Source organism: Myxine glutinosa, chromosome 7 (assembly GCF_964187855.1).
Source record: "Myxine glutinosa chromosome 7, kmMyxGlut1.1, whole genome shotgun sequence".
In the NCBI taxonomy this organism is placed as follows: Eukaryota; Metazoa; Chordata; class Myxini; order Myxiniformes; family Myxinidae; genus Myxine; species Myxine glutinosa.
Genome location: NC_136267.1, coordinates 72,311,794 through 72,380,581, shown reverse-complemented (window position 1 = coordinate 72,380,581; position 68,788 = coordinate 72,311,794). Strand labels below are relative to the sequence as shown.

The following is a 68,788-nucleotide window of genomic DNA, read 5'->3' as shown; positions in this document are numbered from 1 at the left end:
TTATTCCCATTTGTCACAATTTCATTGTTGTAATTGTAAACAAACTGAATACAGAGAAACAGCAAACAAAGGATTAAGGATTATTCCTCTGCTTCTTCAAAACATGACAGAGAAACTCTGCTCCTCATGAGATTACCAAAACATCAACATAGAATAACAAAACATTTATGAATCCTCGCCAACATACAGATCTGTACAGATCTTAACTTAATAACAACAACTGCAATCAACTTAACAAATGTACAGATCTTCTTCAAACTCAACGAGAAACTTTTTATTCAAACTCGGAAAACATTATGGAGAAACAATCTGCTTCTGATAATTATTCTTCTTCAAATTCGGAAAGCATGACAGAGAAACTCAGCCATGATAATTCTCCTCCTGGAGAAACAGCATGAACAAAGCAAAGCTTCTTCTTCTTTTTTTCTTCAAAGCATCTCATTATAATGGAGCAAACGTATATGGTTATGTATGTATATTTGTGACCAAAACCTCCTTCCTCTTCTTCATATATATATATATATATATATATATATATATATATATATATATATATATATATATATATATATATATATATATATATGTATATATATATATATGTATATATATATATATATATATGTATATATATATATATATATATATATATATATATATATATATATATATATATATATATATATATATATATATATATATATAAACCGAAAAAGACCCCGAAAAAGACCTAAAGGACCCCAAAGGCCCAAAATACCCTGATGACCCAAACGACTGAGAAGACCCAAAAGACTACGAAGACCCAAAATACCCTGAAGACCCAAAATATCAAATAGACCCTGAATACCCAAAGGACCACAAAGACCCAAAATAGCCCGAAGACCCAAAAGGCCCTTAAAGACCCAGATGATTCAGAGGACCCAAAAGACACGGAAGACCCAAAAGATACAAAGACCGCAAAGTTCATTAAACACCACAAAACCCTTAAGACTCCAAAGACCCGTAAGACACTTTAGACCTGTTAGTCCAGCTTGGACCCTTGCCCATTGTGAGCTTCAGATCACTTGGACCTTTTTACATAACAAAAAAAGAATTCCACCAGTATTACAAATAAATTTGTGCAAAAAAAACGTTTGTATTATAATTGGTGTAACTCATGACAACACAGCAACTCAAGTTAATTCAGGTCATTATCCTCAGTTAAAACAAGCATGTGCCTTTGTAGTGACGTGTGGTGAGGTGAGTGTAGCGAACTGATTCACGCTAGTGATGGAGAAACTCAGCTACTCATGAGATTGCCAAAACATCAACACAAAAAAAAGAAATTAATTTATTTCGTTTTTATATAATTATATTAATATACATACCAAAAAAATACATGTAAAAAGCCAACGTTGAGTGCTTAAGACACATTGCTTCCATGGTGATACAGCTGCGCGCAACCCTGTGAGGTCATCCCAGGAGTTTCAGAAGGCAAAATAAATTAGAGGATTAAAGCAATGGGACAAGCACGATGTGCGAGAGGTATGCACACTCTCCTTTAAGCCGTCTAGCCTGGTTTCAAATCCCGACCCAGCTATAACCTGGACGTTAAACCGGGTGACATCTGCCCGATTTTCAACCCCTCTCTCTCATTTCCTCACTCCTCCCTCCCCACCCCTTTCTCTCTCTCTCTCTTTCACTCGCTCCCACTCACTTCCTCGCACCACCCCTCCCTCCTGGAGTGTACAGTATAGCGACATGTTGCGAGGCTTCATTCTCCCATCTTTCACCCTCCCCTCTCTTCCCCCCCTTCCTGTCTCCCCCCTCCGCTCTCTCCCTCATCCCTCTCTGTCTCCATCTCACTCCTGCTTGTCTCTCCCCCACCCATCTCTCTCACACACCCCTCTTTCTCCATTACCTGCCCCTCTCCTCTCACCTCCCCTTCCCTCTGCCCTCCCATCCCCATCTCCTCCCCCTTCCTCTCTCTTCATATTGCCTTCACAAAGCACGTGTATATATATATATATATATATACAGTCACGTGAAAAAGTAAGTACACCCCATGTAAAGTTTTGACTTTTTCAACATATTTCAACATACAGCTATTTGATCTTCATTTCAACAATATTGATAGATAAAGGTGATATAATATAACAAATATCATGAAACATTTACATTTTTTAGTCCATTGTATAATTTAAATAACTATAAATGCAAATTTCGCATGTGGAAAAAGTAAGTACACCCCTACATTTATCACTACTTGAAATACCTAAAATTAGAATCAGGTGCACCAGCTCAGGTGCAAATGATTAGAACATCGTTAGAGCGGATCTTGGAGGAACCTGTCTTATTTAAACCTCAGACATTTAGTTTGGTTTACTCTTTGTTGTTGAAGTGTGCGGCGTCACCATGCCCAGATCAAAAGAGCTCTCTGAGGCCTTCGACTGTCCGGAAGATCATCTCCAAGTGGAGAAGATGCCAAACAACTGCCAACTTGTTCAGGCCAGGCCGCCCCAGCAAGTTCAGCCTGAGAGCAGACCACAAGATGCTGAAAGAAGTCTCTAAGAACCCCAGAATGTCATCACGGGACTAATCTACTTATTGCACTTGTGCTCGTGCTGAAAACCACTTTCCACACTTGTGTTAGTGTTGCAAAACCACTTGTCTCATTTGTAGTCCATGAGCCAGATAAAATTTGACTGCCAAAAAAGAGGGCAAATCGCCACTATATTTTTCAGTTAGCCTTACATATTGCCTGTATGAAAAAATGTGATGGACATTTGAATTCGGTAGCTAAACCCATTTTGGCGGCCATTTTCCAAAATGGCCGCCATTTTCATATTTAATCAATTTTCATATCTCATAAATTTGGCCGTAACTTTTAATCGGCTGGTCTGAGGCACATGCACCCTCCATAAGATATGTTCAGTATGTCATTTGGCATATTTCAAAGTAAACTAAAAGGAAATTTGTTCACTACCTGTCGAGATAATTGGGAAAATATGTAAAAAATGTGTAATTTTCACGCAAAAATGCTCAACTTGCCCAGCTTGGGGAAGGTTGAATATTTTTAATTGCTGGCTGTCATTAATTATTTAATTAATAGACTGTACGCTTGTGGAGAGTTTCCCTGTACCAGTGCATTTTGAGGGCAATTTACACCCAAAAAACATTCTTCAAATCCGTAAAAACGGAATGAAGAATAAAATCTATAAGTTGTGTGTTATATACTCGTATAGGGACATTTGCAAACAGAAATTTTAACGTAGAGCCATTTTATGTTACTTCAGGTGAAGAATGATGTACGTTTGATTGCAGTCATTTCATATACATGATATAATAATCCACTTACCGATGATGGTGTCTGTTCGTACTCTGGTCAGGCTTGTATCGTCTGACTTCTGGGAGTTGTATGCCCCCGGTTGCTCGTCGTACTACCCTTGTTGTTTCACCGCTGACATCATCAGATGGTTGCCAACTGTCACTGGACGTTTCGACCCATTTGTCTTTATGCGGCTTCCAATGGGGATCTTCGCGACGACACCATAACCAGCATGACGCCCTCCCTGCTTGCTCTCCTAGTCTGCGTATAACTGTCCTCCTCTGCCTTCCTCGAATACCTAGCATTTGGCACATCCTCTAAAATGACTGCGCAGGGAATCCGTGACAGTCCACCTCCACAGGGAATAGTCACGTCTTCCAGCCCCTCTGTTGACACATCTCCATCAGCTCGGCGTACTTGGCACTGTTCCTCTCATATGCCTCCTCGCAGCCTTCTTCCCATGGGACTGCTAACTATCACGATGATGATCTTTCGCTGAGTTGACCAGATAACAACATCTGGCCGAAGGGTTGTATGCACAATATCTGGAAAGGCTAGCTTCTGGTGCAAGTCCACCTGCATCTCCCACGTAGATCCATCTAGAGGGCACGCCTTTGATTGATGAATATGTGTCGGCCTCTGATGTTCTTGCAGACTTTATATGTAAACAATGTGTGTTCAGTCATCATCGCTACCCGACGAAACGTTTTCAACCTGTAGAAATTCTTCTTCGTCATTCACCATGTTGGAGCATGTCAAGAGCTTGCAGGCTTCTGTACATTTGAGTGCATTGATAATAATACATGTGCAGTCAGATGGCCGGCAAGATCGAGCACACTTGCAAGACAGGAGACTTATCACGACCTCTGGAGCTGGGGAACCTGTCATCCACTTTATAACTGGAATGCCGTTTCCACTTGATGTCCATCCATGACCTGCGATAGGATTGGGAATGTCTGGGGAGTTAATCAAACTACGTCTCCAGATAGCAGCCTAGTAGTTTGCTCGAAGTGTTTGTTGTCGAAGTGTGTCCTCACATGGGGGAAGCTGTCCAGACTCAATTTCCCCGCTTCTGCTATGGAACATTTGCTATCGAAGCTCGTTTACTTCACTTATTTTGGTGTTGCGGCAGTAAAGTTGGCATGTGAAATCTTGAATGACATTGAATAACTCGTTTGAGATGTCCCAGTTGTTGCCAAGTGACGCAAAGGCTTCTCTGAACTTCTCATCGCGTCGGAGAATTTTCAACGCTTTCAACTTTCCTTGCCCAGCAAGTGAGCTGACAGTATCACATCCAGTCCATGGATGAAGTCCCAATAAGGCAGTACAAACATCTCGTCCCAGTGCTGCAGCCAGTTTGGTGATGTCGACAAGCCTGACTGATGATTTGTTTCCTCGTCTTATGAAGAGTTTGCTGTTGATATCTCTACTCAGTGCGAGGCAAATGATGAAGACATCAGTGTCTTCGGTGACACAGATACATGTGCAGCTGTCTGTGGCATGTTTGTGGCAGATACTTATAGCTGTCTGTGGCATGTTTGGCATGCAGCAATAGGCGTGTATCAGCCTCTTCTTGGCTTGAGTTGAGATCTTCAACTTCTTGCCAAATGTCGTGGGTAAGCTTCAGGCAGAGATCACCACACGTCACAAACATAACTCGGTTTCCAAGCTTCTCTCTCTTCTGTTGGTCTTTCCAGTTTTCAGCTAAGAAAGAAGTGAGCTGGTTTTTGCTCTCGGTAGATGACAACAGCCGCCTCCAATTTTGTATCTTGTGGCCTGGCATTATCTTGATGAAGGCAACCCCATCTTCTCAACCACGATTAGCGCGCTCAGCGGCTTTGATTGATTGATCTTGGTAGATATCGAATACCACATCGATCCTCTCACTTCCCTTGCTGGCATGGATCATTTGTGCAAATACATGATCAGAGAGTTCATTGAATGTGCGATTCTCACCATGAAGTTTCTGGATGAGTCCCATTGCATCGATGAGGGTAGCAGATGGGTGAGGGACTTCCTCCACTGGTGATACTTTGGTCTCTAGGTGTTTCGAAAAAACAGCTTTATTCGTCTTTTTCATAGTGCCATCCATGTTTGCTAGCGCCCAGGGTAATGGGCCAAGAGGATGACATAGGACATCACGCATCTCCAGTTTTCGGTTTTGGGCAATGAGAACCATGTTCGCGAACAACCGTCGGTCAGCTTTCAAGACTGTTTCTTTAGTTGAACCTTTAGCAGTTTTATTTTTCATGTCACTGAATGTTTCAACTTGAGCTTCTTGATCGTGTCATGGAAGCCCTCTCCCTTTTGAAGCCGTTGCTCCTGGAATACTGTGTAAGCTTCTTCTCCCTGTTTGCGTGCCGTCAGCAGGCTACTGGAAACCTCAGGTGAAGCAACTGCTCCAGTAAATATACTAACAAGATCTGATGGATCTCTGCCAAAGGGATTCGTCCAGTTGTTATCCATGAGATCAACCAAACTAGCAACATCAGACTCGTCTCTCTTTATTCGTGCCTTCCCAAGGTCTGCATGACTGACTTTCCCAGGACTTTGCGACGAAATCTGATACCGGAGTTCCCTCAGCGCTGATGCTCTATGCTCTGCCGTGAGATAGTAACGTGCAACAGTACCTGGTTTTAGGCTGAATCCACGTGTGCCGCCCGCAGTCTGGGTATCTTTATTTACCGTTTCCTCAGTTGTCTGATCCACAGCAATCTTGGTGAATGGATTGGTATTCCTCAACTGAACGGAAAATCCACCGATTAAAAGTTACGGCCAAATTTATGAGATACGAAATTTGAAAATTGATGAAATATGAAATTGGCGGCCATTTTGGAAAATGGCCACCAAAATGGGTTCAGCTACCGAATTCAAATGTCCATCACATTTTTTCATACAGGCAATATATAATTCTAACTGAAAAATATAGTGGCGACTTGCCCTCTTTTTTGGTAGTCAAACTTCAAAATTCGACGGTGGGCACAAGGACTAACAGTAGTTTGCAGATAATTACTCCTTAATACTGGAGTTAAACTATAGTTAGTTGCAGTTCTAATTTCGTTAGTCTGCAGAGAATAACTATTGTAAAGGGATGATATTTTTTCCTGGATCATGAGGAGGCAGAAGAGGATAGGAATAGGGCAGTCGCCTTCGTGCATTGAGAATCTTTGAGGATAGATGCGATGAAGAAGTACGAAAATATCAAAACTTGCCCAGTATTCCAGACTCTTAAAGGAATCTTCTTGTTGGCTGCTGAATCTCGCATAAGAGGACCTTGATCAACCTACGATGAGGAGCACTGCACTGAATGTCCTCCAACAATTGTCTGTGGTGCTCCGATTTTATGCAAGTGCATCATTTCAATTTGATGTTTTTTTTGTTGTTGTTATTGTTTTTGTATGCAGGATCGAGGCTCATGAAAGAGCTGACATTTATCACACAAAAAAAATCAAAGACACACAAAGTATATAATAAGGGGAGCAGTAGACAAGAAGGGGAGAGAAGGGGAAGCACACAAATACAACATTTGAGAGCAGGGGCATCGGGAGATCTGTGGGAGGGAGGGGGCTTGGGGTGGAGGAGGCTTGGGAAGGTGGGGGGGGGGGGGGGTGGGGTGGGATAAGTATTAAACACAAGGACACTGCAAGGACTTCCAGGAAGGAAGTTGGTATTTCAAAAAAGTGAATCTGGGGTGAAATTAGCGGGGGTAGAAAAGATCAAGGTTTTGGATGGGGGAAGATAAGAGATGGTGGTGAACAGCTGTTTTGAAGACCTGGAGGGAGGAGTGGGATTTTGTTGGAGATATGTTGGAGATATGTGCGGTGTTTCACAGGCTAATCCGCTGTTTAGACACGACCCGCACAACTAATTGGTGGTTTATCTCCCTTCTTAAATTGCTATTTAGACGGGCGATTAGTTGTGTGCGTATAATGATGTTTTATTCAGTATTTAAGTGTTAGGCGTGTGTTCGTAAGATGCTTGCTAAACGCCTTTGGTAAATAAAGCACTACACGTTCCCATAAGCCACCGGAACAGTTTCATCGCTCATTGGTGAGTCATCAGTGACAGCATAGAGAGATACGCACACTATCGAGGCTCCCAAAGATGTACCACTTAAGGGTGAGAGACATGATTGAGCCTTCATATATTATGATAATAGAGCAAACATATATGCTTATGTTTGTTTGTTTGTTTATATGCGACCAGAAAGTCTTCTTCTTCAAATAAAATTAACACCCAAAACACGGTCCATGAACTCTTAATTACGCTTAGACTGCTGAGACCCCTCAGACCTTTGACGACACTTTAAATCCCCCAAGGCCCTTAAGACCACCAAGACTCCTGAAGACCCAAAATACCCTTAAAGATCCAAAAGACCCCGAAGACCCAAAATACCCTGAAGACCCAAAATACCCTGAAGACCCAAAATACCCTGAAGACTCAAAACAGCCAAAAGACCCCGAAGACCCAAAAGCCCCCGAAGACCCCAAAGACCCAAAACACGCCAAAGACTCAAAATACCCTTAAAGGCCCCAAGGATCCAAAAGACCCTGAAGCCCCAATACACCCTGAAGACTCCAAAGACCGTTTAAACCCAAAAGACCCTTAAATACCCCAAAAAACCAAAATACCCCAAAGACCCTTAAATACACAGTGGAAATAAAAGACCCTGAAGACACCAAAGACCCAGAAGACCCAAAACACCCCCAAAGACCCAAAATACCCTTAAAGGCCCAGAAGATCCAAAAGACCCTGAAGACCCAAATGGCCCTGAAGATCCAAACCACCATGAAGACCCAAAAGACACCGAAAAGGTCAAAGATGCCTATCCCTCTGAAACGACGTGTGGTGGAATCGATGTTGTGAAACGACGTGTGGTGGAATCATGCACGCCAAGTCACGCTTGTTTATATGATGACTGCTGTCGGCACTATGTGTTGTTCATGTTTGTCTTGCAGTGCTCCTACTTTCTAAAATATCAGTATTATAATGACAAAAAAATTGTTGTTGCAATTAAATGGAATTTTATTTATATAACAACAATGTAATATTCAATAAGCTTTCACAATCTGTAAATAAGAGGAAATAAGCCATGGTGCATACTTTGTTTCACCATTACAGACAAATTGAAAAACAACAAATCAAACAGTCATTAAAATTACAGCAAAAAGTAATCAAGTTGGAGGCTTTAAACATAGTCAGTTGAGCTTCAGAAATCAACATGGGTCCATGATCATGGATTCTTTTGATGACCCCAAATAGCTGACTAAAAAAAAGTGAGAATATTGAAGTAAAAATACAAAAGTGAAAACACGTACATATTTTAGTTTTATAAAAAAAGAAAATAAACGAACCCCAATTTTTTGGTGACTTTTTTAAGTCTCGTGACATTACCCATACAAATCAAATATCCTTCCAAATCTTTGGCAGTAAATGTGACGGAAACACCTCCTCGTTCTTTACACGGAGAAACCTGGTGGGCATCTCAATGGTCATCTTGCAACATTTTCTTATCGCTTCGTAATCTGGCATAGAATGACAGAGAAAGAAAGAATCATGTACATGAACGAAGCATTTGGAACATCATTCTAAATGGGAGGTTGGGCACGGGATTGATTTGCTTTAAGTTAAAGTGACACTATTCCCAAAATTCAAGATACAATATTATCATGTTTTTACGTTTGTTTTAATGGCCGAACACACTAAATGATTGTGCCATAGGGGACCTGGGATTGATGCCAAACTTCAATTCCTATACTTTGGCTGTTTCGCCTTTTTGCACTTCCTTGTAGACGCAAAACACTGTTGTATCTTTTGAAAAGACGGGGGTGTTTCTTCAATGAGTAGGAAGAGAACCTGCTCTCTGTGCAATTTGCAATATTAACCAACTAGATATGCTGGTATATGTACATCCGCCACCAAAGGTGGATGGAGTTATGTTTTCACCGCTGTCTGTCTGTCCATTTGTCTGTTTGTTTGTTTGTTTGTTTGTGAACAAAATATCTCGAAAAGTTGTGGACAGATTCAGACGGAATTTGGCAGAGATTTTATTTTATTTTTTTGTATACAGAGTCGAGGCTCATGAAAGAGCTAATGGTTGTAGCGTATGTGACAAGGACGAAATGATTAGATGTTGGTGAAGATCCGGATTCGGCTACAATAATTTTTTAAGTGATTCTTCACCATTGGGAGATAGAGCCAAAATGATACACTCTCAAATGAGATACAATAGATACAATACAATACAATACAATATACAATATACACCGGATTCATTCATATTCATATTCATTCATTCATACAATATACAATTTGAGATACAATATCTCAAAAAGTTGTGGACGGATTTGGACAAAACCTGATGGACCGGTTGGGTGTCTGACAAGGACAAATAAATTAGATTTTGGTGGAGATCTGAATATGGATTCGGATATGAGAATTATTTAATTTTAAAGTGATTCTTCACCATTGGGAGATAGGGCCAAAAACTATACATTGTGGGCTATCTCAAAAAGTTATGGATGGATTTGGACGAAACTTGTTGGACAGGTTGTGTGTGACAAGGAAGAATCGATTCAATTTTGGTGAAGATCCGGATCCGGATCCAGTTAGTAGAATATATTAAGAGATTCTTCACCATTGAGTGATATGGCCAACCAGATGGAGGTATGCTCTCTACTGAGTGCCGTTCTAGTTCATCAGAGTAGTCATACTATTGAACCGCCCTTAAAGGCCATTTTTCCCCACAGAGCAGGGGTTGGCCTTTTTTGGGGCACCATGTCGCCCTTTTTGAAGCAATGTTTTGCAGCCGGATGCACTTCCTGCCACCGACCCTGTTAGTCGCCTCTTGCAACACACAGGGAATTACCAGTGAACTGGTACTCAATTTGCCTACCTCGGAAGGATGACAGTCTGAGTCAACCCCCCTGGCGTTAATTCAGCAATCAACCAGGATTCAAACCCAGGATCCTAGGATCCCAAGCCGGCACCCTAACCGCTAAGCCAACACCAGGCTTGGAGTAGTCATACTATGACCTTTGCAATAGATTTAATAAGGGGTTGATGTTTAAATGCTAGTTGTCCCATATTGGTTGTGAAACATATATATGATGTCCTATGTGTCACCCAATTGTGAACAAGCTAGGGCAGCCAAAAATATGAAGGCACAAGTTGTAAATAATTCGTATATAGTACATACTGGTAGATCGTTAAGTGTGCTCACAAAATAATATCACCAATATGCAGTTCATGAGGTAGTAAGTAAATGATGAATAAGTTGTGGATATGACACATGCAAAATATATGTGCTAAATTGCCTCTTCTTGTACTCACTTGAACTCGATGTAATAACCTTACAGAAACAGTGGGCAGAGATTAGGCTGTTTTACATTTTAAAAAAGAATGGAGAAGATGACAAATGACTTACTACTTGAATTCAGATTATGTCCACCACTGGCTTCCTGTGTAAATGCCACAGTTTCACTGGTGTTCGCAGCATGGGAACTTGTGACAAACCTTTTACTAAAGTCAAAATTCTGTTGAGAAGAGATCGCAGGGGAAACATGACCTAGTGAGGTTAAAGGGGCTGTAACAGTGATTGGAGTGGCAGAGCAAGAAACTAATGCCAATGTTGAAGCAACATTGGCGATTGATGTAGTCATTTGTGAAGGTGTTCCCATGGTTTTGTTTACATTCTTCACAGACGGGCCATTGGTAAAAAAAAAATTCCCTCTCTTCTTCAGCCTTGGTGCAATGTGAGAGAGTCTTTTTCCATTACAAAAAACCTGTCAAAATAACAAGCAACACTCGATGAAATACCTAAACTTCAATAAGTACATTTGCTTTTCCTAAGAAAGAAAGTAGCCAATTTTGACAGGTGATCACAAAATACAGGTTTAGGTGTACTGCTTGCTATTTAAACCAACTAATGTTCAATTCCAGATTACCATTTTCAAAGCTGTGGTCTCTTGCATAACCGATTTTCCTCCTCTAATCCAAACAATCCACTTTGACAGAGTGGGAAAGGAAATTCCACTTGAAGTACTTATGAAGCCACTTGGCAGCAAGTTACCTTTGTGATTCACACCCTGTGAAGGTTGATAAAGTAAAGGCAATGCGCAACATGGAAATCGAATATCAAACCAATATCCAGCAGTCATCCGACAATTACAGTGCTTTCAGAAAGTATTCATCACACCCTTTGACTTTTTTCACATTTTGTTGTGTTATAGCCTGAATTTAAAATGGATTAAATTGAGATTTTGTTGTCACTGATCGACACATTATACCCCATAATGTCAAAGTGGAATTATGTTTTTCGAAATTTTAAGGAAATAATGAAAAATTAAAAGCTGAAATGTCTTCAGTCAATAAGTATTCAACCCCTTTGCTATGACACTTCAAACTGAGCTCAAGTGCATCCAATTTATTTTGGTCATCCTTGAGATGTCTCTACAATTTAAATGGAGTCCACCTGTGGCAAAATCAATTGATAGGACATGATTTAGAAAGAAACCCACCACTCCCCCTCTGCCAGATGCTGTTTACAGTGCCAATGGAAGGTCAACACCCCTTTCAAAATTTTCACATTTTGTTGCCTTAAAGCCTGGAATTAAATTACATTAAATCAGCCTTTTTTCACCTTTATTTACACATTGTAACCCAGAACTTCAAAGTGAAAAAAATGATAGAAATTGCAGAAAATTAATAAAAAAACAAAAAACGCGTGTACCTTGGTTGGATGAGTGTCCACCCCCCTGAGTTAATAATTGGTGGAAGCACCTTTGACAGCAATTACAGCTGAGTCTTTTGGGATAGGTCTCTACCAACTTTGCACACCTTGATTGGGCAATATATGCCCATTCTCCTGTACAAAACTGTTCAAGCTCAGTCAAGTTACGTGGGGAGCGTTGATGGAAAGGAACCTTCAAGTCATGCCACAGATTTTTGATTGTATTTAGGTCGGGACTCTGACTGGGCCACTGAATGACATTTATCTTTTTGTTCCTTAGCCACTTCAGTGTAAGTTTGGCTGTGTGCTTCGGGTCGTTGTGAAAATGCTGAAAGGTGAACTTCCATCCCAATTTCAGCTTTCTTGCAGAGGGCAGCATGTTTAGCCATTTGGATTTTCTGTATTTTGTTGCATCCATTTTCCCTTCTATCCTGACAAGTGCTCCAGTCCTTGCTGATGGGAAACATCCCCATAACATGATGCTGCCACCACCATGCTTCGCAGTAGGGATGGTGTTCTTTGGGTGATGTGCTGTGTTGGGATTTCACCAAATGTAACGTTTTGCATTTCGGACAAAAAGTTCCATCTTTGTCTCATCAGACCATAAAACTTTTTGCCACATGGCTTCAGAATCTCTGGAGTGTTTTTTTGCATAAGTCAAACGGGACTCAAGGTGGGCTTTTTTGAGTCATGGCTTTCTTCTTGCCACCCCATCGTACAGGCCAAAAACTTGTGTAGTGTTTGGGATATTGTTGTCACATGCACACAGGGGCCAGTCTTTGCCATAAAGGCCTGTAGCACTTTCAAAGTTGCCATTGGCCTCTTCGTGGCCTCTCTGATCAGTCTCCTTCTTACTTGGTCATCCAGTATGGAGGGTCGGCCTAATCTAGGCAGGGTCTTGGTGGTACCATAAGCCTTCCACTTCGTAATGATTGTCTTGACTGTCCTTCAAGGTATATTCAAGGCCTTTGAAATATTTTTATACCCATCCCCTGTTCTGTGCCCTTCCACAACTTTATCCCAGAGATCTTATGAAAGCTCCTTGGTGCTCATGGTTGAGTCTTTGCTGTGAAATTCATTACCCACAGAGGAAACCTATAGGAACAGCTGATTTTATTCTGAAATAATCAGAAACACTAAAATTCAACACAGGTGGGGGTAATCAACTTGGTGTGTGATTTTGAAGGTGAATGGTTACACCTGGGTTAATTTACAATTGGCATAATAAGAGGGTAGGGGGGGGGGTAGGGGGGGAGGGACACCTATCCAACCAAGATTTGCCAGTTTTGTATTTTTAATTAATTTTTTTAATTTGTAGAATTTGTTTTTCAGTTGGAAGTTGTGGGTTACGATATGTAAGTAAAGGTGGAAAAAGTCTAATTTAATGCAATTTCATTGCAGGCTACAAGTATAAGGCATCAAAAGGTAAAAAATTTGAAAGGGGGTGTAGACTTTATATAGGCACTGTATATACAATTTTGTTTATTTGGTTTGATAGTATGACCCTTGTCATAACCCATCCAAAACTTTTTGAAATATTGTGCTATATATTGTTTTTACCCCAATCTCTCAATTATGAAGAATTACTTTAAATAAATAAAAAAATTCTCATATCCAGTTCACAGTGCATGTCCCACAGTTGAAAGTGCATGTCAGAGCAAAAACTCTACCATGAAGTCCAAGGAACTGTCCATCTAACTCTGAGATAGAATTGTGAAGAGGCATAGACGTGGGGAAGTGTATAAAACAATTTCTAGAGTGTTGAAAGTTCCCAAGAGCACAGTGAGCTCCATCATTAGGAAATGGAAATAATATGTAAATATCCAGACTCTTCCTAGAGCTGGCTGTCTGAGCAAACTGAGCAACTGGGCAAGAAGGACCTTTGTCAGGGAGGTGACCAATAACCCAATGACCACTCTCACAGAATTACAGTGTTCCTTGTCTGAGATGGATGAACATGCCAGAAAGACAACAGTCTATGCAACACTTCAAAAATATAGGCTTCATGGGAGAGTAGCCAGACGGAAGCCACTCATGAGAAAACGACACATGACAGCAAACCTTGAGTTTGCAATAAGGCACGTGAAAGACTCTGAGAGCATGAAGAAAAAAATTCTGTGGTCCTAAAAGACAAAAATTGAACACTTTGCCCTGAATGCAAAGAGTTATGTCTGGTGGAAACCAAGCACAGCTCATGACCCATCTAACACCATCTCTACCGTGAAGCATGCTGGTGGCAGCATCATGCTACTAGGATGCTTTTCAGCGGCACAGACTGGGAGACTTGTGAGGTTACAGGGAACAATAAATGGAGCCAAATACAGGGAAGTCCTTGAGGAGAATCTGCTTCAGAGTGCAAAAGACCTTAGACTGTGGCAAATTCCATTGCAACAGGACAATGACCCAATCGTACAGCCAAAGCAACACTGGAATAGCTTCAGAACAAGAATGTGAAAGTCCTTGAGTGGCCCAGCCAAAGACCAGACTTGAATCCCAGTGAGAACCTGTGGAACGATTTGAACATTGCTGTTCACCGACGCTCCCCATCCAACTTGACAGAGTTTGAGCAAATCTGCAAGGAAGAATGGGAGAAACTCCCCAAATCCAGATGTGCAAAGCTAATACAGACTTACCCAAGAAGACTCGAAGCTGTAATCACTGCCAAAGATGCTTCTACAAAGTATTGACTCAGGGGGTTGAATACTTATGTAAATTAGATATTTCTGTATTTCATTTTTAGCTCACCTGGAACGAAGTTTAGGGGAGCTTATGTGATGGCGCGTCGTCAGTCGGTCCGTAAACACTTGAAACTTCTTCTCCGAAACTGCTAATGGGATTACGACCAAATTTGGCACAAATTATATTTGTTGTGTTGTGACTAAAGTTTTTTTTACGGCATTAAAAAAAAATCAGGGGCTAAGGGGGTCTATCAGGGGTCAAAGTGGATCCAGGTTTGACCCCCAAAATAGGAATTTGCTTTTTCCTCTGAAACTACACACACTATTTCTATGAAAGTTTGCCACAACCTTCATCACCCGTGATGTACCAAAGTTTGTTCACTGCATTTTAAAAAATTGGCCCCTTTGGGGATCTACAGAGGGGGGGGGGGGTGAGGGGGGTTAAAGTGGGTCCAGGTTTGACCTCCCCCAAAATAGATATTTGCTTTCTTCGCTGAAGCTCTGAAACTACACACACAATTTCGATGAAACTTTACCACAACCTTCACCACCCGTGATGTACCAAAGTTTGTTCACGGCATGAAAAAAAATCTGCCTCTTTGGGGATCTATGGGGGAAGGGGTGGGGGTCAAAGTGGGTACAGGTTTGATCCCCCCAAGATAGATATTTGCTTTCCTTGCTGAAACTACACACACAATTTCGATGAAACTTCACCACAACCTTCACCACCCATGTTGTACCAAAGTTTTCTTCTGGCATTTAAAAAATTGGGGTCTAAGGTGGTCTATGGTAGGAGGGGGTGGGCTTGGCCCCCAAAATAGGTATTTGCTTTTTTTCTCAGAACCTACACACACAATTTTGATGACTCCTCACCACAACCTACATCATCTGTGATGTACCAATGTTTGTTCAAGGCATTGGAAAAATTGATGTCTGAGGAGGTACACAGGGTAGTTTCAGAGGAAAAAGCAAATTGCTATTTTGGGGGTCAAACATGGAACCACTTTGACCCCGAGTAGACCCCCTTAGACCCCGATTTTTTTTAATGCCGTGAACAAACTTTAGTCACAACACAACAAATATCATTTGTGCCAAGTTTGGTCACAATCTCTTCAGCGGTTTCGGAGAAGAAGTTGCAAGATCGGACGGACGGACTGACGGATGGACGACGTGCCATCACATAAGCTCCCCTGAACTTCGTTCCAGGTGAGATAAAAATAGAAAGCATCTGAAAATGCAAAGCTCCTCTCCTTCCATTTATATTCAGATGTCTTCTTCTTCTTGTGCATGCTCAAAATTCCGAAAAACAGTACAAAATGAAAATTGATGATTTTATGCATCCTTGACTTTTGAGCTTTAGATATAAATAAAATAATCAGTTTTTAGCTTTTGTTTGGTGAATCAATTCTGTTACCTGCAATTTTTTTTAAATTTCAGGTCAATTTGAGTTTAATTTATGATTTTATGCAAACTTGACCTTTGACCTTTTGATCGGAAAAACAACAACAATCAGCTTATAGCTTTTGATTGATTAACCAATTTAGTGACCCAATATGCAAATTCTTTAAATTTCAGCTCAATTGGGTGAAAGCTGGAAATTTTATGCAACATTGACCTTTGGCCTTTTGATCTAAAAAAAACAAACAATCAGCTTCTAGCTTTTGATTGGTGAATCAATTGAGTGATCTAATATGCAAATTCTTAAAATTTCAGGTCAATCAGATGAAAAATGATGATTTTAGGTGATGCTGACCTTTGTCCTTTTGACCAAATTCTTAATTTGCCTTCTCCATATTCTCATAATAAAGCTTCATTGAAAATTTGATGACAAAACTCAAATAGTAAATTTTAATTTCAGGTCAATTGGATGAAAATTGGTGATTTTAGTGATGCTGACCTTTGACCTTCTGACAAAATTATTAATTTTCCTTCTCCGTATTATCATACTAAAGCTTTGGTGAAAATTTTATGGCAATACCTCAAATGGTAAAAAGTTACGGCATGGACACACACACACACACACACACACACACACACACACACACACACACACACACACACACACACACACACACACACACACACACACACACACACACATCAAACTACTATTATTAGTTTGTGTAGAAAGTAAACTTACTTTATTCATAAAGCAGAGTACGTCATTTCCTGGTTGTATGTTGCCCTTACTAATGAGATTTGGCAGAATGCTTTCTTTGGAGCATTTCGTTTTCTTGGTGCATTTGTGTGAAGTAGATGTTTTAATTGTATGACTTGGGAGAGCAGATTCATTTCCAGGTGGTGGCTCAATTGATTGCGACACAATCATTGATGCATCTTGATAGTTTTTACACCCAATCATTGTGTCAGCTCGTATTTTTTTTACATTTGGCAACGTTTGTTTTTCAATGTCAAAACTCTGGATTGGAAAAGGGCCAAAAAGACTTGGGAGAGCAGATCCATTTCCAGGTGGTGGCTTAATCGGTTGCGTCACAATCATTGGTGTTGTGGTCATTGATACATATTGATAGTTTTTACACCCAACCATTGTGTCAGCTCTTATTTCTGCATTTGGCAACGTTTGTTTTTCAATGTCAGAACTCTGGATTGGAAAAGGGCCAAGAAGACTTGGGAGAGCAGATGCATTTCCAGGTGGTGGCTCAATCGATTGCGTCACAATCATTGGTGCAGTAGTCATTGGTACATCTTGATAGTTTTTTTGTCCAACTGTTGTATCATCTCTTATTTCTGCATATGTCAACGTTTGTTTTTCAATGTCAGAACTCTGGATTGGAAAAGGGCCAAAAAGACTTGGGAGAGCAGATGCATTTCCAGGTGGTGGCTCAATCGATTGCATCACAATCATTGGTGCTGTAGTCATTGGTACATCTTGATAGTTTTTTTGTCCAACTGTTGTATCATCTCTTATTTTTGCATTGGTCAACGTTTGTTTTTCAATTTCAGAAATCTGGCTTGGACCAGGGCCAATAGAGCCAGCACCAACTGAATTGAAATAAGACGCAGGGTCCTCTGTTCCTGTCTGTTTGAATGGTTCTGCAGGAAGGTTGCTGGAAGAATTCGAGCTTGTATTATAAATATGTGGGTGAAACACGAGTGGTAGTTCAACATGGTCGACCTTAGTTTTTGACCAAGCTAAGGGCTGCCTGTTATTATCTGTTAAAGGTTTGGATGTTGCATCATTTGCATAATCATAAATCATTTTTCTCTGTGTAACTTTAGAGTTGGAATTGGTGGAAGTACCTGAAAAGTAAAAACAATATTTATCAACACAATGCAATGTGCAGTTTTTCAAGTAGAAATCTACAGAAGCAGAGAATTATGCAGAACTAGAAATAAAAATGTACACGAAAAAATCGTAAATGAATGAGGTGGAATTAGAGTCGGATGGGTATCCACGAGTTGGCTTCACCATAATCCAACCACGGCAAAGGTTCAAATCCAACTAAAACTAGAATAGAGTTCGGTAGAGTGCATACCTCTGCTAGGCTGAATAGTTTATGTTTTGCGTCCCACTTATTATTATTTCGTATGCAGCCTATGGCTGCTGGTTGCCTCATTGCTGGGAGCACGGCTGTGCCGCTGATACTTTGCTCCTGTTTCCAATGAGCTGGTATTCATTTTGCCAACCCCAGAAGTGTGACAGGCTGAATCAACCCACCTCGTGTTATGTAATGGCTCGACAGGGGCTCACACTCAATACCCTAAGATGTTAAGACAGCCACCTTAACCGTTAAGTCAACACCAGGCTTTGTATCCCACTGCTAGGCCGGATCTGGATCTGCACCCGGATTTGAACCAAAATTAAATTGGCTTGTTCCTGTCACTGATCTAACTCATCCACCACGTTTTGTCATATCCCATCCAAAACTTTTTGAAATATAGTGCTATATATTGTTTTGGCCCCATCTCTCAATTACGAAGAATCACTTTAAATAAATTTAAAAAACTCCCCCCTCACCCATCCTCCTCAAGGTTACCTCTTAACTCATCCCCAAAGCTGCTCCCTCCCCCATTCTTCTCTCTTTCTCCACCTCCTACAATCTTCTACTTCCCTCTGTGCACATTCCTATTACTTCTCACTGTGCCTCATCCCATCACCACCTACACTTTTGTCCTCCTCCTCATTCTGCCCTCTCTCCTTGCTCTTCTGAAATCTCTGACACACTGTCAACTGCTTCCCTACCTCCTCCTCTCCTCCCTCATCCTATCCTCCCCATCTTGTACCAGATGCTCCCATACTTCTTCCTTAATGGTATGGACCTCAAACATCCGGTGCCTTCACTCAACCCTGACTGATCTCTCCATGCAGGTTGCTTCTCACAAACCAAATTTAATCTGCTTAACAGAAACTTTCCTCCTTCAAGACGTCCCTGACTCCTTGGTATCTCTATGTGGTTACTCCCTCCTTCGGTATGATAGAGCTGAGCCTTGTCCTGGTGGCGGAGGTGCACTGTACATAAAAAAAACTCTCTCACTCTCTGTGTACTGCACACCTCCCAAACTCCTTGAGTATCTCTGGCTATGGCTTCCCCTCCGCATTTCACTCAGGACGACTGGCATGGTCTTCAAGCCTTCAAGCAGCCATATAACTTCTGGACTGGTCTCCCATCTCTACTGCCTCTGACATCAACTCTTCCTGGGAATTCTTCCAAAGAAAATTCCTCTCTCTTTCATGCACAGTTTTATCCCATCTCGTCTTCAGTTGTCATACCCTTCCTCCCGAGGCAGTTGCCATGAAACCACTCGCCTTCACCTCATGGAAGGCGAACACAACTGAAGGCAATCTCAGTTCCTTTCACAAAGCTCAGAACAAATGTGTGTCTACCCTCAGGAGAACCAGGAAACAATATCTCTCTACTCTCAAGACTGAACTCTCAAACCTGTCGCCCTCCTCCAAATCCTGATGGCGTCTGGTCAAATCTGTTTCTGGTGTTTGTTCCCCTTCCAGCCCCTCCCTTACCTCAAATGGCTTCATTAACCAATACTGTACATCTCTGAAATAAATAAACCTTTGAGCAGATACTCCAGCTTGATCACTTTGCCTTGGTGGTCTTATATGGTGAAACTCCAATGAGGCATTATTTTTTCATTACAACAATGAAACTTAAATATTTTTTACCTCTGATAAAATTAATTCCCTCTTTAGCAATTTTATACAAATATGCATGTGATCTGCACACTTTCAAATGTATCATATTCAGGGAAGCCAGGTGGGAAGTGAAAAGCAAACAAACAATGGGGGAAACGGCGATTGCTAAACAATGAACCAAACATTACACATTCCTGCACCACCTTCCGTCGAACATCAGGCATGCATCAGGCAGGCTGAACCAAGGATCGAACCCAGGTCCTCTGGAAAACCATACCAGTGCTGGTATGTAATTTTCCCACATATATCAATGAAATTATTTAATCCTGTTCATTAATCTAATTGCTTCACTATGCCCCCAGTGGTGTTTATAATAGCGGACATGGATTTGTCCCCCCATTGGAGGAAGGCCCTCTCATGTTCAGGCTGTTTGTGCTCCTATGTTTGGCAGTGAGTGCCCCGAAAGCATTGACGGAAAGAGAGTGGCAATCATGTGTGGGAAAATTGCATGCTCAGTCAGGGTCACCCAGATAGCTGAGATGGCAGAGCATTAGTACGTTTTTCCAGAGGATCTGGGTTCGATTCCTGGATTCGGCATGTAATTGTCCCACATATATCAATTATATATATATATATATATATATATATATATATATATATATGTATATATATATATATATACATATATTGTTGTGGTTTTGAGTTTTGTACAATAAAGGTTAATTTCCCCCTCATAGTTTAGTCACACAACAACATGTAGCCTCGCAATAGTTCAGTTATCTCTTAGTATTTGTGAGCATAGTCCTTTTCCTGTGTTAATTTTGCATTGAGTAGAATAATGAGAGTTTGGTCCTTTTTATACTTCCATTGCCTTGTGCCGCCTTGCGCCTCCTTGTGCTGCCTTTGGCTTTTTGGCGCGAGTTAACACGGGCAGGCCTGGCGGATCGAGCAGGGACCGAATGAGGGCGGCGAAGAAGCTGACGGTAAGCGCAAGCCGCCAATCAGGGCTCAAGGGGAGTGGCTGCGGTAATGCGTCACAGGGTGTGGTTAGAATGTTCGGGAGGGCTCAGGGCGTGGCAATAAAACCCGTCGCGCGAAGCCCCCACCAGCGTAGTTTGGGAGTTCGAGCAGTTCGGTCACGAGCAGTTGAGTCAAGCAGTGCGGTCAGTTACGAGGAGTTTGGGGAGAGGTGAGCTTGTGCATTGAGCTATTGGAGAGGCGCGTATTGATGAGAGTTGAAAGATCGGAGAAAGATGTGCATGAACCAAGTATAAGCGCTCGTATTAAAGTGATGCTCGGTTGAGCTTGAGGCTGAGCCTCTATTGCATTGGGTTACGTGAGTGATAGCACGCTGGTAACTCGACGCGCTGTGGAAAGCCGCCGAGAGACGCGCACATTCCCGCCCACCTTCCTGCCTCATCTGCCTTTTGTTCGAGAGACGTGCTACGAGGATCCTTTTTCCACCACCTGCTTGCCATCTTCGCGGGACGTGCTGGGACCATGGAGAAGACGCCGGGCCGCCGATCCTGGACGACCAAGGCAGCGCGTGAACATCATCCTGCCTGCAATTCCCCTTTGTGAGTGTGACCGGGCCGGTGTCTGGGCATTAGTATAAGAATGTATAAGGCTGCTCTGTGTCTCTGTCTTCTACCAAATTGTAATATAAGTGTAAATAATCATTAAATCCTGTTATTCCTTTATTCGACCGTCTCGTGCTTTCCATCATTGACTAAGCATGGTACGAATAGAACCGCTCTAATCGGGTTCCAATACTAGAAAACTGCACGGACCACGTGGTACGCAATCCGCTTGGTGTACTCAAATTACACGTGGCTCGTGCGAGGCTTGGTTCCCCGCTTCCATGGCAGCGCAGGTATTTAGGTACGTGCGAGACTAGTCCCGAAACCCGACCTTGCGTTTGCCCGGAAGGGGCGTTTCAAGTCTCGGTTACGCCGGCCCAGAAAGAACAAGGGGCTTAATCTCCCCTTGGTAAGGGTAGGAAGGGCGGCGGAAAACCATAACAATATATATATATATATATATATATATATATATATATATATATATATATATATATATATATCTGTGCAGTGTCTGTGTTGTGTTGTCTTGTCTTGTCAATGAACTATTCTCTCAAACTTTTGTGAAATCGTACCAAACTTCTGGTATGCACATATCTCTCCCGTCCTAAGGGTATTTTCTTTGAAAAACTTCCCAATTTTATTTTTTGGGGAATTTTTTCGCAAAAAAATTATTTTTTCAACTTAAGTTTTCAACTTAAATTGTTTATAAAATGTGATATCACGTATATTACAAATACATTTGTGCAAAATAATTGTTTGAATTATGATTGGTTTAAACCATGATAAAACGGCAACTCGGGTACAGTCATTTATCTATATATCTACACATCTGGGCAGTGTCTGTGTTGTCATTTAACGACTCCCTCAAACTTTTGCTTCCGTGGTTGTGAAGTGTTTTTAATAACGTTGTGGTGGTTTTGAATCACGTGGTGGTGAGGTATTTTTAATTATGTGGTGGTGAGGTGTTTTTAAATGACGTGGTGGTGAGGTGTTTTGAATTACGTGGTGGTGAGGTATTTAGAATTACGTGTTGGTGATGTGTTTTTAATTATGTGGTGGTGAGGTGTTTTTAAATGACGTGGTGGTGAGGTGTTTTTAAATCACATGGTGGTGAGGTGTTTTGAATTACGTGGTGGTGAGGTGTTTTGAATTACGTGGTGGTGAGGTATTTATAATTACATGGTGGTGAGGTGTTTTTAATTATGTGGTGGTGAGGTGTTTTGAATTAGTTGGTGATGACATGAGGTGTTTTGAATTATGTGGTGGTGAGGTGTTTTTAATTTTCTGGCTATGAGGTGTTTTTATTAGCTGTTTTATGGCTGTGATGTGTTTTTAATTCTGTGGTGGTGAGGTGTTTTTTTTAAACGTGTTTTATGGCTGTGAGGTGTTTTCAAATTCGTGGTGGTGTGTTTTTAATTTCGTGGTGGTGAGGTGTTTTTATTACGTGTTTTATGGCTGTGAGGTGTTTTAAATTACTTGGTGGTGAGGTGTTTTGAATTACGTGGTGGTGAGGTGTAATCGTCCCAAACTTCCAGTCTGCACCTACCCCTCCCCTAGGTATGTGCTGAGGGGTTCTTTCTTGAAAAAAAAAAACTTTCAACCTAAATCTTCAACCTAAATTGCCTCTAAAAATGTAATATCACAAACACAACAAATACATTTGTGCAAAATAATTGTTTGTATTGTGATTGGTGTAAATCATTAAAACACAGCAACTCATGTACAGTCATTATCCTCAGCTAAAATGAGCCTGTTCCTCAGTAATGACGCGCAGCCGAGCCAAGCTAGTATATATATATATACAGACTTGGCATTTAATATGGAATTTTTTTTTTTTCTTGACTTGGGTTTACTTTCTTAACTCAGTATATCAATCTGGTGAGTTTCTTTTACACTTTGGTGATTTATTTATTAAAAGAACCATGTCACTGATTGTCTGTCGCAGCAAGAAGTCAACAACAGGATAATATCACAGGTGGCGTGGCAAAATGTACGGACAGGTGCATTTGATGATTGGCTTCACAGTCGGGTATACAAGGGTTGTTGCGTTCTGAATTAGTGGAAAACAACTGCTGCACGTCTCCAAAAGTTATTGCCGCTTCCTCTGGAGATGGTCCGTCAACTCGACAATGCTGTTTGTCATGGAGTGGTGGCTTTACGAAATTACGGCATGAAACAGCGTGCTATTGCTTGGCAGTATGGCATCACTCAAGGTCAGGTGTCAAAGATCCTGAAACGAAATGCTCAGAGGGGTGTCCCTACTCCAATACTGAGGCCAGGACGTCCCCGCAGAACCACAAGGAGGGATGATCGCCAGCTGCACCGGTTAGTCCGCAATGGCCGTACCAAGTCAGCTAATCGGCTTGGGGCTGAGTGGCAGCAACTGACAAATGTGCCTGTATCCAGAAGGCTATTCAACCAACGACTGGTTCAAGCAGGCTATCGTGCCAGGCGTCCCCTGAGAAAGCCACGCCTGACCAGACAACACCGCCAGCGCCGATTGCAGTGGTCCAGAGAGCACTGTCAATGGCAGCCACGACACTGGAATCACGTGATCTTCAGTGACGAGTCTAGATTTTTGTTCTATCGTCAAGATGGCCGCGTCCGAGTGCGCAGACAAGTGCATGAAGCCTACAACAAAGATTGTATAGTGCCAAGAGTCCAAGCTGGAGGTGGTGGGGTGACCGTTTGGGCTGCTTTTCATGCAGGGGGAAAAACTGACCTGGTTGTTCTGAATGGAAACCTGAACCAGTTCAAGTACAGGGCCATTCTGGAAGAAACATTGCTTCCATTTGCTCGTGCAGCCTTTCGAGGAAACTTTGTCTTCCAAGATGACAATGCACGGCCTCATCGTGCTCGCATGATCCAACACTTTCTTGCTGACCGTGGTGTAGAGCATATGGAGTGGCCTGCCATGTCCCCGGGTAAGAATCCGATAGAGAACTTGTGGGCAGAATTAACGTGTCAAATCGAACACTTGGACCAGCAGCCGACCTCTGTGCGTGAATTGCAGCAGGCTATTGTCACTGCATGGCAAGGGATTCCTGTCCAAATCTTGGCAAATCTCGTGAACAGCCTGCCTCAATGTGTACGTGCTCTCCGGAATGCTCGTGGGGGTTACACGAAGTACTGAACTGTGATTTTACTGTCCGTAATCCCAGTCGTAATTTAACTTTTGTTTTTGTTAATAATTTTTTTTGCTAATGTGCAAAATAAAGAGATACTTCTGGAAAACGTACAGAAGTTTAACACAGTACTGTCCATGAATTGAGTTCGATATCAGTTTACATCTATATATATATATATATATATATATATATATACAGACTTGGCATTTAATATGGATTATTTTTTTTGTGGGGGTGAACTTACTTTTCAAGATGTCTTAGAACCAAAAGTTCATTGGAATTATGTTGAAATTATTCTAGATTTTGTTAATGTGACCTTTAAAAGAAACAAAAACCACATTTGACATTTCGAAACAAATAAATTGATCCTTGAAAGTGATGTAAACTGATATCAAACTCAATTCGCGGACAGTACTGTGTTGAACTTCTTTATGTTTTCCAGAAGTATCTCTTTATTTTGCACATTATCCAAATTTTTTTTAACAAAAACAAAAGTTAAATTACGACTGGGATTACGGACAGTAAAATTACAGTTCAGTACTTCGTGTAACCCCCACCAGCATTCAGGAGAGCACGTACACGTTGAGGCATGCTGTTCACGAGATTTGCCAAGGTTTGGACAGGAATCGCTTGCCATGCAGTGACAATAGCCTGCTGCAATTCATGCACAAAGGTCGGTGGCTGGTCCAAGTTGTCGATTTGACGCGTTAATTCTTCCCACAAGTTCTCTATCGGATTCATATCCGGGGACATGGCAGGCCACTCCATATGCTCTACACTACGGTCAGCAAGAAAGTGTTGGATCATGTGAGCACGATGAGGCCGTGCATTGTCATCTTGGAAGACAAAGTTTCCTCGAAAGGCTGCACGAGCAAATGGAAGCAATGTTTCTTCCAGAATGGCCCTGTACTTGAACTGGTTCAGGTTTCCATTGAGAACAACCAGGTCAGTTTTGCCCCCTGTATGAAAAGCAGCCCAAACGGTCACCCCACCACCTCCAGCTTGGACTCTTGGCACTATACAATCTTTGTTATAGGCTTCATGCACTTGTCTGCACACTCAGACGCAGCCATCTTGACGATAGACCAGAAATCTAGACTCGTCACTGAAGATCATGTGATTCCAGTGTCCTGGCTGCCATTGACGGCGCTCTTTGGCCCACTGCAATCGGCGCTGACGGTGTTGTCGGGTCAGGCGTAGCTTTCTCAGGGGATGCCTGGCACGATAGCCTGCTTGAACCAGTCGTTGGTTGACTAGCCTTCTGGATACAGGCACATTTGTCAGTTGCTGCCACTCAGCCCTAAGCCGATTAACTGTCTTGGTATGGCCATTGCGGACTAACCGGTGCAGCTGGCGATCATCCCTCCTTGTGGTTCTGCGGGGACGTCCTGGCCTCGGTATTGGAGTAGGGACACCCCTTTGAGCATTTCGTTTCAGGATCTTTGACACCTGACCTTGAGTGATGCCATACTGCCGAGCAATAGCACGCTGTTTCATGCCGTAATTTCGTAAAGCCACCACTCCATGACAAACAGCATTGTCGAGTTGACGGACCATCTCCAGAGGAAGCGGCAATAACTTTTGGAGATGTGCAGCAGTTGTTTTCCACTAATACAGAACGCAACAACCCTTATATACCCAATTGTGAAGTCAATCGTCAAATGTACCTGTCCGAGTGTCCGTACATTTTGCCACGCCACCTGTGATATAATCCTGTTGTTGACTTCTTGCTGCGACAGACAATCAGTGACATGGGTCTTTTACCAAATAAATCACCAAAGTGTAAAAGAAACTCACCAGATTGATATACTGAGGAAGGAAAGTAAACCCAAGTCTAGAAAAAAAAAAAAATTCCATATTAAATGCCAAGTCTGTATATATATTGTTGCGGTTCTCCGCCGCCCTTCTTCCCCTTACCAAGGGGGGATTAATCCCCTTGTTTTTTCTGGGCTTGGCGGAACCGAGAGACTTGAAACGCCTCTTCCTGGCAAAACGCAAGGTTGTGGTTCGGGACGAAGTCTCGCTCGTACCTAAATCCCTGCGCCGCCACGGAAGCGAGGAAGCAAGCCATGCACGAGCCACGTGTGATCTGGGTACACCGAGCGGATTGAGTACCACGTGGTCCGTGCAGTTCTAGGTAGTGGAACCCGATTCGAGCGGTTCTATTCGTACCACGCTGAGCCAATGAAGAAATCACAGGAACGATCGAATGGAAAAGGAAGAACACAGGTTTAATTATGATTCCCACACGTATATACAGTGATCGGTGGACGCAGAGACACAGAGCAGCACTTAGTCAGTCTTATCTTACTCCCCAGACTCGGGCCCGTCACACACTCACAGGGAATTGCAGGTAGGTTGAGGTTCCAGCCAGATGCGTCGACGTGGTCGTCCAGGAACGGCTTCGTCCGGCTCTCCACGGTCCCAGCACGTCCCGCGAAGATGGCAAGCAGGCGGTGGAAGCGTCCTCGTAGCGCGTCTCCCAAACAAAAGCAGCCGATGAGGTAGAATGGAAAATGCGAGTCTCTCAGCGCGGCTGGCGGTTGCACAGCCGTTATCACTCACGTAACTTAATGCACTGTCCGCAGCTCAGCTTAAAGCTCAACCGAGCGTCGCTTTAGATATGAGCGCGTATTCTGGTTCCTGCGTGTTTTCTGCCGATCGCGTATCTCTCCAAGTCCTCTTCAGCTCACCGCGCTGCTTCAACCCTCGAGTCCTTTGACGCTCTCCACTCGCAAGTCCTCCTTCAGTCCTTTGCTCATCAGCGAGTCCTCTCGGGGGCTTTGCGCAACGGGTTACATAGATACACTCGAACCTTCTTGAACCCTCTCGAACCTTCCAACCACACCCTGTGACGCAGTGCTGCCGCCACAACCTCTGAGCCCTGATTGGCGGCTCGTGCTTACCGTCAGCTCCTCTGCCCTCCTCATTCGGCTCCGCCCCTCCTAGGCCTGCCTCCTGTTAATTCGCCCAAAATGAACCAAAGTCAGTGCAATGGGGCATGAGGCTAGGGAGGCGGGATAGTCAGTAGAAGTAGGACCTATTCTCCTTACTCTACGCAACGCAGAACTAACAAAGGAAAAGGACTAAGCTCACAAATACTAAGAAATAACGACACTATCGCGAGGCTACATGTTGCTTGTGTGACTAACTATGAGGGGGAAATTTTAACCTTTATTATACTGACTGTACAAAACTCAAAACCGCAACAATATATATATATATATATATATATACATACACACACACACACACTGTATAGTGTATACTGTGTATTTCATTACCTTTGATTTTATCAGCTCCATTCCTTGTATATGGAAGCAGAAGATGTGCGACTTCAAAATCTTTTGCAAGATCCAAGCAGTTATTTCCTTCTGCATTCTGCAGGTATGGATCTGCACCATTCTCGAGGAGTAGCTTTACCAACTGCAATGATTGACACCGACATGAAAAGTATTGCTTTCTGCCTGTTTGCTTGGCAATCTCCATTCTCTGTTTGGGACGACTAGAAGTCTCACATAACCAGAGGCAATATAGTCATTTTAGAAAATGCTGCTGTACTATTTTAACCCATGTGTCATGCTAGAGCACTGGCCTTTGTATGTCCAAAAATGACAGCATCGTGCAGCGGTGTGAATTTGTTAAAGCCGAGACAGTTGACTTTAGCTCCGGCATCAAGTAAATCTTTTGCAATCGCGAAGTGATTGAAGCAGCAGGCCTCATGGAGTGGTGTCCATCCTGGTAGAATGTCAAAGGTCCTCTTTAATAAATATGTACTTTGCATTACACATATGTTTGAAGAAACTTTGGTTGCAATACGCGACTTTAAAAATGACTTTTTGAAGTCATGGTCTGCACCCGCCCAAGATGGCTTATTGCGCATGCGCTGAAACCCATAGTAACGAAGTAAAGTAAATCAGGGCAGCCAGGACATATTTCATACCTTCCAGAAGCCGAAAGTACATGTAAGCTTACCTGCGAGAAAGGGGTGTGCCTCTGCACAACAAAACAGTTGGAGAACTTCCTGATCAACTCGTCAAAAAAGTTGACATGTTGCAGTCCGACGTTGCAAAAACTATGTTGCTATGTTGCAGTTGCAAAATCCTCTTACGAGATAAGCCAATAAAAGGCCAAAGGGTCGTAGATGGTGTGTTCTGTCCAAATCTTCGTGCTTTTTAACACTGATGGGAAAGTTATATCTGGGCTTGTTGATGCACAGGGTAAGTTTAAAACGATGGTATTTACTATTACTAGGGCATGCCCGTACTATATATAAGCTAGGACGTGCCCGTACGTGGGTGCCCGTTCCTTGCCAAAAAAAAAAAAAAAAAAAAATTTGTGTAGGGGTGTGTGTGTGTAAACATCCTAGGGCGTGCCCGTACGTGGGTGCAAAAAAACATGCGTGCAAACAACAACAACAAAAAAAAACTTTGAAACCACGTGGCAGTAACGACCACAGAACCCCCCCCCCCCTCTATTTACATGAATGGTTTGGTCCATTCGCAACGACCACAGAAACCCCCCCTCTATTTACATGCAATGGTTTGGTCCAAAGCGAACGGCTTGCAGTGTTTGGTAAAGAAATCGCCATAGCTCGGTAAGTACTTGTCCGATTAATATGAAACCTTGAAAAGGCACATCCTCGGGTCCCCAGCAATATACCTGGCAAGTTTAAAGTATATCGGACCCGTGGTTGTCGAGAAACAGCGGTCACAGACAAACATACACACATACACACATACACACATACACACATACACACATACAAACACACATACACACAGAGATTAATGGAATTATAGATAGATGTTTGAGAAGAGCGGTGCGAATAGGAGCTGCATGGGTCATTATATACAGTCACGTGAAAAAGTAAGTACACCCCATGTAAAGTTTTGACTTTTACAACATTTTTCAACATACAGCTATTTGATCTTCATTTCAACAATATTGATAGATAAAGGTGATATCATACAACAAATATCATGAAACATTTACATTTTGTAGTCCATTGTATAATTTAAATAAACATAAATGCAAATTTCGCATGTGGAAAAAGTAAGTACACCCTTGGCTCTAATAGGTGGTATTGCCCCCTTTGGCAGAAACAACCTCAAGTCGGCGTTTCTTATAACTGTCTACCAGTCTCTGTCATCGACTGGGAGAAATTTTTGCCCACTCCTCCATGCATAATTCTTTCAGCTGTGCGATGTTTGAGGGGTTTCTTGCATGCACAGCTCGTTTCAAATCCCCCCACAACATCTCGATGGGATTTAGATCCGGGCTTTGACTTGCCCATTCCAGAACCCTCCATTTCTTTCTTTTCAGCCATTCCTTGGTGGATTTACAGGTATATTTAGGGTCATTGTCATGTTGCAAGGTTCACCTTCGGTTGAGCTACAACTTTCCGACAGATGGCCTCACATTATCCTCAAGCACCCTCTGGTACAATGAAGAATTCATAGTGAATTCTATGATGGTGAGCTGCCCAGGCCCTGATGCAGCAAAGCTGCCCCAAACCATAAAATTTCCACCACCATGCTTTACAGTTGGTATCAGGTTCTTGTAGTCAAATGCTGTCTTTGGTTTTCACCAAACATGTCTTCTGGTACTATGGCCAAATAACTCTACCTTTGACTCATCTGTCCAGAGAACATTGTTCCAGAAGTGCTGGTCTTCGCCTGGGTGTTCATTGGCAAACTTTAGTCTTGCCCTGATGTTCTTTCTGGACAGCAAAGCTTTCCTCCTGGCACACCTCCCATGTAGATCAAATTTGTGCAGCCTCTTTCTAATGGTAGACTCGTGCACTTTGACATCAACAGTGGCAAGAGCTACCTGTAGGTCCCGTGATGACATTCTGGGGTTCTGAGAGACTTCTTTCAGCATCTTGCGGTCTGCTCTCGGGCTGAACTTGCTGGGGTGGCCTGGCCTGAAAAAGTTGGCAATTGTTTGGAATCTTCTCCACTTGTCGATGATCTTCCGGACAGTCAAATGATTGATTTCAAATTGTTTGGAGATCTTTTTAAATCCCTTCCCAGACTCATAGGCATCTATAACCTTCTTTCTGAAGGCCTCAGAGAGCTCTTTTAATCTAGACATGGTGACGCCACACACTTCAACAACAAAGAGGAAACCAAACGAAATGTCTGAGGTTTAAATAAGACAGGTTCCTCCAAGATCCTCTCTAGCAATGTTCTAATCATTTGCACCTGAGCTGGTGCACCTGATTCTAATTTTATGTATTTGAAGTAGTGATAAATGTAGGGGTGTACGTACTTTTTCCACATGCGAAATTTGCATTTATGTTTATTTAAATTATACAATGGACTACAAAATGTAAATGTTTCATGATATTTGTTATATTATATCACCTTTATCTATCAATATTGTTGAAATGAAGATCAAATAGCTGTATGTTGAAATATGTTGAAAAAGTCAAAACTTTACATGGGGTGTACTTACTTTTTCACCTGACTGTGTGTGTGTGTGTATATATATATATATATATATATATATATATATATATATAGTAAACGTTTAAACGTGTATATATATATATATATATATATATATATATATATATATATTGTCCTGTGATTCCTTTCGGTGAAGACCAGGAACAGAGATTGCGAGCGTTATTGGAGGCTTTCAATTCAATAGCAGATTTTATATCTACACGCGGGAGGTAGAAAGAAGAAGAAGAAACTGGAAGCTTTTACCTGAGCGATCCGCAGAGCAGTCTTCAAACCTGCAAAAATAACTCAAACGAAAAACGGATTTAAAATGTACAAAAATAAACAGGTTTATTAAACGGAATGCCGGTAACAAGAAACACGACGGTAAATAAATGTCCTACAATTGGGATCCCTCACACCAGACTTAAACACAGACACAGGGAAATAGAACTGAAAATAACCGTGTGTGTAATGTGTGCTTAGCTCAACCAACTCGGGGTCTCGTCAGGGTTCGTTGACTCGTCTGGTGCGTTGGCGGGAACTGCCAGGTCGTTGGCGGGAACCGCCCATTCCCGCGCTGCTAGGCCTCTGAATGCCGCAGTGGCAAGCCGCGCGTCCACGCGCAATTGCTTGCGAGGTCCCGTACGTGAACGCAAGGGAGGAGATTCGTCATCGCTCCACCGTCTCTCCACCGTCCGTCGTCGCCCAACAAGCAAGAGTCCAGGGTCAAGAACGCAAGGGCCAAGAATGCAAGGGGCAATGTCCAGAGTAGGGAGAAGGTCAGAACAAGAGGGCAGAGAGTCATGACTCATGACGTCATCCCCCTCTCTCTAGCAATCAGTGCCCCGCGTGGTGCTCGCCTCTGAAGTCCTCCGTGGTCTTTTCCAATCGGTCCTCTGCTTCCTTCTCAGCCTTCCTTCCACCAATCCGCAGGAAGCTTCTTGACCCACCCATGGCCAATCACAAGTCCTTCCTTGCTCTGTTCTTCCCATTGGTCAACTCCCGCTCAATAGCGAGTCACTTCTGCTCCGCCCTGGCCAATCCTGAGTCTCCCGGGTGGTCTTCCGCCTGCTTGAGCGATGTGTGGTCAACCAGGCGGTGTTGTTAGCCCTGGTGTTGATGTCTGGCTTCCGGTTGGTTTTATTGTGGGGGGTGGGGGGGGGGGATTTACTTCGTATGTGTGGTGCTTTAATGGTGGGACTCCTCACTAGTGTTTATGTGTGGTGCCATAAGGTCTCACACACATGATCACAAGGTCTCACACACAGGGAAATTAACATAATCTCTACACTAGTTAACAAGTCCCACCTGAGTCTATATATCACTACCCCAAAATTCATAATATACGGTATGTATGTATATGTATATATATATATATATATATATATATATATATATATATATATATATATATATAGATATATATATATATATATATATATATATATATATATATATAGATATATATACACATATATATAATCGGGAGGTTAAATCAGACGCGGACGTAGCTTCAGGACGTCGATCATTAATTTGACAAGCTTTCGACCAACAAAGGTCTTCTTCTAATACAAATGAGACGCCCTGCTCGTACTGTGGAGTTACTACTATTTCTCACAGTTATTTCTATATATTTTAAATATACATATATATATATTGTCTGGTATAATGTATATATATTGTTGCGGAGATGAGGACTGTATATTTTTTGATTGTGTGCTGTACTATTATTATTATTGGTTATTCTGCGCCCCCCTACCTCCGGAGCTGTGTAAAGGTGAAAGGGCATCCCATAATTAGTCCACAAGCATACACATCAGCCAAATAATAGAATACCCCTGTTGATAGTTATCTCTTATTCTGTGTTTTAGGGTAAGGCTGTGTCTCCCATTAATTGAAGTACTCCATTGCACCAGTGAAAGAGAATAGATCCCCTTTCATTCCCATCCCCAAAATCCCCATTTCCTTCACATCCCCTCTCGTCATTGCCGAGCCTCGATTGCCCATATTACATCCCCTCTCGTCATTGCCGGGCCTCGATTGCCGAATTACCTCCCCTCCAATAACCGCCATTGAACCTGTGCTCTCGTCGGAGAAGAAAGGCGTGCCCGCCCGTCGTCATCAAGGGCGGAGCGAGAGGGTCGCGTGACCAACCAGGGCCGAGGTGAGCACCCCGATGGGCGTGTCCAAAAGGCCGGCGGCTTAATCGCCGGAGGCGTTATAAAGGCGTGCACGCAGGAAGCAAGGGAGTCGGTTGCCACAAAGAGTTGGTCACAAAAAGAGTTGGTCACAAAGAGTTGGTTGAGAGTCGGTCGTCAAGTGGAGAGTGGTGAAGAGTCAGTCAGTAGAGGTGGTGGTCAAGTGGTTGCGTTGGTTGCGGTGAGGAGTCGGTGGTAAAGAGTGAGGGACCAAGAAAGAGTTGAGGGTTGGACCAGACGAGTCGGACAAGGCCTGGCAAGGCAAGCGGAGGCCGCAGCAGCAGCGACACCCAACAGCCAAAGGGGGCCTGAACGGCGGTTTGGAGCAGGGCCGGAAAGGAACGGCGGCTGCTAAACGCGCCGATCGTGCTGCATGACCCCCTTGGACCTTCCTCTCCCTCCAGCCATCCACCTCCTGCCTTTCCACCCTTCTTGTGTACGTGAGTTGTTTTGTTTGTTCTGTCCCTGGGTATTTAATTAAGTCTGTAGGTAAGCTAAAATTTGCACTGTGTCACCTGCGTCTTATGTGTTGTAAATAAACCTTGATTGCTCCTTTTTGCTTGTGTAAATAATAAATCCAATTACTCTTCTGTCCGTCTATTCGTTTTATTCCTTTTCCTCTTTGCATTCGTCGTTTTCGTCTTTTCCCCTCATTGAGCAGCTGCGGTGCGATCCGGCCAAAGTTCTGGGTGAATCGGGTGAGTCAGGGATCCTGTAACGGTCGCGGCAATACCACCGCTCGGTAAATAACATCTTAATCCGCGATCTAGTGGGGCGGCTTAGCCCAAATATTCAAAAGAATTGTGCATTTTGTGAAACAAGCACCAAATTTGGCACAAATGTACATTAATATGTTGCGAACATTTTCAGATATTGGGCCACTTGAAATTCCGTAATTTTTTTTTTCAAATTTTTTCAAATTTCGTAATTTCAAATTTTTCGGGTGACACCGTCACAATTTCGGTCTTCGAGGCCGGCCGATAGGCAAAGTGTGACCGGAAGGGACGAGGTTCTCCTGACCACGTGGCCCTCGATCTGGGAAGCGAGAGGCGTTCCATTAGTGGACGCGCCCCTCACGCCCGACTTTTGGGCGGCCCCGGCAGGCCGTTTGTTTTGACGTTCCGTGACAGGCCCCGCACCCCCACCTCCGGGCCGACCGGAAGCTTGTGCTGAGTACATCATACCTGAACAACTCAGTGAGGCAGAACACAGCAGTGCACACCAGGGTGACCCCTTCAGTGCATAAACCAATTAACCTGTCCACTGCAGGGCATATAGAAATGAAGTTATTTTCTGCATATAATAATAATATAAGTTCAGTTCTATATAACAATTTCTGTTATCACCACTACCACTACAACTACCACTACTACAAGCTTTGTCTGGAATTTTGTGGACTAACAGACAAACAGACATACAGACAAGCTGGGATCAAAACATTACCTCCTTCCACCATTGAGTGTAGAGGTAAACATCATGGAAATTATATCATGCCCTAGATTTAATTCATGCTTACCCGTGTATTTGCTTCACTGGTTCACAAGGTCTTTTGCATACATGTAATTCAGACTCTCGTCTTCATTGCTGACCACACAATGTTCGCAACATATTAATGTACATTTGTGCCAAATTTGGTGCTTGTATCACAAAATGCACAATTCTTTTGAATATTTGGGCTAAGCCGCCCCACTATATCGGCCGGCCTCGAAGACCGAAATTGTGAAGGTGTCACCCGAAAAATTTGAAATTACGAAATTTGAAAAAATTTGAAAAACAAATTACGGAATTTCAAGTGGCCCAATATCTGAAAATGTTCGCAACATATTAATGTACATTTGTGCCAAATTTGGTGCTTGTATCACAAAATGCACAACAGGTTTGCTATGCTGCTACACTAATCAGTAACAATATGTATGTATATATATATATATATATATATATATATATATATATATATATATATATATATATATATATACATATATATATATATATATATATATATATATATATATATATATATATATATACAGTATATATATTTATATATACACTCAACCCTCGGCTATCGCGCCTAATTGGTGCCGCTATCGGTGCGCGTTAGCCGAAATCGCGATAACCGAACTGAAGAACGTATGGTAATAATTCTAATTGGTGCCACGACCCCCAAGTTGACCACATATTTAACCTATTTTTGCCACTTTTTTACCAAGTGTTTCTACCATATAAAGAAACATTTACATATAAAGAAACATTAAAACAAGAATCACAATATGTAAATAAAAATAAAATGATTTAAAAAGTACTTTCTTTAACCATTTTATTTACTTTTTGGGGACGATGAGGGGCTTAGATGGTTGGGTAGGTTCCCAGGCTTGGGTGGAGTCTTATTGACCACTCCTACGTGCCTCTAACTCATCCAGGATTGCGTCAGCTGTCGCACCAGAGAAGCCCTCAACGTCAGAGGGCTCGTCAAAGACAGAGGGCTGTGCCTCGTTGCGACGCCGTAAGAATTCGGTGATCTGGCATTGGCGGAGGGAGTTGATGTGGGCGTGATACTGCTCCTCGTAACCTGCCAGTGCCTTATTAATAAAGGAGCACCTTGCTTCGCTGTTGATTGTTAAATCTTGTTCAAGGAGGTGGCGAAGCTGGCAACCCAAGTCTATCATCTTCTTGATGTCGGCCATGGATAATCCCTCACGCCTCACATTTACACCTTCCTCATCCTCTCCTGAACTGTCCTCTTCTTGTTCCACATCATCTTCCTCAATTATTTCGTCGACAGTAACTGCAGCAGGCTGTATCATTTCTCGGATGTCCTCACCAGTCGTCTCAGCAAAACCAGCTCCAGGGATTTGGCGTGCCTCTTCCGCCGCTGCCTCTACTTCTGCCTCAACAGTCTGTGGCGTACCTGGCACAGCCACCTGGCGGTCCTCAGGGAGACCTTCCAAAATGTTACGCCAGGCATGATTGATAGTGGCTGGGGTAACATTGTTCCAGCAGTCTACCATTAAGTCGATAGCCTGTTTCACATTGTAGTTTTTCCAATACCGAATCACTTTTTGTTCTGCCTCAGTATCCCATTGAACCATGTCATCCTCATCCTCACTGTCGAGCAATTGCTGGATAACGGCGGTGTCTTTAGTTGCCTGCTGCATCTTCCTAAATTGCCGTGTGGAATAGGACGCCTTCACAACTGATATGACCTCCTGATCGAGGGGCTGGATCAAGGAAGTCGTGTTTGGTGGCAAAAACTCGACCTTCACATTAGGATGCTCGGCCCTTAGAAGTGGCGAATGTCCAGGGGCATTGTCGAGGAGCAGGACAATGTTCAACCTTATGTTTTGGGACTTGCAAAAATCCTCAACCTCGGGAATGAATGCCTCCTTGAGCCAGTCCTGGGAAAGTTTGGCCGACATATACCCCTTCTTTGATGTCAACCAGTGCACATTTAATTTGTTCATGTTGCATCCTTTGTAGGCCCTGGGTCGTTTAGCTCGATGCACAACTGTGGGTTTAAGGCGGCATGTTCCTGACGCATTCATAGCGAACAGCAGGGTGAAACGCTCCTTTATGGCCTTCCTTCCACGAACTTTGGCTGACTTGGTAGTGATAAATGTTCGCCGAGGCATTGCTTTCCAATAGAAATTGGTTTCGTCCATATTAAAAATTTGATCGGGAGTGTACTGGCCTTCATCGATAATATTTTTTAGAGATTCAGGGTACTCACGGGCTGCAGACTTGTCCCCACTTGCCGCCTCGCCAGATATCTTCACACTTTTCACTTTATGACGGGACATGAACTTATCTACCCACCCTTTGGATGCAAGAAAGACTGGAGGTTGTTGCACACCCATCTTACGAGCCACAGCAGCATAAATGTCCTTGGCAGTGTCCATAATTTCACGAGTATCAATCGCCAAGTTTCGCTTTGCTTGCCTCTCCAGATATCGTCCGAGTAATTGTTCTGTCTTGAGGAGCAATTGATTACGGCTTCGCATAGCTTGGGCACCTGCATCTGATGAGGCAAGATTCATATGGGCCTTGATATGGTCACGGTTTTGGTAAATACCTCGCACTGTTGACTCATTTATCCCAAATTTCTTTCCAACACTTCGCTTTGTTTCACCATTGTCGATCAACTGCACAATTTCGCATTTCTGAGCGTAAGTTAAGTTCTTCCTAGACAACTCTTGTATGGTGCTGTTCTCTATTGCGTTCTCATCTTGTGTAATACTGCGCATTGTTATTTGCATATTCTGTATCTATTATCTTATTCTAATATCTACCATCGCTTTCTTTGTCTTGCAGATTGATTGTTCATCGTTGTTGCTAATAAACCTGCATTCAATTGATACATTCTTGTTTATGAACAATCAACTCATCTGAAGATGCCTGCTGCAGTCTGCCCCTTCCCGAGCTGTGTCTACGTTACTGACAGCACTGACAATGCCGTTGCTGCTATCCAGCTCTCCATCCACGCCATGACTCACACGTCCATTGCACCAGCCAAACCGGACAAAGTCAGCCGTCCTCGTATCCAAACCGGCGGTACCAGCGAAGATTGGCAATATTTCACCAGAAGATGGGATGGTTACAAGGCAGCGACCCAGATAATCGGCAATGATGTTCGCGTTCAACTCCTTGAATGTTGTGATGATAACCTACGACGTGACCTCCACCGCAGCAACCCACGCATTGAAATCAAGGACGAGGCAGCTATACTACAAGCCATTCGGTCCCTTGCTGTCCGAGAGGAGAATACCATGGTGTCTCGCGTAAACCTCCACAACATGCGACAGGACCGAGAAGAACCAATTCGCACCTACGCAGCCCGTCTGGCTGGTCAAGCTGAGATCTGCAAGTTTTCTGTTGTATGCTCATGCAATCCCCCTACTGATGTCTACTACACCAAGGACATGGTTCGCGATGTCCTATGTCGGGGACTCGCCGATCAAGATATACAACAGGACATTCTCGGCGATCAAAATCAGAACATGAGCTTGGAGGAAGTTCTCATTTTCGTCGAGGCCAAGGAAGCAGGGAAACGTTCCCAGAATGCCTTGCTCGATAGTGAAGGCGCTCATGGCGCAAGCCAATACAAAAACTGGAAGAACAAAAGAGCCCTGATCACTACCGACAAGCAGGCGGCCATTTGTAGTTATTGCGGCAAAACTGGTCATGGCAAACAGCCGAACATCGACCAAAGGCGTCAATTCTGCAATGCCTACGGGAAAACATGCAGTAAATGCGCCACTCGCGGCCATTTTGCACATGTCTGCCGGGGAGGCACGAAAAAGGCGGACAACAACCCTACGGACAAATCAATGGATGCTCATGATGTGGAAGAAAGCAGCCAGGTCCACGATCTCCTCTGCTCTGTCACGGAACGAGAAACAGCCATTTGGAAGCCGCAAATTAAAAGGGCCATGGCCACCTTGTCAACTCCACTACACCTCGACCACCATATATTTGACCACCTCTCTGGCTGGACCAAGAAGAAGTCTCAACCACAGCCGTACATAAAACTCATGGCACGGATCGATAAGGAATCTTATGACCATTTCGGCCAGCCACTGTCATCCCGACCAAAATCGGCCAGGCTCCAGGCCATGGCCGACACTGGCTGTCAAAGCTGCCTCACAGGACTTAATATTTTCCACAAACTCGGGCTGCGTAATGAAGACCTGTTACCTGTCAACCTGAAGATGAATGCTGTTAACAGTGGAAGGGTCCGGATTATCGGCGCCATGCTCCTACACCTGTCTGGTCGCACAGCCAATGGCGACATTATTGAAACCCGACAAATCTGCTACATCTCACCTGACACACGGAACATGTATCTCAGTCGTGAAGCATGCGTCGATCTAGGCCTCGTGTCTAGTAGCTTCCCAACCATTGGCGAATCCAACACAGTTGGTGCTGCAGTGGCAGCAGTTATCGATGCAAATTGTAACTGCCCGGAAAGATCGCTTCCCCCTACACTGCCTACATCTATCCCATTTCCGGCCACTGACGAGAACCGAGAGAGGCTGGAGAAATGGCTACTGGAGTACTACAAAAGCAGCACATTCAATGTCTGCGAACACCAGCCACTACCCCACATGGAAGGTCCGCCTCTCACACTGATGGTTGACCCCGAGGCAACACCAAAAGCGGTGCACACCCCAGTGCCTGTCCCCTTACACTGGCAGGCAGAAGTCAAGGCTGGTATCGATCGCGACATCAGGTTAGGGGTTCTGGAACCGGTGCCAATTGGTGAACCAGTGACATGGTGCAGCAGAATGGTCGTCTGTCCAAAGAAGGATGGGACCCCACGGAGGACAGTTGATCTGCAACCACTGAATGCGCACTGCACACGTGAGACCCACCACACCCAGTCACCCTTCCATCAAGCAATGGCGGTGCCACATAACACCAAAAAGACGGTAACAGACGCCTGGAATGGCTATCACAGCATTCCAATCAGAGAATGTGACCGCCATCTGACAACGTTCATCACACCATGGGGCCGATACCGTTACTGCACCACTCCCCAAGGTTACATCGCTTCAGGTGATGGATACTCCAGACGATTTGACGAAATTGTATCGGACTTCAAAAACAAGTCCAAATGTATTGATGATACCATCATGTGGAGCGACACATTGGAAGAGAGCTTTTTTCAGGCATGCAACTGGCTCGACCTGTGCGGCCGTAATGGGATTACGCAAAATCCGACGAAATTCCATTTTGGTCAGGACACGGTCGAATTCGCTGGATTCGAGATCACCATGGACAGTGTACGACCATGCCAAAGGTATCTCCAAGCGATACAGGACTTCCCCACACCAAAAACAATTACTGACATTCGCTCCTGGTTTGGGTTAGTCAATCAGGTAACATACTGCTTCAGCATGACCGAGAGGATGCGACCTTTTCGGGACCTCCTAAAACCATGCACCCCCTTCTACTGGGATGCAACACTACAATCCCTATTCGAAGAATCAAAACGACTCATCATATCTGAAGTCGCAAATGGGGTCCGGATCTTTGACAAGGAACGGACGACATGTCTCGCAACTGACTGGTCGAAGGATGGGATTGGCTTCTGGCTCCTCCAAAAACACTGCAGATGCCCTGGTGAAACCCCACAGTGCTGCCCCGATGGCTGGAAAATCACCCTTGCTGGAGGCCGCTTCACCCATGCAGCGGAGTCGCGCTATGCTCCGATAGAGGGTGAAGCTCTAGCAGTGGCGGACAGCCTGGAAAAAGTAAAGTATTTTGTGTTGGGATGCAAGAACCTGATTATTGCCGTCGATCACAAGCCCTTAATCAAGCTTCTTGGTGACAGACGATTAGAGGACATCCATAACACGCGGCTTGCCAACTTGAAAGAAAGGACCCTAGCATATCGTTTCCGAATTATCCACATCCCGGGAAAACGACACTGCGTACCAGATGCGATTTCACGACATCCGTCGGGCGCCAGACCATCGGAACGACTGCCACTGGTGGATGACATTTCCTCCATTATGGATGTGGCCACATCGACTACACTAAGACAGCACACCTTGACTGGGCTGTGGACCACAGATGACGACACTGGCATGGAAATGGCTATTTCTATGGCAGCCATCAAGACACTCAATTCTGTGCGGTCCGTCACTTGGGACGATGTTCGGGACGAAACAGCAAGTGACACTCAGATGCTGCAGTTACTCAATTCTATTGAGCAGGGTCTACCTGCCAGTCGGGACGATTTCCCTGTGTCCATTTTGGAATACTTTCCCTTCCGTGAACACCTCTACACTATTGATGGCATAGTGGTCTACAAGGGGAGGATTATCATCCCACCGAAGCTACGGAAGCTTGTCCTTGAGAATCTTCATGCTGCTCACCAAGGAGTCACGGCTATGACCACCCGGGCCAGCAGCTCGATCTTTTGGCCTGGAATCACTCCCCAGATTCATGAGATGCGCGATCGCTGCTCACACTGCAATCGGATGGCCCCATCGCAACCAAGCGCTCCACCTACAGCCTCAGCTGAACCTGCCTACCCTTTCCAGTACGTTTGTTCAGATTACTTTCATCACAAGGGTCGGAGTTATTTGGTCACCGTTGATCGTTACTCTAATTGGCCAATCATTCAGCTAACAACTGGCGGGGCACAAGGCCTAGTGAAATGTCTGCGGTCGAACTTCGCCACTTATGGTATCCCCGACGAATTGGCATCTGACTGTGGGCCAGAATTCACGGCACATGACACCCAAGACTTCTTGCGTCGGTGGGGCGTTAACCATCGGTTGTCATCCACTGCCTTCCCACACAGCAACTGTCGTGCCGAGATCGCAGTCAAAACATCGAAAAGATTGATCACCGATAACACTGGTTCCAATGGTGAACTAGACACTGATCGGTTCCAACGTGCAATACTCCAGTACCGGAATGCACCGGATCAGGACACTAGGTTGTCTCCAGCCATGGTCATCTTCAAGAGGCCAGTCAAGGACTTCATACCCATCATCCCAGGCAGATACTTGCCATCGGACACCTGGCGGGAAACACGCAACAATCGTGAGGAAGCTTTGCGCATTCGGCATGCCAGGGAGATCGAAAGACTCTCTGAACACACGACAAAACTACCTCCACTGGCCGTCGGGGACCATGTCCGGATCCAGAACCAGACCGGCCTGGAACCACGAAAATGGGACCGGACCGGAACCGTGATTGAGGTAAAACAATTCGATCAATACGTTGTCAAGGTGGATGGCTCCGGAAGAATCACTCTCCGGAATCGTAAGTTCCTGCGACGTTTTACGCCTTTCAGCATGACAACTCCCACTACGACTGGCAAAAGTGGCATGCTGCCAACCGTTATGCCAAGTGTTATACCAATCGTACCGAAATACTTAATGTCTGGTACCCAACCCATCGCCGCTCCAAGAGTCTGTCTCAATCCTGTTACCACTCCCCAGAAGGGTGAACCCCAACATGTCATTGCGCCGGGCTTACCTTCACAGACACTCCGCTCCACCACCGCGATGACACCACCCGCGAGAGTCGCTAACCAACCACATGTGCAGACCACCGCCACACCTCCACGGTCACTGCCTATTTCTGCCCCCTTGACGGTTCGGGTGATGATGGACCAGCTGGAGGGGACTCCGGCGTCGGACAGGGCGATAGTGAACCACCCACCGGAGACTCCCACAATGGACCAGGAAATTACGAACTGCCCTCAGAGGACTCCGACGATCGATCGGGTGGTGACGGGCCGCCCAAAGCGAATTATCAAACCACCAGCCCGATTCAATTCAGTAGAATATCAATTATAAACTCATGTGATCCTTTTTCTCGGTCTCCAGTTTCGTTCTATTCTGTTCTATTCGTTAATAAACCTGCATTCAATTGATACATTCTTGTTTATGAACAATCAATCTGGTATTTCGTTCCTCCCCGACAATTATGATGCGAGATCAATTCATTACCGAGACGATGTTAGCGCATAAACAAAAAGTCGTAATCGTTCGGCCATTTACGTTCGTGTCACGATTGAACGTTTTTGGGAAAGGGAGATAGACAACTCTTGTATGGTGCTGTTCTCTATTGCGTTCTCATCTTGTGTAATACTGCGCATTGTTATTTGCATATTCTGTATCTATTATCTTATTCTAATATCTACCATCGCTTTCTTTGTCTTGCAGATTGATTGTTCATCGTTGTTGCTAATAAACCTGCATTCAATTGATACATTCTTGTTTACTTCCTCTTCTTGATTTCCCTTGCAGGTGCCGCTGCATTACGCTGGGCAATGGTGGGGGGTCGGGGTCGGGGTATATCGGCCATTGTTATATCACAAAAAAAAGGTTTAGACACTGCTATTACAGTACATACAGTATTCACTCTGAGGCGACGCGCACTTGAATGGCGCCGGGCGGACAATCACAGTGCTCCTGACGTCCTGACGTCACAACCAATCAGCACGTGAAACACCCCACGCTCGGTGATGACGTAGCACCCAGACTGTTTGATTTTTTTTTTCCCCCCCACAATTTCTGGTGCGCTATAGCGCGTATTTGGGGCGCGATAGTCGTGTTTGTGCAGTTTTTTAGGTAGCCGCGATAGCAGATAAACGCGATAGCTGAGTTCGCGATAGCCGAGGGTTGAGTGTATATATATATATATTGTCTGGATGCAGGGCCACAAGATAAATTATACGAATTTTTTGCATATATTGGTGCAAGGAGAAGCGCCTTTTCATATGTGTTCATGTGTGTGTGTTGAAACCCTGGCCCCTACTAGACAATTGTATTAACAGGAAATTATAGGAACCCAACTCCTTTCAGCCATGGATATTTCTTGAGTATCATATATTCTCGTGAGTCCAATTAGCATTTAGGAACAGAAAAATTATGGTTAACCATCTTGAAATTGTCACTCTATCATCTAAATGCTGAAAATATCATTTAAGGGTCGATTTTAATAACATGTTTTACACTATCAATGGCAGTTTAAAAGTGCACTCCAGATCGAACTGAAACAGTGCAAACACACACACAGCGCATGCGCAAAAGCCTCATTTAGCAACCTTACATCATTTCAAAAGTCATGTATTGTCAAAGTTAACATTTTAATAATCAGTGCGATTTTTGTTTAACCATCAGCATGATAGGCATATTTACAAACATGTGAATGGTCTTTGATTTAAAAATACACGAGGGAAAGAAATACTTTACTTGCAAAACAGAAATAATTTCCTTCAATACGGAAAGAAATACCTGCAAAGTCCTCAGCATCCAGATTCCACTGCTGTTGAATACAATGTTTCACCATATCAGCATTTCCAGATCTAGCAGCATTGTGGAGCTTCGTTTCACCTTTCCCATTCCGCTTCTCTAAAATTTCAAGCAAAACATATTGAACATGAAGTTATAGACATACTCAATAGGCAAAATAATCGTTTTATTGCAAATTTATTACCCCTGATATTCTTGTTGGAGGAGTTGCACTCGGTCGTGGTCTTTTCCAAAGTTGTTCTTGATGGAATGTATTTTTTATATTTTTCCTTGTTTGGGCTCATTCTTTTTTGCAATAACCGAAGTGATTTCCGTATTGGTATTTCACTCACTCTGTGACCTTAAAAAAATGAAAGTGTGGAAGGTATTGATGCACAACCAATATCGAAAATAAAACCATTTTAATAACAAATCTTGGCCACTTTAAAATACACAATATAATTTATTTTATAACAGACTAAGTGGTATAATGGTTAGAACATTCGTTTTCACTCAGTGAGGTTGGTGGTTTGAACCAGACCAGACTTTAAAAATGGTACATGTTGCCTTTTTGGTACAAATGCTACAAAAATGGTACAAAAGGTATATTTTATTCCAGTGTTGCTTTGGCTGTATGCTTGGGGTCATTGTCCTGTTACAATGTAAATCTTCGCCACAGTCTAAGGTCTTTTGCACTCTGAAGCAGGTTTTCCTCAAGGATTTGTCTGCATTTTGCTTCATTCATTGTTCCCTCCATCCGTACAAATCTCAAGTCTCTGACAGTGAAAAGCATCACCATAGCATGATGCTGCCACCACCATGCTTCACTGCCTTATTACTGTCCAAACTCTCCTCTTCTTTATTTTCAGGCCATGGCTCCTGGTCCTATCACTGTCTATTCTGCTGAAAAACTCTTCTGCATTTATTTTGTCTATAACCTTGATTATCTTAAACATTCTCAATCAAATCCATAAACTTCCTGGATGAAGCTTTGACTTGAAATTTGTATGGCAGACAGGACACCCTAACCACAATGACAGAGTACTTCCAGGCTACACTTTGTTAGTTGGATTAGAGATTGAAATGGTGAACATATCTTAGGTATGACTCAGCCAGGGTCAGACTCGAACTGCCAACCTCTCTGACTCGGAGATGACATCCCAACCACAAGTCAGTCTGCCCAGGCAGAAATAACATCCTTTACCACATGAACTACTCCAGTTTTTATATCCAGTATTTATCTCAAGTACTTATGGTTATGCCCTTTATCTACACTACTTTCTCCAGTACTTCGTATTAATTTAATGCAGACTACTATAGTATTTTACACAAACTACTACAGTAAAAATACTTGAGTAGAAAAACTTGAGTAAAAATATTGTAAAACAAAAACGATAGTATTCTGATTACTGTACTTGATTGCTGGTGTAACATTTCTCCAGTATACTCCAATATACAGTACTCTGATTGCTGGTGTAACATTACTCCAGTATACTCCAATATACTCTGATTGCTGGGGTAACATTACTCCAATATACTTTGATTGCTGGTGTAACATTTCTCCAGTATACTCCAATATACAGTACTCTGATTGCTGGTGTAACATTACTCCAGTATACTCCAATATACTCTGATTGCTGGTGTAACATTACTCCAATATACTTTGATTGCTGGTGTAACATTTCTCCAGTATACTCCAATATACAGTACTCTGATTGCTGGTGTAACATTACTCCAGTATACTCCAATATACTCTGATTGCTGGGGTAACATTACTCCAGTATACTCCAAGATATTCTGATTGTTACTGCACCATTGCTCCAGTAGGCACTGGTTGCTACTGGAATGATCACTTCAGTATACTCTGGTTCATACTGGAATCACTACTCCAGTATACTCTGGTTGCTGCTGTAGCCATTACTCTAGTTGCTACTGGAATCTTTACTCCAGTTTATATCAGATCACCCACATACCCCATACGACGTAATAAAAGGTTGAGAATTTTTTTTTCTTGAAAAAATGCACACAAAGAAAGCAGAAACAAGAAAAAGGCCATCAAAAAACAAACAAATAAAAATCAAAACAAAACCTTTGGGGGAGGAGAGGTAAAATTAACAAACTACATTTGCTTCAAAATAATTACATTATTGAAAAATAACAAGAAGAAAAAGACATAAAATGTCATAGCCCCCGCCGTGGTTTTAGTAATTTTGCTGTACGGAGTTAAAGGCTTTCCTGGTGTTGGGCTAGCGGCTAGGGTGCCGGCTTAGGATCCTAGGATCCTGGGTTCGAATCCTGGTCGATTGCTGAATTAACGCCAGGGGGGTTGACTCAGCCTGTCATCCTTCCGAGGTCGGCTAATTGAGTACCAGTTCACTGGTAATTCCCTGTTTGTCGTTAAAGGCGGCAAAAAGGGTTGGCGTCAGGAAGGGCATCCGGCCGTAAAACATTGCTTCAAAAAGGGGACCGAAAAACAACAACAACCACGGTTCCCGAAAAAGGCCAACCCCCGCTTTGCGGGGAAAAATGGCCTCTAAAGGTGGTTATTTTTTTTATAGTCGGCCATCTTTGGTCGCATGACAAAACAAAATCTTCTGCATTTGGATACTCACGTATTGTCTTTGTGCCAAGTTTGAAGAAAATCGGTCCATGCAAGTCCGAGAAATGGAGGGAGACACGTTTAAGTAACAAAATGGCCGTCAGTCGGCCATCTGGATCTGATTTCAAAAATATGATGTGCATATGTAACCCATCATTCATTATCTGTGTGCCAGATTTGAACAAGATCTGTAAATGGATGTCGGAGAAATGGTTGAGGACATGGACAATATCGGGCTTTTTACAACTAAAGGGGCCGCCAGTCTACCAGTCAGCCATCTTTGATTATATCCCAAAATAAAGCGAGGCACCCGTGTATGCCATCATGTACTCTGTTTGTGCCAAGTTTAAACAAAATCGGACCATGAATGTCCAATAAATGGTCAGGGAAGTGTTCGACATCAGATGTTTTACAACTAAAATGGCCACCAGTCTACCAGTCAGCCATCTTTGATTATATCCCAAAATAAAGCAAGGCACCCGTGTATGCCATCATGTACTCTGTTTGTGCCAAGTTTGAACAAAATCGGACCATGAATGTCCAATAAATGGTCAAGGACGTGTTCGACATCGGATGTTTTACAACTAAAATGGCCGCCAGTTGGCCATCTTAGATCGCATCGTGAAACAAAATGATGTGCATATGTAGGCATATACTGTCATGTATTGTCTTTGTGTATAAGTATGAACAAATTTGGTCCATACATCTCCGAGATATGGTTGCGCACATACAGACGGATGGACGAGACCAAATCCATAAGCCTCCGAACAGTTCAGCATGATTCAGTGATATGAGCATGATTCAATGATAAAATCGTCCTCGTGCCGAGTTTGATGCCCAACAAACAACATTTTTCCTTAAGTATGGTCACCATCATAGTCTCTCAAAATCGTAACAAAAATAGGACTGCGGGTCCTGAAGCTCACCTGGACCAGGAGCAACAGTCACTCAAACTTCCTCCCCCACCCCCTGCAGATCCCTTTAGACCCTGATATTGTTTATGCCATGAACAAACTTTGGTACCTCAAGGGTGATGAATGTTGTGGTTAAATTTCATTGAAATCATGTATGTAGTTGCAGAAAAGAGAGCAAATACATATTTTGGGGAGAAGGGGGGTCTGTGATGTAGTAGGTATAGCGAGGCTTCTTCTTCTTTGCTTGTTTCGGCATGTACAGCGTTGTGAGTGTAAATAAATGAGATCCGATTGATTTGTGTCTGGCCATGACGATATACGAACAATATAAACATAACAAGATAAATATAAAGGTTGCAAGGTAACAATAAAGATTACTCAGCTTTTAAAACATCCCGTACAACCCAAATACCGTTCTGTCTTGTGTTACTTGTGTAATTTCACCACCATCTCTTATCTTCCCCCATCCTAAAAACCTTGATCTTTTCTATCCCCGATAATTTCACCCCAATTCCACTTTTTGAAATACCAACTTCTGTCCTGGAAGTCCTTGGTGTCCTTGTGTTTTATACTTCTCCCACCCCCCTTCCCACGCCTCCTCCCCCCAAGCCCTCTCCCTCCCACACATCTCCCACACATCTCCCTGCTCTTAAATGTTGTGTGCTCTCAAGTGTTTGTGTGCTTCCCATTCTCTTGTCTTCCGCTCCCTCTTTTTATATATTTTGTTTGTCTGGTTGATTTGTTTGTGAAGTAAATGTCAGCTCTTTCACGAGCCTCGATTCAGTATACAAAAAAAAAAAAAAAAAAAAAAAAAATCAGGCCCATCCGTGGAAAGGAAAATGAACTCCGTGGGAAACATGGATTCAATGGTAAAACGTGTTTGGTTTTTACACACAGACACTGTACTGTACGGATTCAACATGGAAGAGAATGGTGGGGACATGGTGGAACAAGAAGTGATGATTCCAGTATGAAAGAGAATATACTGAAATGATGATTCCAGTATAAAACAGAATATACTGAAGTGATGATTCCAATATAAAATAGAGTATATTGAAATGATGATTCCAGTATAAAACAGAATATACTGAAATGATGATTCCAGTATAAAATAGAGTACAGTATATTGAAATGATGATTCCAGTATAAAACAGAATATTGTTGCGGTTTTGAGTTTTTCTTACGAATAAAGGTTAATTTTCCCCTCATAGTTTAGTCACACTACAACACGTAGCCTCGCGATAGTTCAGTTATGTCTTAGTAAATGGAAGCATAGTCCTTTTCCTGTGTTAGTTTTGCGTTGAGTAGAATAATGAGAGTTAGGTCCTTCCATTGCTTATGCCACCTCGGTACAGTGGCTTTGGCGCGAAATAACACGAGGCAGGCCTGGACAAGTCGATCAAGGCCGAAGGAAGGCGGAGGAGAAGCCGACGGTAAGCGTGAGCCGCCAATCAGGGCTCGAAGGGAGTGGCTTAGCACTGCGTCAAAGGCGTGGTTAGAACATTCGATGCGGGCCAAGGGCATGGCAATAAAACCCTTTGCGAAAAAGCCCCCACCCCAGTTATGGGGAGAGGCGCTTGTGAGTGTTGAACAAGTTAGGGGGAGAGGCGCTTGTGAGTGTTGAACAAGTTATGGGGAGAGGCGCTTGTGAGTGTTGAACGAGTTATGGGAGAGGCGCTTGTGAGTGTTGAACGAGTTATGGGAGAGGCGCTTGAGATTTGAACAAGTTCTGAGGAGAGAGGCGCTTGAACAAGTTATGGGAGAGGCGCTTGAGAGTTGAACAAGTTCTGAGGAGAGGTGCGCTGAAAGAAGTGAAACGAGTTTCGAGGGGAGAGGCGCTTGAACAAGTTAAATTGCTTGGTTGAGCTTGAGGCACATCCTCCATTGAGTTACGCGAAGGAAAGCGCACCGTTGATTAATAGCGCTGTGAGGAACCACCGAGCCGTGTGAGAGACACGTATATTTTCCCGCTTGCCTGCTCTGCCTTTGTTCGAGAGACGCGCTGCAAGGATCCCTCCCGCCACCTGCTTGCCTTCATCGAGGGACGTGCAGTGACCGGGGAGGGCCACGCTGGGCGAAGCTGTTCCTGAACAACGGAGCCGGCGCGTTCAGCGCATGAACATTTCCTTTCTTCATTTCCCCCTGTGAGTGTGATCGGGCCCGTGTCTGGGAAATAAGCTAAGACTGCTTAAGTTCTGCCCTGCGTCCCTTTTCCTTCTTCCAATCACTGTAAATAATAATTATTAAACCTGTGTTCTTCCTTCTATTCGACCGTCTCGTCCCTTCCATCTATTGACTAAGCGTGGTACGAATTATCGCTCTAATCGGGTTCCAATATAAGATAACTGCACGGACCACGTGGTGCGCCATCCACTCGGACGTACTCAAATTACGCGTGGTTCGTGTGAGGCTTGATCCCCGCCTCCGCGGCGGCGTAGGTACTTAGGTACGTGCGAGAATTGTCCCGGAACCCTACCCTGCGTCTGCCCGGGACGGGCGACTCAAGTCTCACGGTTGCGATGACCCTTAAGAGGACAAGGGGCTTAATCTCCCCTTGGTAAGGGCAGGAGGGTCGCGCGGAAACTGTAACATTTGGTGTCCGGGAGTGGGATTGGACCGGGAGTACACTTCACGCACTCAAAATTATGAGCGGACGAAATTTAGTATTAAAAAGCCAAATTTACATTCGTACCATGGCTAGCCAAGGCGGTCGAATGCCGGTGGGGGTAGAAATAGAGGAAGAATTAATGACCCAGGACTCACAAGAGAGACAGTTGGTAATGGAGGAAGCCGAAGAGGGGGTGGTAGCTGGCGAAGAAAATGGCGGCACCTCACACGTGGCGGCGAGAGCCGAGCCCGCGATGCCAGGGTACATGCAATTATTCATGACGCAATTCATGGCAGAAATGAAAGAAATGGGGGACAAATCAAAAAGGGAAATAATTCATGCCCAAACAGACGAACTTCGGGAACTAAAGAATAACATGAATAAAATGAATGAAAAAAATAGACACCCGAGGGGAGACATTAAAAGAAATGGGAGACGAAGCAAGGAGTAACATGGAAAAATTGGGAAGCAAAATGGGTGGTCAATTGAAGGAAATGGGGGACAAATCCAACCGGGAATTGGAAAAAATGATGGCAGCGTCAAAGAAGGACATAAGGCGCGGGTTGATCGAGGAAGTCGCAATGGGGTATGACGAGGTGACGCGGTGTGAAAAGCGCGTGGGGAGCGAGCTTGAGCGAGGGACAGCTAAGTTGAGCCGGGGATAATGAAGTCGCGACGCAAGAGGAAATTGTAGAAGAACAGACGATCGTCGAATTGGGGATGAAAATGTCGGGGTCGCCGGGGAAGGTCAAATTGGAAGACAAAGTTTCATGGGCGCCGGCGGTCGTCGAGCGAGAAAAAGAAATAATTGGGGCAGAAGAGACGGCAGAAATAGGAAATAAATCACGGGAGAAATAAATGGAATGCACACAAAGTTTGTATTCACACCGTGATGCCATGCTTGCTAACCCCAATAAAGGTTTAGAGGTGCTAGCGAAGAAGCCAGGGAAGGAGGACCACGAGGTGAGAAAAAATGGCGCGAATGTGTTTGGCGCGAAAGGGTTTTTGGTGCACTTGGGACAGAGACGAAACCCGGTCGGTCGCAGAAGGTCCATTGTACGGTGTACGAGGGCGACTGGTGCGTGGTACGAGAGAGAGTGTGCGCCGAGGTGTGAGAGAGAAAAGTGTGCGCCAGAGTGTGCGATGACCGAGTGTGTTACAGAGTGTGAGGGAGAATGCACACCGGACTGTGTGCGGGGAGTGTGTTACAGAGAGTGTGCAGGAGTGCACACCAGAGCTTGTTGCAGAGTGTGTGCAGGAGTGCACACCCGGGGGTGTTACGGAGTGTGTAACAGGAAAGTGTGTGATGATGAAGTATGTGAAAGGCGTGAGTGTGCCTAGGTGTGCAGGTGCGAGTACGGTGTGTGAGGGAGAATGCACACCAGAGGACGTGGAAGGAGAGTGTGCGGTAGCGGAGTGTATGGGAGGCGCGGGGACGCCTGGGTGTGCGAGTGCGGAGTGGGTCACGAGTGGTGAGAACGCGGCTCAAGCATCGACACAGACCGGGGTAGCGTTTAGCGGGGCGGATAGCGAACGCGAGCCCTCGGTGAGTTGTGTGCAGCTGGGATCGGTGCCGCAGCGGTTTCACAAGGACCGGCGTGCACGACCCGTGCCGGCCCTCGCACTGTATGGTTGGTGCCGAGCCGTGGCGGCAAAGGCAATCGGCGAGGTTCAAGGGGAGGTAGGAGATTTTGGAGCCGCGCACCTTGGCGGGTGCGGTGCTCCGACCGTGGGCGGTTGGACCATCGTGCGTGGGACCGCGAGGCCCCACGCAGGTATGGGGCCCTGAACCTCGGCCCGTCCATACCGCCCCCTTTGGATCGAAAATGCCGGACGGACACCTCATACAGGTGACCAACCACCCGCATGGATCGCTCGGCCCTGCGATGCCAAGCCATGACAATGTACATCCACATGGTGAGGCTCGAGTATAGCGGACGGATGAGAGTAGTGTACCCTACATGGAGGAATGGTAGTCTGACCATTCCTCACATGGCCAGGGCCCATGAGCATTAGTTTAGGGGGATGGCAGTGTTAGGCACATGGGGGTGCCAGCAATGGTTACCTCCATGGGGCACCGAAGCTAGCCGAGGGAGGGCTAGGATAATGTTAGGGATTTAGAAGACTGTAGAGACAAAAGATTTAAGTAGTGACATCTGAACTCTAGTGGGGACGTAGGTAGCTGAGATGGATGATAATGACGAAGGGAGTGCATAGTGTAACGGGGGGAACACGAGTATTAGGGGAACTCGGGTAGATAGATGATGCTGTGTGCTTGGTGAGGAATTGTGTGAGAATAAACGGAGTTGTGTGTGGAAATAAATGGAATTGTGTTTGGAGGTGTGTGAGCACAAAAGGTGTGTGAGACAACAGGTGTGTGAGATAAATGGTGTGCGAATTTGGTGTGCGAGACAAAAGGTGTGAGAAATAAATGGTGTGTGCAAATAAGTGGTGTGGAATGCTTGGTGTGGAATAAAAGGTGTGGAATGCATGGTGCGAAGGAGTGAATGGGGGGAGATGGAACACATTCACGGACGCCCGGGGTGGGTAGTGTAAAGCCAGGTAAGGGGCTTAGGCAAAATATGTATGGATATTGACACCTGTGGTGCAGGTAGTGGAAAGTAGTGTTTTTGTTGGGTGCATGAGACTGTGGAATGGCTGGGCGTGTGGTTTAATTGGTGCGTATGGTTATTGGGGCACTCCGCCACTGGTAGTTTGTTGGCCAGGTGAGGCCGCAGGTAGGCTCTGTGAGCCAGTTAGGTTAGTTGTGAGTTGTTGAGTGGGGCCCGTGGATCCCAGGAGAGGACCCGGGTTGCCCAATGCCAAGGTGGGCATCAGGGGGTAAAGTGCCAGGAGGGGCCGTCCCCAGTTAGTTAGTCGCAGGAGCAGGTAAGCTCGGGTGGCGACTTCAGTGGCGGAGGTGCGCAGGTAGGTAGACCTGCTGGTAGAGCCACACGACCCAGCCCCGAAATTGTGCAAGGGCACAGTATGAAAATTCGTTGGGAGAGAGACCCAAATTTTGAAGAGCACCACAGAGTGGTCAATGGGAATTCGGGTTTTTAGAACCACACAGTGTAAAGAAGGCCGATTGGCAGGGTACGACCCGGGTAGGTTAAAAGTAATGTCAGTAGTGTAGTTAGGATGAGAAATCCCTTCGCACCATTCACAGCCAATCACCAAGGAGGACGAAACTCCACACCAGGGCTTTGTAAACTGTTTGAGTGGTAAAGACGCATCAGGACGTAATGAGACATTGTGTTTGTTCCATTCCTTCCTTCCTGGGAGGGATTGGGAGACAAATTTGAATTAGAGGGGGATATGGGAGACAAGACGTAGAGACGAATTTGTAAATACAAAAAGGGCTAGGGTAGTGTAAGCCGACGTTGGGGGGTACGGCGGCGAGGGACGAGCCTGCTCTGCTCGCTCCTCCGCGCCCCTCGCGCTGCATTACCTTGTGTTGCTGTGTACCGTTGTGCCCTTTCCGCTTTGCTGGTCGTGCTTTGTCTCTCTCCCCCCCGCCCCAACCACCCCAGGACCATTTTGGAGGTGGAACTGTGCAGCACCATCGACCTGTGCAGCATCCCTGCTGCACCCTTGTTACATCTGTGCAGCCGAACTGTGCGGCATTTGCTGCCGTATCCTTTTGTTATAACTTTGCTGCACCTGTTGTTACGGATTCGTCACTTCCGTTGTTGTGGTTTTCATCCACTGTAAACATTTTTGATTCCATGTATTATTATTATTGTTGTTTGAGGGAAATCGACATTATTATTTTCAAAAGGTAAAAAAGTTAATGTTTTAAATGAAACCGGAACCGGACAAAGAAGAAGAGAAAGAGGAGAAAAGAAGGCGGAGCAAGTGGAGTCGGACAAGAAGCATAGTTGCTTTGCGGTCTGGAGTGAACATTGGCGAGCAAGAGTCACGAGTGAACTTTGTGTTTCCCGGGAAAGGGATTCCTGCAACAGAGTTGTTATCGCTGTGACAGATTCACCTGCGTGTCAGGTTTTGCGATTGATTCCGAAGAGAATCCTCGTCGTGCCGTTACGTCTCGAGTACGGGCCGTCGGCCATTTTGACTCACGCGCTTTGTGCGTCGAGCAAGGTTTCTTTGCTTCGCTTCAGCCGTTTTCACCGCTTTCAGACGTTTATCTGGTGTGTGTGTGTGCAACGCGGATTTTGAAGGTAAATCTGAGGTTCGCCGAATGTGAGCCGTGAAACGTCCATACCCGAGGGTGTGATTTCCCAGTCGCCCTGGAGGGCGCCTTTGGATTTCCCAGTCGCCTTGAGGGCACATTTGTGCAGCTTTGGCCACGTGACTGTGACTGTCATTCGAACGGGATTCTGGTCGATTAGACATCGTTCTGACGATCGCTGGAGCGGGTCGACTTTGGCTCGAAGCCGGGATCGACTTTGGCTTGAAATCGGAATTAACTTGGGTTTGAAGCCGGGAAAGAGACATTGGGAATGTTCTTGTTTCACTCACTTGGAGCATAGTGAGTTATATATTACGAAACTGATGGTACCATCATAGGATATATATTGATTGTACTTTTGATTACTATTATTGTTGTACTGTTGTTCTTGTGTGATCTTAATGCAATATTTGTTTGTTGGTAACAATTGGTGTGACTTCACCATTGATCTTTGACATACAGAATAACACATTTATCTGCCGTGACTCCTCTCGGGGCTCGGAGGTACACCGTGACCAGGGGTTTGGGGAGGAGCATGTAACAGAAATTGGGGGCTCGTCCAAAATTGGCCCAAATTGAAAGTGGGGGCTCGTCTTTGCCAAATTCCGAAATTCCCAAATCTCGTCCGGGATTAAATTCCCTAACATTCGTCCGGGATAGAATTCCCTAACATTCCCAAAATTCCCCAAATTTGGAATTTTTCTAACATTCCCAAATTTTAAAATAAAAAAAAAATTGGAAATTTTTGTGTGAAGGTTAACAGGTGTTAGCTAATAGTCACCGTGGTGTTTGACGCAGAGCAGTTTGCGGCGTCCCCTAATGAGGCACAGTTCCAAGCGTTAAAAAGATCGGAACTCTTGATATTGGCCAAACATTTTAACTTGAAGGTCCGAGCTCATATGAAGAAAGCAGAGATGCAGACATTGGTGGTAGAATCTCTGGTGGGACAAGGAACATGGAAAGAGGTAGCGTTGGATTGGTTACCCGAGGAAAAAGAAAATGTGGAGCTCCGGAAAATGGAGATGCAACTGCAGAGCCAGGAAAGGTTAAAAGCAGAGGAAAGGAGAGCTGAAAGGGAACTCGAGGAAAGAAGAGTAGAACAGGAACGAGAACTCGAGGAGAGAAGAGCAGAGGAAAGGAGAGCTGAAAGGGAACTCGAGGAAAGAAGAGTAGAACGGGAACGAGAACTCGAGGAGAGAAGAACCGAGGAAAGGAGAGCTGAAGAAGAAAGAAGAGCAAAGGAAAGAGCAGAGGAAAGGAGAGCCGAAAGGGAGTTAAAGGAACGTGACATGGAGTATCAGAAGGAACTTAAACTCAAGGAGCTGGAATTAATGGGAGAACGGAGAGAAGTAGTATCCATGCCGGCTAGTTCGACAACTAGTCAGAACACTTGGGATGTTGGTCGGCATGTGAGGCTGGTTCCACCCTTCAATGAAAAGGAGGTAGCCAAGTTTTTCTTACACTTTGAGAAAGTGGCTCAAATGCTAAAATGGCCTGTGGGGTCCTGGACTATGTTAGTGCAAAGTGTTTTGGTGGGTAAAGCTCAAGATATCTATTCGGCTTTACTGACTGACCAATGTGCAGATTATGAGATAGTGAAGAAAACCATTCTCAAAGCCTATGAATTGGTCCCTGAAGCTTACCGGCAAAAATTCCGGAATGCCAGGAAGAGGGAGAGTGAGACCCATGTGGAGTTTGCCAGAATGAAGGAAACCATGTTTGATCGGTGGTGTGGCTCGAAGGGGATTGGGAAAGACTTCAAACTGTTGCGACAATTGATCTTGGTGGAGGAATTCAAACAGTGTGTCCACGCGGACATTAAAGTACATCTGGATGAAAAGAAAGTACCAGAGTTGTATGAGGCAGCAACCGTGGCAGATGACTATGCCTTGACACACAGGATGGGGTTCCACAAACCTAACTTCCTGCCTAGAGTTAACCAGGGGAGTTATGGTAAATCCGGAGCGGAGAACAAATATTCATGGAGGCGGCCTAGAGATGACTATGGGGACAAATCGGATACCGCGACTTAGGGATCAGAAGACTGCAGTTCCAAGACAGACTTATCTTCCGGGGGTGGGGGCGAGGCAGACCTCGAGTTTTTCCTCCGGGCCTACTTGCACTTTTTGCAAGAAACCTGGGCATTTGATGTCCCAATGTTACGCCCTGAAAAGGAAAAATCAGGAGCGGAGTCAGACTAGTACAACTCCGAATGCATTGGCAAATGCGAGAAATCGTCCTTGGAGGACAGTGCCTTGTGAAGGTTCCCATGCCAAAGTTACGGCATCACAGAACGACCTTGTTCAAGAGGGTTACAAACCGTTTATTTCAGAGGGGTTTGTGTCACTGGATGGAGACTTAACCAACCAGAGACCTGTTAGGGTATTGAGGGACACAGGAGCACATCAATCCTTCATGCTTGAGGGCATTTTGCCATTGTCAGAGAAGACGGCAACTGGTGTTATAGTAAGGGAAACATATGAAAATCTGTTAACTAAATTGTTACCAAAAAATTTCTTCACCAATATGTTTGTAAAGGTGTGTAATAACATGTGTTAAAATGTTGAAGGTCAACTCCAGTGGGAAACCCAGAAAAAAAGCTGTTGAATTCGGGTACCGAAAAATTATTTTCGAGAATTTTTATTTTTTTAAATCGGCCCTTAAGTAACTTATGAGATGTCAAATAAGGGTTTTTCATGATTCTGAGTTGATTGTTAACATTTATATTTCACCACAGACACTCCTTTGTGGAAAAATAATTTCTAAATATATCTCATTTTCTACTTTGCAGGACATGGAGTCTAGCAATATGGATGAAGACGTTACTCCACCTGTGCTCAATTGCTTCATCTGTGCACGCTCGGATACACCAGCTGAAAGGCTCATACAGGCAACTCCAAAGGGATACTCAACTTTATTGAAACAAGCAGAAACTGTCGAAAATGTTACTGTTGTGGAACGTATGAAGGAGGCTCAAAAGGAAGGAAAACTGAGGTACCACCAGAAGTGTAAAAATGATCTGTACAACAACTTTGTTGCAACCACCAAGAAGTCAGCTCAAGCATCAAAGGCAGAGAAAGAGTCATCAAAGTTGAAGAGAAGACGCACTTCTTGTGAGGTCAGTTCATCAACTGGCTGCAGTTCTAGAAGATCACAGTCAGTTGACCTCCTGTATAAGGATGTATGCATTCTTTGCAACCAACCAGCCCAGCTCTACAAAAATAATCCAGCACAAGCTAGAAAGAAATACAGAGTGCCAGATAATTTGACTGCAGATACACTGAAGGCAAGCTTGCTGAAGACAGCACGGAGTCGCGGGGATGACTGGGGCACTGAAGTCACTGGACGCCTGGAAGGGATCAACGACTTAGTAGCAGAAGAAACACTGTACCATTTGCGATGCAAACTTATGTTTGCGAGAGGTGACAGTTTGTCCAAGACTGATGAGGAAGGAAAAAGGAAGAGAGGACAGAGGAGTATTGATGAGGAGCGAGAGGCAGTTTTTATTGAATTCTGCGAATGGTTAGACTCAGAATTAGAGCATGGGGTAATGAACATGGACCAAGTCCATGAAAAGCTGCAGGAGTTTGATCAGTCACCAGAGAAGAGCCTTTCTTATTCAAAGCATTGGCTAAAGATAAAACTTCTAGAGAAATACGAAGACACCTTGTATTTCACAACACAGGAAAGAAGGGCAGATGTACTCTGTCTCAAAGATGGCACCGACAATATTCTGCGAGTGCATCATGCTAATCTTGACCATGGAGATGAGAAGACTCAGATCATAAAGACGGCACTCAAGTTCATATCCAATGATATTGCCTTGATTGATTTAGGTCCAAAGTCATACCCCACCACACACAGTATGACTGACATCGATAGTCAGCTGACACTTGTTCCTGCAAGCCTTCAGATGTTCTTGAGACCGATTGTCAAGACAGACGAAAGAGTTGCCGTTTGGGGCAGAATTTTATTAAGGCCTGTCGACCTCGGTCTGGAGTATTGCCACACCAAATGGGGCTTGCCATACAACTTGATCATAGATTTGGGTCAAAATGGATGCTCAGCAAGTTCCACCGGCTGGGATACACTGAGTCTTACACGGAGACACAAAACTACAAATACTGCTTCCTTAATAGTAGGAGTGGAGATGATGTTCCAGATACTTCTGGCACTCTTGACACCATTGTGGAGGAAACCGATGAACAGATCAATGATGAGGTTGCGGTTGATGCTGCGCTTGAGGATCAATCAGTGATGACAGCCAAAGTGCCAGCCAGTGAAAGTGAATTGTCAAGTAATGATCAGGTGGTCTTTATGGAGGTTGGGGAAACAAACAATGCAGTCACTCAGTTTGTTGGAGACAATATAGATTTAAACATTGTCTTTATTCACGGAAACACTCCCTTTCACTCAATGGGTTGGATCAAAGTCACCTCTCCGGCACCACCTTTGCCAGATCCACAGACAACAGCAGCTTTCCCCCGGGTGAAGTTGAAGGCACTCGACAAAGCTAAGATCCTGAGAGGAACTGAAGTAAAGATTATTCCATTTACGAACAGGAAACAGATAGGAACGAACGCGATCATGATTCTCCCCCTCGCTGAGCTTTCCTCCTCCCTGGCTCATGATCAACCACTCCTCACTCCAGGTGACACACTCTGGGCAGCGGGGTGGGTGATCAAAGCCAACGATCCTGAGATCCCACACTCCAACTGGAATGGCTGGATGAAGAGAATCCATGCTAATGATGCAAAGCAGAGCACACAGATCGAGTTCCTCCCAGTTATTGAAGGAGACCCTAATGACCTCAACACCATCTTCACCACTCTGAAAGAGTGCATACGGCGCGCTGGGGTCGCTATAGTGACCTTTGATTTTCCGATTTGGCTGAAGGCTGTGAATATAATAAAGCAGGCAAATCTACCCGTCATTCCAAGGTTGGGTGGTTTTCACCTGCTGAAGTCTTATCTTGGAGATTGCAGCAACCGGCGATGCAGCTGCAAGAAGAATGGGGTCACGTGCATCTCGGCCTGTGGAGTCTGTAATGGCATTACATGCAGAAACTGCAGTCATGATGTTGTTGAGTCTGAAGAAGACATAGACAATGACTGTTGAAACTTCTGACATTGTGAATGAGAAATAACTCTTGAGTCTTATATATGTATGTGAAATAAAAGCTACTTTGTGTGTAAATGTAAAAGTGAAAATATAAATGTTAACAATCAACTCAGAATCATGAAAAACCCTTATTTGACCCCTCATAAGTTACTTAAGGGCCGATTAAAAAAAAAAAAAATTCTCGAAAATAATTTTTTGGTACCCGAATTCAACAGCTTTTTTTCTGGGTTTCCCACGGGAGTTGAACTTCAACATTTTAAGACATGTTATTACACACCTTTACAAACATATTGGTGAAGAAATTTTTTGGTAACAATTTAGTTAACAGATTTGTGAAATATCTCATAAAATGCCCTTACTATTAGTGTTCTTTTACAGGGGGTTGTTGGATATGTTAAAAGTCCACTTCATGTCATCCATTTGAAGTCTGATTTGGTGTCAGGACCAGTCACCGTAGATTTACAAGCCACACTTCCTGTAGAGGGAATCTCTTTTATTATCGGGAATGATTTGGCCGGTGGTCGAGTTTCTGGTAATCCAATGTTGGTTGAAAAGCCCATTATGGAAAATAACCCCGCACAGTTAGAGCAGGAGATTCCGGGTATCTTTCCATCTTGTGCAGTGACTCGTGCTATGGGTAGGAAGTGCTCTGAAGAGAAGGAGAAGGAAGGTGATGTGGCTTTGGGTTCCTTAGAGGTATTGGAGGAAAATTCTGAAAGAGGTCATAGGAAAGGGAGTGACATCAAGGAACTTAAGGAAAAGGTGACATCTGGAACCAAAGAGGAAATGGAGTGTCCGTCGGAGACATCTGGGAACGAGGTTGAGCAAACGGTGCTGGTCCAAAAGAGACTTGTTGAAGAACAACACGGAGATTCGGAGATCCGGAGTTTAATTGGTAAAGCCGTTACAGAGGAAGAGGCTAGGAAGATACCTGTTGGTTACTTCATGAAAGGGGAAATACTCATGAGAAAATGGAAACCACCGGAGGTGCCAGCAAACGATGAGTGGAAAGTTCATTACCAAATTGTGGTGCCACCGCCGTACCGGAAGGAGATATTGAGTTTGGCGCATGAGACACCTTTGGCCAGGCACCTTGGAGTGAACAAGACCTGTGACAGAATATTGGTACATTTTTTCTGGCCAGGATTGCGACGTGATGTGGCGGAGTTCTGCAAATCTTGCCATTCTTGCCAGCTGGTGGGAAAACCTAATCAGAAAGTCCCATCCGCACCTTTAAAACCCATTCCAGCTTTTGAAGAGCCATTCAGCCGTGTCATTATTGACTGTGTAGGCCTTTTACCTAAAATTAAGGCTGGACATCAGTATTTGTTGACCATCATGTGTGCTTCCACAAGGTTCCCAGAGGCAGTGCCTCTTAGAAAAATTACTGTGGCAGTTATTGCGAAGGCCTTGATTAAATTTTTCACTTTGGTTAGCCTACCTAAGGTCATCCAGTCTGATCAGGGTTCCAATTTAATGTCAACGCTTTTTCAGCAAGTGGTACACCTGTTGGGAGTGGAGCAAGAAGATCAAGTACTTATCATCCCGAGAGCCAAGGGGCCTTGGAAAGGTTTCACCAGACATTGAAGAATATGATCAGAACGTATTGTTTTGAATGTGACAAGGATTGGGATGAAGGCATACCCTTATTGTTGTTTGCTACGAGGGAATCTGTTCAGGAGTCATTGGGGTTCAGTCCTTTTGAACTTGTGTTTGGACACGCAGTGTGAGGAACGTTGAAATTGGTGAAAGAACAGTGGCTACAGGAGGTGTCACAGTCAACAGTGGTGGAGTATGTGTCAACGGTTAGGCACAGATTGGCAAAGGCTTGTGAAGTGGCGAGGAGAAACTTGAAAGTGACACAGGATAAAATGAAAGTGAGACATGACAAGAAATCTCAGATAAGAAATTTCAGTCCTGAGGACCGAGTGTTAGTGTTGCTTCTTGTCCAAGGCCAGCCACTACAGGCTAGATATTTTGGACCCCTATGCAATCGAAAGGATGGATAATGAAACAGATTACGTGGTGACAACTCCCGACTGATGGAAAAAGCGGCAGCTGTGTCATGTCAACCGACTGAAGAAATATCATGAGAGGAAGCCTGTGGAAGAAATGGTTCCTGTCTCACCTGTCGTGCCTGTAGTCGGGGTGCAAGAGAATCCAGAGGTTGACGCCGGTGTGAAGTTTGATAACATTGATGACCAGGCTTGTCCCAGATTGACGAACACGGAAGTGTTGAGCAATTTAGATGAGAAATTAGGTCATTTGACGAGGGAACAACAAGGACAACTATCCAGCCTAATTTTTGCGTTTGCACATTTGTTCACAGATGTACCCGGTCGTACTGACTTGGTATATCATGATATTGAGGTGGGGGAAGCAACTCCTGTGAAACAACACCCATACCGGATGAGCCCTGTGAAGATGGAGTATCTTCGGAAGGAAGTTCAGTATATGTTGGAGAATGACATCATCGAACCAAGCAGCAGTGAATGGAGCTCACCATGTGTGTTGGTTCCAAAACCCGATGGCAGTTTTCGCTGTTGTACGGATTTAAAACGGGTTAATGCAGTGACCAAGACCGACTCGTATCCCATCCCGAGGACTGATGACTGTATTGATAGAATAGGCCCAGCCAAATTTGCAACTAAATTTGACTTGCTGAAAGGGTATTGGCAGATTCCTCTTCGGATAGAGCCAAGGAAATCTCGGCTTTAGTCACACCAAATGGGTTGTATCAGTACAAGGTTCTTCCCTTTGGATTGAAAAATGGGCCTGCTACATTTCAACGGCTGATTAATAAGTTTATTGCAGACCTTGAGGGGGTGGAGGCTTATCTGGATGATGTCATCATCCACACCATGACCATGGCAGATCATATTAAACAAATCCATGCATTTTTCAAGAAACTGACCGAGGCAGGGTTGACCATCAACTTATCTAAGAGTGAGTTTGTAAAGGCACAGGTGGTGATCCTAGGCCATGTAGTAGGTCAGGGTCAGGTGCAACCGGTGACAGCCAAGATAGAAGCCATTGATCGCTTCCAAGTTCCAAAAGGGAAGAAGGAGCTTATGAGATTCTTGGGTATGGCTGGTTGGTACCGGCGGTTCTGCAAGAATTTTTCTGATGTGGTAGCCCCTTTAACGAATTTGCTGAGTAAAGAGACCAAGTTTGTTTGGGATGACAAATGTCAGGCTGCCTTTGCCCACGTCAAAGCAATATTAATGAGCTCTCCTGTCCTAGCAGCCCCGGATTTTCAAGCACCTTTCAAGTTGGCCATTGATGCAAGTGATGTGGGGGCTGGGGCAGTTCTATTACAGGAAGATGAGGATGGAGTGGATCACCCGGTGTGCTACTACTCCAGAAAGTTTAACAAAGATCAGGCAAATTATGCCACTGTGGAAAAAGAGACCCTTGCTCTCCTGCTAGCGCTTCAGCATTATGAGGTGTATCTGGGAACTACTACCTTTCCTATAAAAGTCTTCACTGATCACAACCCCTTAACCTTCATTCAAAAAATGAAAAATAAAACCAGAGGTTGATGAGATGGAGTTTGGCTTTGCAGGAGTTCAACTTGGAAATTGAGCATGTAAAGGGCAGGGACAATGTCGTTGCTGATGCTTTGTCCAGAGTGAACTAACTTTGGAAATTTCTGTAGGTTGTTTGGAAGTTTGGTTGCTTTATTTTTGGGAAATATTAATTATCGTTGCTCACGGGAATTGATGATTTGGGTGTGAGTTTTACTTTTGTTTGTTAAAAGAGTTTTTGCTTGCAAAGAAAGTTTTCACTATGTTCAAACTTTCTTTCTTGAGGGGGGGAAGTGTTATGGATTCGTCACTTCCGTTGTTGTGGTTTTCATCCACTGTAAACATTTTTGATTCCATGTATTATTATTATTGTTGTTTGAGGGAAATCGACATTATTATTTTCAAAAGGTAAAAAAGTTAATGTTTTAAATGAAACCGGAACCGGACGAAGAAGAAGAGGAAGAGGAGAAAAGAAGGCGGAGCGAGTGGAGTCGGACAAGAAGCATAGTTGCTTTGCGGTCTGGAGCGAACATTGGCGAGCAAGAGTCACGAGTGAACTTTGGGTTTCCCGGGAAAGGGATTCCTGCGACAGAGTTGTTATCGCTGTGACAGATTCACCTGCGTGTCAGGTTTTGCGATTGATTCCGAAGAGAATCCTCGTCATGCCGTTACGTCTCGAGTACGGGCCGTCGGCCATTTTGACTCGCGCACTTTGTGCGTCGAGCATGGTTTCTTTGCTTCGCTTCAGCCATTTTCACCGCTTTCAGATGTTTATTTGGTGTGTGTGTGTGCAACACGGATTTTGAAGGTAAATCTGAGGTTCGCCGACTGTGAGCCGTGAAACGTCCATACCCGAGGGTGTGATTTCCCAGTCGCCTTGAGGGCGCATTTGTGCAGCTTTGGCCGCGTGACTGTGACTGTCATTCGAACGGGAGTCTGGTCGATTAGACATCGTTCTGACATTCGCTGGAGCGGATCGACTTTGGCTTGAAGTAAATGCATTCTGACGATCGCTGGAGCGGATCGACTTTGGCTTGAAGCCGGGATCGACTTTGGCTTGAAACCGGAATCAACTTGGGTTTGAAGCCGGGAAAGAGACATTGGGAATGTTCTTGTTTCACTCACTTGGAGCACAGTGAGTTATATATTACGAAACTGATGGTACCATCATAGGATATATATTGATTGTACTTTTGATTACTATTATTGTTGTACTGTTGTTCTTGTGTGATCTTAATACAATAGTTGTTTGTTGGTAACAATTGGTGTGGCTTCACCATTGATCTTTGACATACAGAATAACACATTTTTCTGCCGTGACTCCTCTCGGGGCTCAGAGGTACACCGTGACCAGGGGGTTGGGGAGGAGCACATAACACTGTGCAGCACTTTGCTGCCACAAACACTTTGCTGCACCTGTGCAGCACTTTGCTGCCACAAACACTTTGCTGCACATTATTACACTCGTGGACCACAAGTTTTGTGGCCTTGCATCTCTGCTGTGCAGCACCTTGCTGCAGCATTACCTTGCATCTTCGGACCACTTGTTTTGAGTGGCATTAATGTCACGCAGTCGGACCACATGAGGTTGGCCCTGCTTCGCAAAGAAATACAATAAACGCATTTGTTGTGCATTTTTATTATGGTGTGCTAGGGACGAGAAGATTTGTAAGGTAGATAGCCCTGAAGATCAGGAATGGCCTGTATGCTGGTCCGGGGGCTAGCCGGTTTGATAGGCACACAGAAGAAGCAAGAAGCAAGATGCAAGAAGCAAGCAGCAAGGTCATGATTTTGAGTGTGTTTTTGTGATTTTGCTGTGCTTTCTCTCCCCTCCAATCTTCTCTTCAAAAAGGACAGGTCCTAGGTCATAGAATATTGTAAATAAATTAAGTTTTTTGTTCTTGTAAATATAAAAATGCTGCCCATCGGCTATGTGTTTTATGTCCGGCATTCGGTTAGTTGTGGGCGTGATTCTGTTAGATAGCTACTCAACGCAATAGGGGGGACATATTTAGTGTTTTAAAACTGTTGCATACACGGGTTAGAGTAAATGTTAGGGGGAACCACACCTATATGTCACATGTAAAAGTAAAGTTAATTTTGCATATCATTCTCAAAACCGGTCGTTCCATTTTGTTGGGTTCGACTTGGGGACGAGTCTGACGAGGGAGAGGGGTAGTGTTGCGGTTTTGAGTTTTTTTTTTTTTTTTTACAAATAAAGGTTAATTTTCCCCTCATAGTTTAGTCACACTAAAACACGTAGCCTTGCGATAGTTCAGTTATGTCTTAGTAAATGTAAGCATAGTCCTTTTCCTGTGTTAGTTTTGTGTTGAGTAGAATAATGAGAGTTAGGTCCTTCCATTGCTTATGCCGCCTCGGTACTGTGGCTTTGGCGCGAAATAACAAGAGGCCGGCCTAACAAGTCGATCAAGGCCGAAGGAAGGCGGAGGAGAAGCCGATGGTAAGCGCGAGCCGCCAATCAGGGCTTGAAGGGAGTGGCTTAGCACTGCGTCAAAAGGCGTGGTTAGAACATTCGATGCGGGCTAAGGGCGTGGCAATAAAGCCCTTTGCGAAAAAGCCCCCACCCCAGTTATGGGGAGAGGGGCTTGAGAGTGTTGAACAAGTTATGGGGAGAGGCACTTGTGAGTGTTGTACAAGTTATGGGGAGAGGCGCTTGTGAGTGTTGAACGAGTTATGGGAGAGGCGCTTGTGAGTGTTGAACCAGTTATGGGAGAGGCGCTTGAGAGTTGAACAAGTTCTGAGGAGAGAGGCGCTTGAACAAGTTATGGGAGAGGCGCTTGAGAGTTGAATAATTTCTGAGGAAAGGTGCGCTGAAAGAAGTGAAACGAGTTTCGAGGGGAGAGGCGCTTGAACAAGTTAAATTGCTCGGTTGAGCTTGAGGCACATCCTCCATTGAGTTACGCAAGGGAAAGCGCGCTGTTGATTAATAGCGCTGTGAGGAACCACCGAGCCGTGCGGGAGACGCGTATATTTTTCCCGCTTGCCTGCTCTTTTTCCTGCCTGCTCTTTTTCCCTGCTTGCCTGCTGCCTTTGTTCGAGAGACGCGCTGCAAGGATCCCTCCTGCCGCCTGCTTGCCTTCATCGAGGGACGTGCTGTGACCGGGGAGGGCCACGCTGGGCGAAGCTTTTCCTGAACAATGGAGCCGGCGCGTTCAGCGCATGAACATTTCCTTTCTTCATTTCCCCCTGTGAGTATGATCGGGCCCGTGTCTGGGAAATAAGCTAAGACTGCTTAAGTTCTGCCCTGCGTCCCTTTTCCTTCTTCCAATCACTGTAAATAATAATTATTAAACCTGTGTTCTTCCTTCTATTCGACCGTCTCGTCCCTTCCATCTATTGACTAAGCGTGGTACGAATTATCGCTCTAATCGGGTTCCAATATAAGATAACTGCACAGACCACGTGGTACGCCATCCGCTCGGACGTACTCAAATTACGCGTGGTTCATGCGAGGCTTGATCCCCGGTTCCACGGCGGTGTAGGTACTTATGTACGTGCGAGAAATGTCCCAGAACCCTACCCTGCGTCTGCCCGGGAGCAGCGACTCAAGTCTCACGGTTGCGACGTCCCAAAGAGGACAAGGGGCTTAATCTCCCCTTGGTAAGGGCAGGAGGGTCGCGTGGAAACCGTAACAATATACTGAAATGATGATTCCAGTATCAACCAGAGTATACTGAAGTGATGATTGTGGTATAAACTAGAGTATACTAGAGCGCTGGTTGTAGTATAAACCAGAGTATACTGAGGCGATGGTTGTAGTATAAACCAGAGTATACTAGAGCGATGGTTGTAGTATAAACCAGAGTATACTGAAGTGATGGTTGTAGTATAAACCAGGGTATACTAGAGTGCTGGTTGTAGTATAAACCAGAGTATACTAGAGCGCTGGTTGTAGTATAAACCAGAGTATACTGAAGCAATGGTTGTAGTATAAACCAGAGTATACTGGAGCACTGTTTGTAGTATAAACCAGAGTATACTGAAGTGATGGTTGTGGTATAAATCAGAGTATACTAGAGTGCTGGTTCTGGTATAAACCAGAGTATACTGAAGCGATGATTCCAGTATCTACCAGAATTTACTGAAGTGATGATTCCAGTATAAACAGAATACGTATACTGAAGCGATGGTTGTAGTATAAACCAGATGATACTAGAGCTCTGGTTGTAGTATAAACCAGAGTATACTGAAGTGATGGTTGTAGTATAAACCAGAGTATACTGAAGTGATGGTTGTAGTATAAACCAGAGTATACTAGAGCACTGGTTGTAGTATAAACCAGAGTATACTGAAGTGATGGTTGTAGTATAGACCAGAGTATACTGAAGCGCTGGTTCTAGTAGCAACCAGAGCATACTGAAGCGATGATTGTAGTATAAACCAGAGTATACCAGAGCGCTGGTTCTAGTAGCAACAAGAGTATACTGAAGCGATGGTTGTAGTATAAACCAGAGTATACTAGAGCACTGGTTCTAGTAGCAACCAGAGTATACTGAAGCAATGGTTGTAGTATAAACCAGAGTATACTAGAGCGCTGGTTCTATTAGCAACCAAAGCATACTGAAGCAATTGTGCAGGAGCAATTAGAGTATATTGGATACTGGAGCAATGGTGGAGTAGCAATTACAGTATATTGGAGTATACTGGAGTAGCAATTAGAGTATATTGGAGTATACTGGAGCAATTGTGCAGCAGCAATTGGAGTATATTGGAGTATACTGGAGCAATGGTGGAGTAGCAATTAGAGTATATTTGAGTATCCTGGAGTAGCAAAGAGTATATTGGAGTATACTGGAGCAATTGTGCAGTAGCAATTGGAGTATATTGGAGTATACTGGAGCAATGGTGGAGTAGCAATTAGAGTATATTTGAGTATCCTGGAGTAGCAATTAGAGTATATTGGAGTATACTGGAGCAATTGTGCAGCAGCAATTGGAGTATATTGGAGTATACTGGAGCAATGGTGGAGTAGCAATTAGAGTATATTTGAGTATCCTGGAGTAGCAATTAGAGTATATTTGAGTATCCTGGAGTAGCAATTCGAGTATATTGGAGTATACTGGAGCAATGGTGGAGTAGCAATTAGAGTATATTGGAGTATACTGGAGCAATGGTGTCGTAACAATTAGAGTATATTGGAGTATACTGGAGTAATACTCCATACAGCAGTATTCAAGTGCAGTAATCAGAATGCTATATTATTTGACTTCTGTGGGCTCTATACTTCCTTAATTGACTATCGAATACCACTTCATTGGCCATATTTGTGATTTAATTGTGCAGAGCCGGTAGCTCTGATTTAATTTGAATTCCATGAAGTCATTGATGGTGATGAACATTTGGTTGGATCAATGAACTTGTTGCTCCTTGTTTCTTTCTCACCAAATTTGGTGTCATGTACCTGCAAGCACCTTGCAGAACTCCCTAAAATGCCATTTCAAAAGGAAATCCCAAAGGGAAATAGGCCACATCCCATAGGCCACATGACACTTGTCATTTCATATAATTTAATTATTTAAAATGACACCAGGTAGTTTATCTTTTTACATTAGCACGAATTCGTCAAGAAAGTAAGTCTTGAATGGTGCGATCTCGCCCTGATCCATCGGCTGTAGAAGAGATGTTGTGTTTGTAGGAAGAATTACAACTTCATCTTTGATGCCATTCTCTCTCTGTCTCTCTCTCTCTCTGTCTCTCTCTCTGTCTGTCTCTCTGTCTGTCTGTCTGTCTCTCTCTCTCTCTCTCTCTCTCTCTGTCTCTCTCTATCTCTCTCTCTCTCTCTCTCTCTCTCTCTCTCTCTCTCTGTCGCCCCCTCTGTCTGTCTGTCTCTCTCTGTCTCTGTCTCTGTCTCTCTCTCTCTCT

General features: G+C 44.1%; 1 protein-coding gene across 1 annotated transcript; it reads right to left on the bottom strand.

Moving 5' to 3' along the window:
- Window positions 1–8,308: 8,308 nt before the first annotated feature.
- Window positions 8,309–28,845, bottom strand: LOC137431329 (uncharacterized). The gene is made up of 5 exons (XM_078781862.1): window positions 27,822–28,845; window positions 16,857–17,977; window positions 11,254–11,394; window positions 10,734–11,091; window positions 8,309–8,832 (listed from the first exon to the last, which is right to left on the bottom strand). The coding sequence occupies exons 1-5, from the start codon at window positions 28,024–28,026 to the stop codon at window positions 8,711–8,713; spliced, it is 1,947 nt and encodes a 648-aa protein (XP_078637988.1). The 5' UTR covers window positions 28,027–28,845; the 3' UTR covers window positions 8,309–8,710.
- Window positions 28,846–68,788: the final 39,943 nt, after the last annotated feature.

Coding starts and splice junctions, on each gene's coding strand:
- LOC137431329 (XM_078781862.1), bottom strand. CDS start 28,026: ATGGAGATTGCCAAGCAAACAGGCAGAAAGCAATACTTTTCATGTCGG. Junction 17,978..27,821: donor TGGAGCTGATAAAATCAAAG/GTAATGAAATAC, acceptor TTTACTTTTCAG/GTACTTCCACCAATTCCAAC. Junction 11,395..16,856: donor TACTCTGCTTTATGAATAAA/GTAAGTTTACTT, acceptor CAACCTTCACAG/GGTGTGAATCACAAAGGTAA.